Source organism: Ictalurus furcatus, chromosome 8, assembly GCF_023375685.1.
Source record: "Ictalurus furcatus strain D&B chromosome 8, Billie_1.0, whole genome shotgun sequence".
Lineage (NCBI taxonomy): Eukaryota > Metazoa > Chordata > Actinopteri > Siluriformes > Ictaluridae > Ictalurus > Ictalurus furcatus.
In genome coordinates, this window is record NC_071262.1 from 9266365 (window position 1) to 9327312 (window position 60948).

The 60948-nt window shown below is 40.7% G+C and overlaps 1 protein-coding gene across 1 annotated transcript; it reads left to right on the plus strand.

The window, feature by feature from the left end:
* The first annotated feature begins 9459 nt into the window (after window positions 1–9459).
* On the plus strand, window positions 9460–49200 carry gabra4 (gamma-aminobutyric acid type A receptor subunit alpha4). Its single transcript, XM_053630553.1, has 9 exons — window positions 9460–10070; window positions 10282–10400; window positions 14760–14827; window positions 15070–15290; window positions 15979–16061; window positions 19003–19137; window positions 22224–22376; window positions 40555–40823; window positions 48143–49200. Exons 1-9 carry the CDS (start codon window positions 9976–9978, stop codon window positions 48674–48676), a joined length of 1677 nt encoding a protein of 558 aa, XP_053486528.1. The 5' UTR covers window positions 9460–9975; the 3' UTR covers window positions 48677–49200.
* Window positions 49201–60948: the final 11748 nt, after the last annotated feature.

The window sequence follows — 60948 nt, forward strand, 5'->3', positions numbered from 1 at the left end:
TTTCCCAGGCCACTAAGTGTATGCCCCCGCCTGACCCTCAGTCTGGAACAAAGGTAATGAGGTCATGAGGTAAACCTGCTCATAGTCTGATTCCAACAATGTTGTCTCAAACATTGGTTGGGATATATGCTCTAATTTTTTTTTTTTTCGGACACAAAATGGACACACCTCCAACTTAATCACTACACACAGCAACAATAATCAGGTATCAGTTATAAATCCTAAGTCATTGAGTCCTCCAGTGATGGAGAGTAGGAATAACAAAGCAAATATTTCATATTTCCTTGGGTTTCCTTATCATGATTTAATGTTGTTGCTTGTGAAATGTACTGAATGCATTGTATGGCAAGTATCGCTAATATTTTCAGTCAAAATAATTCACAATAGAGTGAGTACTACATCTTGACACCACTTCCATTTGCATATATTATGATGAATATCCAGCATTTACATCTTCCACTGCACATATGTTTGACCTTAATCCATTGAAGACAAAGCAAATATCTAATAAATATTAAAGTATGCTTTGACTTTAATGGATTATAATATAACTAGGTACTTACCATATTGGCAACATAAAAGCTAAACACACATGAAGAGCACTGGGCTTCTCCTTGTTGCCTTGTTCAAGCAATGACTGGTTATAGTAAGATGTATCAGGCCAGAATACAGTGCGTAAGCATGCATATGTTTTGGGCTGTAAGGGGCTGTGTGGGTGGTAGGTATTTATTGCCTTAACATGGGGTGGTAGTGAGGCGTTTGGTAAAACAGCCAATCTACACATAATCTTATCACGGCTGTCGCTCTAGCCTCAGGGCACTGATAGCAAGGTAGAGCAGGAAGGAAGAAGAGTTGGTAGGACTGGAGGAAGTTAAAAAGATATCCTGTTGTCTACACATTAATTCTGGCCCCCGTCTTTATATTTCCCCACCTCTTTTTTCATCACTCTCTCATGTGCAGGCCTTCATTGGGTTTGAATATTCTCTCTCTCTCCCTCATATCAGAGAGCACACTTTCTATCAGTTGTGTGAATAGTGCATGAGTGAAGTCCCTCTTGCTGTGGTAGTTTAAAACTGGCAAAACAACAGGGAGTAGGTAATACTTTGTGGTTTGACAGGTGCTCCAGTGGCACACTCCTAATCTCCACAGAAACACAGAGGCTGTTCCTACTGTGTTCATTACTAGTTCAAGTGACTATATCACAATTAGCTGAAAAGGAGATTGTGATGTTCTGCCTCTTCTTTTGGCCTTCTCAGATTTTCTGGCTAAATAAATGTTTTGATCTGCAGGTTGCACATGGCTTATGTTCATTTGTGGAGCTTGTAAAATATGAATTCTTGCTGCTTCACTGTTGCACATTGTACAGAGAAGCTGTTTTTTAATGAGGTAATGTTTATTACCACCCTCCTCTTTTGCCTCACCCCACATGCACTCCTCATTATCGCATGCTTTACTGCAGTCGCTCATATGGAGAAGAGGAATCCTGATGAGTCTTATCAATATAAATTATAACATGGTACTGGTTTTTAGTACCTTTTACACTACACAAAAGGGTTTGCATAGGGAGATCTGCTATAGCTGTTGCTAGCAATCCTCACTCTCACACAGTCAGATAAACAATGCTTTTAGACATATAAAGTTATGTTCTTGTTAATGTACATGTACATAAAGTCCATCCATCCATCTTCTACCGCTTACTCCTTCTTCAGAGTCACGGAGAAACCTGGAGCCAATCCCAGGGAGCATCGGGCACCAGGAGGGGTATACCCTGGACAGGATGCCAGTCCATCGCAGGGCACAATAACATACACACTCACACACCCAGTCACACACTACGGACATTTTAGACATGCCTATCAGCCTACCATGCATGTCTTTGGACTGGGAGAGGAAACCGGAGTACCCGGAGGAAACCCCCGCAGCACGGGAAGAACATGCAAACTCCGCACACACATGGCCCGGCGGGAATCGAACCCCGGACCCTGGAGGTGTGAGGCTCCTTCCACAACCTCTTCAGGCTGTTCAGGGTTGCACTGGATCCGGAGCCTATTCTGGTATCACAGAGTAGATGGAAAAACACCCTGGATGGGATTCCAGTCCATCACAGGTCGCCATGCACACAAACATTTGCACAAACGTGTATACTAAGGGAAATTTAGCATAGTCAATCCATCTACCTACCGCCATGTTTTATGAGGAAACCTAGACCCATGGAGAACATATGGATCTACATCCTTGAGTTCCCACAGCATTCTACAAACTATGTAACTCATGGTACAATAAGTATTAACATTGAAGTGCCTAACCTGAGAAGGAACTAAATGGGCCACATTTAGCTGCACTGTGGGCACTATGAATATCAGGTAATGCCTTATGGGCTAACTAATGTACCTTTAATCTTCCAGGCTTTTGTCAATTATGTGCTCCATTACAGGTGGTCAGGTCATGATATTCTCTTGAACTTCTCTGGATGATCACACTGATTATGTTTAGGTAGTTCTGAGATCTTTGCTAAATAATTATCTTTATGACAACCAGTCTACCTCCAGAGAGAACATTGGAAAGCATTCTTTGAAAATTTGGGAGCAAGTGAAACGCACCAACCAGAAGCTTTGGAGGTTTCTACAGGAGTCACTGCAGCAACTGTCAAGTTGAGTGGGCTCATTTCCTCTACTGTGAAGAATATGCCCAAGATTTCCTGCACCACTCTTCCACAGATCTTACTCCATTTCAAAATGTTATAGGTTTCCAACCACCATTATTGAATGCCTACACAAATGGCAGCTCTTCCTGTGGAGGAGTGATTGCATTGTGCCAAACAGGTTTGAGACAAAGCCCACATATGACTTTAAAAAGCTATCTGCAGACCTTGCGTAGGAGGGCATATCCATAAGGAATTCCTGCCAACAACATCATTTGAGTCCCATTCAAAATCAGATTCGAGAAACTCCCCATTCTTTTGACTAGGTTAGAGTCTTAGAGTTTTGTGACTGAATGGCAGTGTTTGGAGGATTACACATCTCCAAAATATTTATAAGTAATTTATATATTTTTTCAACTCATACCATGATATATGCTGTTTTATTTCTTATATATTACACAGCGATCTTAAATTGTACTTTATGTAATAAAATTCCATTAACTTAATTGTATTCATCGTTAACATGTTCTTGTCACCTTTATACACTCCGGCTACCAGTTTGTCCTTTCTTTATTTTTGACCTGTCTTTCTCCCCTCTTTGAGGCTATTTCTTCCCCTCACCCTCACTGAAAAATCTTAGTTGGCTGACGCATCACTTTCTGTCTCAGAGCCTTGGTGACAGCACCCCCCACCAGCAGTAGCAGATGTAGCCTGGCTCGGAGAGCCAGCTTTTGCTGAGTAGCAACATCATACTGCTATGGTGAATTTTCCACCATTTGGCCTTCCTGCCCTTCTTATAACAGTGGGGCAGGGCAGCTATAAAAAGTCTAAACACCCCTGTTAATATTGCAGGTTTTTGTGATGAAAAAAATAAAATAAAAAAGCATTCTCATTATGGCATTATGTCAGTTGGCATGTGCATCTTCTGTGCACAGCGCTTTTCAGGTCACCCCACAGATTTTCAAGTGGATTTAGATCTGCCATGCCAAAACCTTGATATTGTTTTTGCAAAACTATTTGTTTGTTGACTTGGAGGTGTGCTTCAGGTTGTTCTCATGCTGAAAGGTGAAATTACGCTTCAAGGGTTTAAACAGAAGCCTTAATGTTTTGCACCAAAATTGATTGGTATTTGGAGCTATTTATTAATCCTTATTAAAGTTCCAGTTCCTGCTGAAGAAAAACAGCCCTAAAGCATGATGCCCCCATCATGCTTCACCGGTGTATGGTGTTCTTTTAGTGCCAAACATCCATCCATCCATCCATCTTCTATACCGCTTATCCTCTTCAGGGTCACGGGGGAACTTGGAGCCTATCCCAGGGAGCATGGGGCACAAGGCGAGGTACACCCTTCACAGGGTGCCAATCCACTGCAGGGCATAATCACATACACATTCACACACCCATTTATACACTACGGCCTACCATGCATGTCTTTGGACTGGCGGAGGAAACCGGAGTACCCGGAGGAAACCCCCGCAGCACGGGGAGAACATGCAAACTCCGCACACACAGGGCCATGGTGGGAATCAAACCCCTGACCCTGGAGGTGTGAGGCGAACGTGCTAACCCTTAAGCCACCGTGCGCTAGTGCCAAACGTTCCTTTTGGAATTATGAATTATTATTCATCTGGAATTGGTCTCATCAGATCATAACACATTTTTCCACATGGTTTGAGCTTTGATCTTTTTTTTTTTTTTTTTTTAGTAAGGGCTTCCTTCTAGCCACCCTACCCCATAGCCCAAACGTGATGAATACGAAAGATTGTTGTCACATGCAGAGAGTAATCAGTACTTGTCAGATATTCCTGCAGCTCCTTTAATGTTGCAGTAGGACTCTTGGCAGCCTCCCTGGTAGGTTTTTGTCTTGCCATTTTGTAAATTTTGGAGGGACATCCTGTTCTTGGTAATGTCACTGTGTGTGCCCCATTTTCTCCACTTGTTGATGATGGCCTTCACAGTGTTCCAGGGTACACCTAATATTTTGGAATTCATTTATACCCCTCTCCTGATCGATATCTTTTGACAAGTGAGATACTACCATACATGCTTTGTAAGCTCTTTGCAGACCATGGCTTCAGCAGTCAGATGAAAACAAGAAGATATGAAGAAAATCCTACAGAAACAGCTGGTCTTTATTTGGGGTTAATCAGAATAATTTTATTGATGACAGCTGCATGATTATTACTTTTGAACATTAGTTTGAATGTGACTGGTTCACGTTCACAGCCACATCCCCAATTATAAAATGGTGTGCTCACTTAAGCAACCAGGTTATTGTAACTTTTTTATTTTTTCTATTTTTCTCTAAAAAGTTTCTGATTGTTTTTCACTTAATTTTTATACGGTGTAATTTCAGATTGAGGGTGGAAAAATTTCTGACATGATTTATTTTGGTTACATATTTTTTATCACAAAAACCAGAAATTTTAACGTGGGTGTGTAGACGTTTTATATCCATTGTAAACCTCAGAAGCTACAGCAGACATTACTGTCAGCCTTTCTGAAATTTTATTTTATAAATACAGTGGCCTTGTCAGTAATGAAAAGGTAGTGCCACTGTATAACCCTGTTATAGAGTTTACTCAGGGAATATGGAATGATTGCAGGCTACTGATTGTGTTAAAAATAACAGAATCTTAGATGATGGCCTACAAACCATGAATTCAGATTAGGAAAATCTACAAAATTGTATTGCAGTAGGTAGGACAGCTACCTGTAAGAAGTTTCTCCATGAACCATGACCACGCAGTCATCCGTGACACTGCCATAGCCTAGGTGATGACACGGAAGCACTACTCTTCCTGATAGTGTATTTCAATGGGCGTTTTGAGTGTGTGTCTATGTGTGTGCATGTGCATCTTTTCATGTCAACTGCTTTTCTTTGTTTGGGATTTGATTACCAGACAGCTTGAGTCACAGTTCTGAGTCATTAGTTTCATTTGCCAGGCTTCCATAAGAGCCCTATCCACATGAGCACTGCAATAAAGAGGCCTCTCTCCTCCTCCTCTTCTTTCTCCTCCCGCTCTCATTTTCTCTCACCCTCAGCACGCTCAATGCTTTCACACCCTCTCACTCTTCTCAGCAATGTTCTCACAATGCCAAAATGCATCGGAGTGGTGATGTACTAATTTTCAGTGCATATCTGCTACTTACTGCTGATATCCACATAATATCTTCCATCTTCTTGAAGCTCCTGTATATGACTAAAATTAAATTAGAATTAAAGTTAGGTTATAGTAGGGTGCAAAATTATGTCAACTGTCACACCTAATGCGCATTTATTCCCCCCATTTTCCTATCATGGTTCATCCCTATGGAAGCTAATAACATCTGTTCAGCTGTTGCGACATGATGTTAAAAACAATAAATTCTACCAATTACGAGTCGCATGAGATACAAACCATTTGTTGTGATGCTTTTTAATGCAATTTCTAAGCTATTTCTAAATTCCTACAAATGAAACCTAGTAAGCTGACCACAAACTACTTATTAGTACCACACCGATCAAAATAGCAACCCTGATACATAGATGCATTTGTCTGTATAGTATTAAGCTTGACGATAGAACCTATGAACCTGCTCTTTGGTGGTTCAGGACAAAGCGGAGATGCATGCGTATGCATATACACTTTCCCATGTCATAAGCATATCCTGTGCATATGCTTTTTTACAAAGGTATAGCACCTCACACACAGATGTAGTTCTCAGCATGAACAGACAATGACGACAAATTCACACACACATACATTAACCTCTCTTCATGGTCATGTTGTATGCAGAGTCACTGAGAGGTAAGCTGAATAGACTAGGAAAGGTCATGCAGGCTTATTTTAACTCTAAATTAGGACAGGCCTCAAAGGTCTTCTTAGAGGTGGAAAAAAAAAAAGATACAATATAAAACGTGAATATTCATGTATATTTATGAAAGAGCTGATACTAAATGATACTGATTAATATTATTTATTTATTTTGACATTTCTAGCTACTACTATGCTTATGTAAGTATGTTTATGGCAAGTTGTAAACATGAGAAGGTTAATATTCATAATTCTTCAAGCAGTGTTTTTCACACCTGGTCTTGGAGTACCACCCCCCTGCGTATTTGTGTGTTTTCCCTGCTCCTAACTCATCAGCTAATTAACAAGCTTGAATCCGATTGAACTGGATGAGTTAGAGGAGGGAAAACACCCAAATGTGTAGAGCAGTGGTATTCCAGGAAGATGATTCAGACACATTGTCTTAGAGTAATGAGGCCATGGCACAGACACACACACACACACACACACACACACACACACACACTGTCTCAATTAGGTTCATTTTTATCTTACAATTTTAACTGTGAAAACACTTCCACCTTGTATATTATGTTATGGCATCACAGCGGTCAATCTCAGTAGTTCCTGCTAGATGAAAGTGTTTATCTGAAACAGCCCATTTTCCTGTTCTACATAGCAACTCAGACTGTGCTTACTGAGTATCTTTTACCCCACATTATACAGTGTATCTGAAAAGTATTCACAGCGCTTCACTTTTTCCACATTTTGTTATGTTACAGCCTTATTCCAAAATGTATTAAATTCATTATTTTCCTCAAAATTCTACAAACAATACCCCATAATGACAACGTGAAAGAAGTTTGTTTGAAATCTTTGCAAATTTATTAAAAATAAAAAACAAAAAAAGCACATGTACATAAGTATTCACAGCCTTTGCCATGACGCTCAAAATTGAGCTGAGGTGCATCCTGTTTCCACTGATCATCCTTGAGATGTTTCTACAACTTGATTGGAGTCCACCTGTGGTAAATTCAGTTGATTAGACATGATTTGGAAAGGCACACACCTGTCTATATAAAGTCCCACAGTTAACAATGCATGTCAGAGCACAAACCAAGCCATGAAGTCCAACGAACTGTCTGGAGACCTCCAAGACAGGATTGTATCGTGGCACAGATCTGGGGAAGGGTACAGAAACATTTCTGCAGCATTGAAGGTCCCAATGAGCACAGTGACCTCCATCATCCGTAAACAGAAGAAGTTTGGAACCACCAGGACTCTTCCTTGAGCTTTCCGCCCGGCCAAACTGAGCGATCGGGGGAGAAGGGCCTTAGTCAGGGAGGTGACCAAAAACCCGATGGTCACTCTGACAGAGCTCCAGCGTGTCTCTGTGGAGAGAGGAGAACCTTCCAGAAGAACAACCATCTCTGCAGCACTTCACCAATCAGGCCTGAATGGTAGAGTGGCCAGAGGGAAGCCACTCCTCAGTAAAAGGCACATGACAGCCCGCCTGGAGTTTGCCAAAAGGCACCTGAAGGACTCTCAGACCATGAGAAACAAAATTCTCTGGTCTGATGAAACAAAGATTGAACACTTTGGCCTGAATGGCAAGCATCATGTCTGGAGGTAACCAGGCACCAGTCATCACCTGGCCAATACCACCATGCAGTGAAGCATGGTGGTGGCAGCATCATGCTGTGAGGATGTTTTTCAGTGGCAGGAACTGGGAGACTAGTCAGGATTGAGGGAAAGATGAATGCAGCAATGTACAGAGACATCCTTGATGAAAACCTGTTCCAGAGTACTCTGGACCTCAGACTGGGGCGAAGGTTCATCTTCCAACAGGACAACGACCCTAAGCACACAGCCAAGATAACAAAGGAGTGGCTACAGGACAACTATGTGAATGTCCTTGAGTGGCCCAGCCAGAGCCCAGACTTGAACCCGATTGAGAGATCTGAAAATGGCTGTGCACCGACGCTCCCTATCCAACCTGATGGAGCTTGAGAGGTCCTGCAAAAAAGAATGGGAGAAACTGCCCAAAAATAGGTGTGCCAAGCTTGTAGCATCATACTCAAAAAGACTTGAGGCTGTAATTGGTGCCAAAGGTGCTTCAACAAAGTATTGAGCAAAGGCTGTGAATACTTATGTACATGTGCTTTTTTGTTGTTTTTTATTTTTAATAAATTTGCAAAGATTTCTAACAAACTTCTTTCATGTTGTCATTATGGGGTATTGTTTGTAGAATTTTGAGGAAAATAATGAATTTATTCCATTTTGGAATAAGGCTGTAACATAACAAAATGTGGAAAAAGTGAAGCGCTGTGAATACTTTCCGGATGCACTGTATATGTCGAAAAAATCCTAGCTGACTGGAAACTATAGATAGCACTTCTGCAATCTTCCCAATGTGACATCATGTTCAGCCTGCAGGTGTTAATTAACTTTCCTCTATCATTTCTGGGATTAAAAATGGCACTCACGTACGCCTTGCAAATAGCAAAGTCAACAGTGAAGGGTGACAGAACATCGACATACTGCTTTTCCCATGTCAGTGATCAGTGATCCACGCAAACACACACACACACCTCTGAAGACTTTGTCCTGTCTCAGGTGAACTGAAATCTGTGAAGCAGCATGCAGTTTGTCCCACTTACTGTACAATGTGACTGTACCTGTGAAAGTAAGTCTCTCTGTGTGTGTATGAGATTGTTGTGACAAAGTGTGACCCATTTAAATTCATGGTGTTGTTTCCATGCCCAGACTTGTGCTTTGGTGTATTTGGTGGCACAGTCACCGTTTGTTGTTGTTGTTGTTGTTTTCAAATTGCAGAAATAATTAATTGCAATCCTTGGAGGAAAGTGCCTATAACACTTACTCTAACACGCACTGATTAATACATGCAGGCTCACTTTGACACTTACACCTCTGCTTGTATGGGTGAACATCAATTAACACGAAGTCAAAGTTTCCACGCAGTAACAAGGCATGGCGTGTCTTCTTCTACCTCGCCAGCACCCAAACTAATAACGGCGTTGCCAGATTGGCCGGTTTAACTCCCAGTTGGGATGGTTTAGTCATAGTGGGGTTATAAAACCCGCCTTCGCCTGGGACATATTAAGCATCGCACCCCAGACTTACACTTTGGATTGGTTTATGATGAACTAGGAAGCTTTTAAAACCTTGACTGGATTAGAAACAGCCGGTCCGATCTCGCACGCTGTGCGCTGAGTTCGCTCCTTCCTGCTTCCTTCCTTCTCACTGTGCGCTTGAAGCACTGCAGACTCACAGCCCATTTTTTGCACTGCAACATCTCCGTTCTGTACGAGGATGGTTTTACACACTGACAGAGTTTCACCTTTGGATTTATATTTCTCGTGAAGAGATGGGACTTTAGACGGATTCTTTGCTTGGCTTTTTTTTTTCCCTTCATTGGCGATCGAGACATTTTTGGTGATGGTATTAGAGCATTTGGCGCGGATGCGCTCTTTTTCTCGCCAGCTACCTTTCCCTGGGACAAGTCATTTGGATATGTGAAGGAGCTTGAAGTATGGCATGCAAAAGATGGTCTCGGCCAAGAAGGAGACGGTGATTGCAATGTGCCCCACTTACATCTCCACACTCTTCTACTTTCTGTGCGTTACGGCTTGGTGAGTTCCATACACCCTGCGCACTCGTCTCTAGTTTTGGCACCACAATCTAACATCAAGGTACCCAGATCGGGTCACAAATGAAGCCAAGTTCAAGTGCAGTGGCACTGATTTAGCTGTCTAAAAGGACAGAAAATGATATGGCTATTTTCTGTGCGTGCTGATCGATGGCGCATCCTAACGCGTATGTCTTGTTGCGTGTCGTTTGCAGCATTAAGAGAATCTCAGGTCAGGTAAAGAGGGATGAGAAGTTATACCCTGAAAATTTCACCAAGATCTTAGACCAACTTCTGGAGGGTTATGACAGCAGACTGCGCCCTGGATTCGGCGGTACGTATCAAAAATGAATAAATCAAAATAAATAAAACGTTTTAGTAGTCTGATAGAGAGTATGTTCAGTGAGGAAAGTTTAATAAGAAGGTTGATCTGAAATTCATATGCTGCTCCTTTCGTACCTCCAGTGTCTAAGGTACCTCCTTTTTATATGAAGAATGCTAGCTGTTTTACATTACAGTAAAGTCTACTGCTGAATGATCACCCTGTGTTGCAGAACCTAAACCTTTGCAGTGTATATTGAATGATCAAATACAGGGTTGAATTAACTCTAATAAAGTGCACTGAATTAGTTTACATTGTTGAATAAATGTATTCAGCGTTCATTTGGATCCAGCTGGTGATTATTGTGTATGAGGGTGTGTGTAACTCCGAGCTGATAACTCGGACCTGCTGTGGTCACTGTGTAGATCGGTGCCTACTATAATTATAATGTAATCAGGCTGAGAATTGTTTAATTCCCTCTGCAACAATCTTGGCATCACAGTTTACCCAGGCCACACAGCGTAAGAGCATGTAAGAGCTTTTTATTTGTGCTTCTGCCTAGAGGTGTGGGACTGTTTTTTTATTATTATTATTATTATTCTACTCAGCTCACTCACGACATCCTATCCACACCCACAGACACTTGACCAATTCCTCCAGCTCCCACAAAAAGACAGGGCTGCTGACACTTTTGACCAATCCCTCCAGCTCATACAGACAGTCTTGACCAATCCTTCCAGCTTCCATAGACAGTCTTGAGCAATCCCTCCAGCTCCCACAGACAGTCTTGACCAATCCTTCCAGCTTCCACAGACTGTCTTGACCAATCCTTCCAGCTCCCAAAGACAGTTTTGTCCAATCCCATCCACACCTCCATACACTTTTGACTAATCCCTCCAGCTCCCACAGACATGCTTGACCAATCCCACCCACTCCTGCAGTTATAATTTTAATTTATACCTACTCGTGATATTTTCCAATGAACTTCTGTTTCTCAAAATATAAATAAATTTGTCATTTAAACCACAACAGTGCTAACCAGGATAGGTCTACTAAAGATGCTGTAAATATGTCATGCAGCTTCATATCTGACTGCCCACTCCTGTCTGCATGAAAGTCAAAACAATTCCTGTGACATTTTTTGCTGGGTCCAGCAGGATCCTTGTCCCGAAGCACACCTCTAGTCTGCTTGAGCCCTTGGCACAGTGGTTGGTCAGTAATGTACAACTTTTAAATAAATAAATAAATAACATACAGCCACACATACATACTCAAATATACCTTGGACAACAGGCTCAGGTGTGCCACATTAGTCATTACTGTACCTCTCTAGCTCATCCACAAATATATCCCTTCTAGTGCTACACAAAACCAAGTGCCCTCAACTCTCAGTAAGGCACAGGTTCCTTACCGTGGTTCTGGAGTACCCCCTATCTTGCAGACAGTGTTTTCCAGCAATTTTCCTCCTCCCAACACACCTGATTCAACTAATCAGCTTATTTCTGAGTTGAAGTTATTGTGCTAGACCAGGTAAAACACCATGTAGGACAGGGACTACTCCATAATCAGGTTCTTGGGAACCTGTGTTTTATAGAATAAGTACAGATATTGTTTGTATGCATTTATGCCACACACGTAACTTATCATGGGAGAAACATAACTTAAGTGTGCATCAGTAGTTCACAGATTTTACCCCAGGTTTTGGTGTCAATGTACCTAATGACCTTTTTTTTTTTTTTAACTCTTACAATGATCCACTTAGAGAATAGACCAGAGGTGTCAGACATATGTCCTGGCCCACTACATGTTCTAATCACCAACTGAATTTAAATCCATGATCTAACCGTTATCGAACTGAGAGATTCGAAAAAGTGCTAGTCTCTGTTACTCCACTAGGGGGCAAAATAGAGCAATAAACTCAGCTACTCACAGAATGTGCTAATGATGTGTAACTCCTCATTAGCAAGCTGTAACCATGTTTTTCCAAAAGAAATAATGAGGGATTTCACAGCAATGGGGCAGACGACTTATGCAATCCCAGATTTTAAGTTTTTCATTTGTACCTTTCAGATAAATTCCAATAAGTGAACATAAGTGTTATTGATGTGTTATTGGTGTACTAAAGCGATCTTTTTTGGCCTGGTCCACCAGACTTAAATTCTGTTTACAATTTATAACAGTTTATTAAAGACTTCTATTTTTTGATATCAACTGCAATGAGCTGCTGTTGCTTCTGTTGCTGTTGGAAACTGGAAAAGGTACAGTGCTTGTTGACTGGTGAAAGTGTAATGAAGCTTTTGTATGAATTCACTCTGCTGTATGCAGCATTTCCTCCTTCACTAGACAAGTGTGCAAGTGCATTCCCAACTCCACCTGACAGGCGCACATCTAAGAGCCTATGCTCAGGCCGCTTGACTGTTCTGAATTCTGAATTTGTACAAATACACTGACATTCCAGTATTGAAAAAAGTTGTTAAAAATCATTTATATATATACATACATATATATATATTAAACAAGCCAGATATGTTAATAAATAAATTATCATGAAAAATGTTTTATGTTTGCCTGCACTGAAAAAGATGGCAAATGTTTTAAACATTAATTTTATTTATTTATTTATTTGTTATTACTATTATTATTATTTTTTTTTTTTTTTTTTTTTTTTTTAAATAAATGATTATGTTGTAAGGAAAGTGTTCTCTCAATGCCTGTTGGCAGTCTGGCAGTCTTTTGGTTACATAAAATTGTTACACCTAATTCAAAATATTCACAAAACAATAATGGCCAAACAATAACGTACATTTTCTCTGTCTACTATTTGGAAATTCAGATCAGTTGTTAACATGTGCATGGAAACACAACAGCTAATGTTTCAGAAGTTGATCCTCTAACCAAACAATAAATGTTTTACTATCTGCTGTGAGTTAGCCAGTTATACACCAGTCTCAGACATTCTTAAATAGTGTTCAGTTGGGGTTCCGTAGATCATGAACGTTTTTAATAGAATTGCAATGCAAATCACTATTCATAGCCATGTGTAGATATAACCGCAATATGATAGTACACCACTAGACATGATTTGCATTTCTGCATCCTTATGATTCCCTTGCCGTGTACTGACAATAAGTTTAAGGACTGCAAACATTCAGCACCAGGTTTCACATTTTTGCAAAGATGACTAGATACACATTTTTTTTTTTGTTTGAGAAGTGAAGCATGATTCTCCTCATCAGGAGTCATATGTTCAGGACAGATTTGGACTCTGTTGGAGGTATTTGGAAGGGCTTGAGTTAAATTGCATTTAGGTGCAAATGTTGGCTATGAGGGTACTTGAAACTTGGCAGCCAAGCTTTTTTCTTCTTCTTCTTCTTATCTGTTTTCTCTCAGAACATTCAACTGGCAGGGTAATGATGCAGTGTGTGCCTTCTGTAGCCATTTGTTTAATGTTTGAATTCAGTTCAGACCATAATGCCTGCAACCCAAATGAGTATGCTATGGCAAAAGCATGTTCAGATAGATAACAGATGTGAGATGTAAGAACTAACTTCAGGAGCTGTTTTTGTAGATGCCAGGTTTTGTTGTTAGATTCAGAGCCATAATCATCATTTTCAGAGCAATCAAGTGGGGATGCAAAAAATAGCAGTCAAACCCAATGATCTATTAAGAGTTCTTGGGGTATTTTGCCCTGATAAAAATTAAGTTAAAGTATTAATGCCAGTACACTTTATTATAAACCAAATCACATGTTCTGTAATCCTTAGTGAAGAGGTTTTAGTTTATATAATAAATAATATCAGCAACTAAATATGACAATGTAGCTATTTCAGCCAACCACAAGCCTTGGGGATAATAAAGTTTTCCAAATATACACTCATCTTCCACTTTAATAGAAAATAAATAAAGATAAAGATCTGGTGATTTTTTCCCCCCTGTTCTTCAACTGTCCTGTTTGGGTGAGCATTTCCACCCACAGAGCTGTCGATCACTCAAAGGTTTTGTTTTTCGCACTATTCTGTGTAAACTCTAGAAACTGTGGTGTATCAGATTCTCAGGAGATCAGCAGTATCCGAAATACTCAAACCAGCCCATCTGGGACAACATCCATGCCATGATTAAAGTCCCAGAGATCACACATTTTCCCCATTCTGTTGTTTGATGGGAACATCAACTGAAGCTCTTGACCTGCATCTGCATGATTTTATGCTTTGTGCTTCTGCCTCATGATTGACTGATTATATAACTGCATAAATGAGCAGTACAGATGTTCCTATTAAAGTGGACAGTGATGGTATATGGTTGTAAAATTTCTAGCAGAGTCCTAAATTTGACTAGCATGCAGAATGAATAATGATGTCCATCCTTTAATAGGTCCGGTGACTGAGGTGAAGACTGGTATCTACGTTACTAGTTTTGGCCCAGTATCTGATGTGGAAATGGTATGTATGCATGCAACATCAATAAGAACCAATCCTTAGGAAGTGTCTTTTTGAGTGGGTGGTCATTTTTAGGTGTTTGTGTCGATCAAATGTACAAATATTGATATAAATACAATATAACATTTGTGACCTTGTAGGGATACTTCACTGGTCTCCAGTAACAAATTGTAGCTGAATAGCTTTTTGGTCACTGAGGTTGGAAGCTCACATCTGTTTGCTTTGATTCTTTCTTTTTTTTTCAGGAGTACACAATAGATGTGTTTTTCCGACAGACGTGGGAGGACCGGAGGTTGAGGTATGAGGGCCCAATCGAGATTTTGCGACTAAACAACCTAATGGTGACCAAAGTGTGGACTCCGGATACCTTCTTCAGGAACGGAAAAAGATCTGTGGCTCATAATATGACTGCACCGAACAAACTCTTCCGCATAATGAAAAATGGCACAATCCTTTACACCATGAGGTACTTATATAATACTTGCATAAAATTATACAATATACATAGATAGATTCTGCGGTGGGTTGGCACCTCATCCAGGGCTGTATGGAAAATGGATGGATGGACATAAATTTGTAAAGATTGTAAATCTATTCTGTGGTTTAGTCATATGAAAAAGAATTGAATTAAATATAATTTTCTAACAAGAAGGTAAATTACTTTTTTTGTGTATGGATATATATATTTTAAAATAATTTTCCATAGCAGTAATTTATTACATGTAGAGCATCACTGGTCACATTTATTCTTAATAAAACTATTAGATGGCCATGACTTATTTATGTGTGGGGGAAAGATCCTAATGCATGGATTAGTAAGGCTTAGTAAAGCATGAGAATGAGATTAAGTGTGGCCACATTTGGAGTGCTCATACATACAGGGTTTAATGATCGTTTTTGTTGAATAATTTTATGCAATATTAACATTCTACTCTATGAAAAATATACAACCAGTAACTAATAATATAGCCTGCATGTAAACTACTCTACACCATTTCAAGTCAGAGCCACAAATTTTTATCCCAGTTCCACAACTTAATGATCTCATTCCCAATTGCCTTACTAAGTGATAGCTATGTATTATTTATGGAGGGATGTCACCATGTCACATATGTGTCATATGTGTCAGTTTATGTTTATGTGTTGCTGTACAGGCTGACAATCAGTGCAGAGTGTCCAATGAAGCTAGTGGATTTTCCTATGGATGGCCATTCCTGTCCACTTAAGTTTGGCAGCTGTAAGTTTTTTTCATTCTCTTAATGTGATCAGTTTGGTGGAGTAGGGTTGCGCTGAAGTTAATGTTACTGACAACTTTTCCTATTACAGTTTGTAAAAACACTGATGAGTACTGCTGAATTAGTTCTCATTATAAAGACTCTAAACTTTAAAGACTTGCTCCTGCATCAAGGCAATAATTGTATGCGGTGTACTGGTGTACTTGTTATAGCTGAGCAAACACTAAACTGTGGGTAGTGCTGAACCTAATAACCCCAATGGACGACTTTAAATGTTGTTATTAGGCACTTTCAGTGTACTTTATATGTACCGTACCAGTAAAAAGTTTTCACACTCCTGATCATAAAAGGGTTTTCTTCCTTTTTACTATATTCTACTATTGTTGAATAGTAAACAAGATGTTAGCTCTATAAATTAAAACATAAGGAATTATGCAAGTGTTAAACAAAAATTAAAACTACTTCATGCGTTCAATTCTTTACAGTTAAATCTCTTAAATCTTGGTACCTTCTGAACCAGCTTCATGAGGGCGGTTCATCCAGGAGGTTTTTCCTAAAGTTCCCAAAAAGGCTGAGCCAGTTCTTAATGAAAGCTACTTGTTTTGTTAAGTAAAGACTACTTATTAGAAATACATTTTAATCACAAATAAATATTTTAAATTACTATTTTAAAAAAATGAAGATACTGAAATATACAGTATATATCCATCTATTCATCAGTATAGTGTTTTGACTGTTAGTATACTCATATGCGGTTTTGTATTATTAGGACAGATACCCCTAGCCTAAATTTGGTTTTTGAGGTACAGGCTATCTCTGTGTGGTTTAATATCTATGAGGCTACAAACCATTAAAGGAATGAAGCTGCTAATTAAGGAGGGAGAAGGAAATGTACTAGTGAAAAAAATAAAAACTTGATAAAGACCCAAACTTGTCCAAGCACAACCAGTTTTGCCTCAAATACACCCACCAGTGCAACGATCCCTAATAAATTGCTCAGAATGGTGGCAAGTAAATGGACTGTATTTGCAGTGAATCATATTTAGAGGCATTAATGTGATGTGGAAGCAAACTGCCTTGTTTCTCTACACAAAGTAGCACTGAATTTTAGGGATGTTCGTTTGCAATTCTTCTTCCATTTGTCGCATGCAGAAATATGAATCAGCTCCTCTAATTGCTTTTTTTCCTGTGAGAGTATATAGATGCAAAATTAGATCTGAACAAAGAATCCCTCTATCAGCACCTGCCTCTGTGGTGGTCAGTCAGCAAAAAAGGAAAGCTAAAAAGCAGAGGGGAAAACTAATCTCTGATCGAGGAATCTGTAGTTGGTGTACAGCAGGGGGCTTTTATCTTCACGAGCTGACAGATTTGTAGATAATATCAGTCCAGGAGATGGGGAAAAGAAAAGCTTGACTGGCGAGAGGCTTTTCAGAGCCCCTCCCTCTGCTACCCAAGTCGTTAGATTGTGACATTGTGGAGGAGGACACACAAGTTCTGGTTTTTCAAGAGGAGGTTTCATTAATCTCGGTTTGGGAGAATTGTTAACCTCACTCTCTTGTATTTGGCCTGAGGGAAAGCAGGCAGACAGGGAGCTGATGGAATCCTGTGGAGCCGACAAGGTCACTACAGTTTTTTTTAAATGATTTTTGCCCCAGGACATTGTAGACCTATTCCAGCTCCTACCTTCTCAATCTCTCTGTTTTGTACACTGGTTTTCCTCTGTTGCATAATTCTGTTATTTTAATTGTCACTGTTTTTCTTTGCTCATTTTTCTAATATGCTTTCCTTCCTTACATTAATTCCTTATTTCCTGTACTCACACTTTCGTACCTGCATTAACCTCACACACTCCCCTCTTGCTGTTGGTGGATGTTTCGTTCCACTTCAGCAATGATTTTTCTCAGCTCTACCTCACACTACTGTGGAGAGAGAGAGAGAGAGAGAGAGAGAGAGAGAGAGAGAGAGAGAGAGAGAGAGAGAGGGGGAAACAGAAAAAGATGGATGGTCTCAAAGGAGGACAGGAGAATTGGGACAATGGGAGCTGAAAGACAGGCCTATCAGAACAAAATCCTGAACATATACTCTGCCCATCATTTGGCACTTGATGTATAGAGTGATACTCCGGTGTATTCCACCTCTACTGAGCTCTGCCTGATTTTCTATGATTGCTCATTCCATGCTTGTTTGTGTAGCAGTAATTGCAGTGTACAGTGTATGTGGCTGAGTGTGATGTCCTTGCCAGTGTTAGAACACTGGCTGACACACACCAGGGACATGCAGATTGTGACACTGCAGTGAACCCACAGGGCTGACATGTGTCCTATCTTGTCCTATCCAAAATTAACCCAAACTCTCATGAACACATTAGCACTCTGAGATATAGATATATATATATATATATATATATATATATATATATATATATATATATATATATATATATATATATATATATATACGTGTGTGTGTGTGTGTGTGTGTGTATGTATATATATATATATATATATATATATATATATATATATACATATATGTATATATGTATATACACACACACCATTCCATGCTCTACCTATCTATACCTCACTCACATCATCTCAGACATTTAAACATCATTTCTTACTTCTTCATTCGTCTCTGTGCACTTTCCATTTGTTACTGACACACACTCCATGTCCAAGCTCAACCACCGCTCTCAAAATAACTTTTATTTCAAAATAACGATGTGACATCGCAACAGATCAGCACTTTTTTGACACGTTTGGGGTTTTTTTTCTTTTTTTTTTTTTCCTCTTGACTTTCCTAACCTCACACACACACACACACAAACACACACACACACACACACACACACACACACACACATACACACACACACAGTGTCATGACACACTGTGTCCAGCTCCAACCATCCTTCTCAAAAATAACTGTGTTATTTCCCAGATGCTTACCCTAAGACTGAGATGATCTACACATGGACCAAGCACTCTGTGGAAGTTCCTCCTGAATCATCCAGCCTTGTTCAGTATGATCTGATTGGACAAACTGTCTCCAGTGAAACAGTGAAATCTATTACAGGTACACACATAGATCCTTTGAACAAAATGACAAACTACCTTCTCTTGCAGAAAAAGTATAGCTCGAGTTGTTTCTTTACTGTATGCATTAAATGCAGTAATAACTTGAAGGTTTATATAAAATCAGTAGGGACACAGTGGGAAGGGAAAGAAAATATATGTCAGATACAATCACAAATATTGTATAGCATGTTTACAGCGGTGATAACACTTGATGAATGTCCTTAGATATACTGTATATTTATTTTATATATTTCTTTGCCTTATCATTTGCAAATCATTTGTAGCTGACATGGTGAATTATATAATACTTAAATAATTTAGGATTGTAGGATTTTACTGTTGGGTATGGAAGCCCGTTTCTGCCACAGTTGATTAAACTTTCTCGTAATAATGACTTAACATCTCACAATAATGAGAAACTTTCTCATAATAATGACTTAACATCCCACAATAATGAGAAACTTTGTCATAACAGTGACTTAACATCTCACAATAATGAGAAACTTTCTCGCAATCATGAGAAACCTTCTCGCAATAATGAGAAACTTTCTCGTAATAATGACTTAACATCTCGCAATAATGACTTAACATCTCATGATAATGAGACACTTTCTCATAATAATGAGAAACTTTCTCGTAATAATGAGACACTTTCTCATAATAATGACTTAACGTCTCATAAAAATGAGACACTTTCTCATAATAATGAGAAACTTTCTCGTAATAATGAGACACTTTGTCATAATAATGACTTAACATCTCGCAATAATGACTTAACATCTCAAAAAAAATTGACACTTTCTCATAATAATGAGAAACTTTCTCACAATAATGAGACACTTTCTCATAATAATGAGAAACTTTCTCACAATAATGAGACACTTTCTCATAATAATGTCTTAACATCTCATAAAAATGAGACACTTTCTCATAATAATGTCTTAACATCTCACAATAATGAGACACTTTCTCATAATAATGAGAAACTTTCTTGTAATAAGGAGATGTTAGTCATTATTACGAGAAAGTTTCTCATTATTATGTGATGTTAGTCATAATTATGAAAAAGTCTCTCATTATTATGACTTACAGAATCATGTTTTTTACTCAACTACGGTGGAAATGGGCTTCCATAGTTGGGGCATGTAGGTAAGGATAAGATTTATTTGAACAGTGAAATTTCATGTAAAACTAAAGACAAAAGCAAATACCGTGAATGTCTCAGTATGGATAAGAAATTCCACTTTCTGCTTAAATGCAGGATTTATATATCCATGATTCTGGTTTCCATTTTGTTCACAGATTGAGGTTTTGTGGTAGCGACTGAATAGTTCTAAGTTTAAATCCCAGGAAGGTCAGAAAGCCGCTGCTGGGCCCTTCAGCAAGACCCTTAACGCTCAACGGCTCAGCTTTATTTTTGGATTGCATTAAGCCTCAGTTGGATTGTGTGCTGCCTCACCTTGCTTTTGATAAAAGTGCCTGATAAATGAATACATGTTTGAGGGAAAATAGAAATGGATAGCACACCGTGTTATAAATAAATAAACAGTGAAAAATAAAAGGCGAATTTAAATGCTTTTAGATGGGATTTTTTTCCTCAGTCTAACCGCATGCTTCACATCAAACAGATGGTCCAAACAACGCCCCATTTCATGAGGCTCATGGTAGGAAATAATAATTTCTAGACTTCTATATACAGTCAACTCCAGTATTGGCAAGCTTGGTGAAAATGAGCAACAATAAATATATTCATTCATTCATCTTCAGTAATCACTTTATCCTGGTCAGGGTTGTGGTGTATCCATGGACAGGAATAGACCCTGGATGGGGTGCTAGTCCATTGCAGGATACCTTGCACACATGCATTTTCACATGCATTCACATCTAGGGGCATTTTAGCATGGTCTATCCACCTACTGACATTTTTTGGGGAGCTGACAGGACACCAGAGAACCTGGAGGAACCCCTCACAGACATAGAGAGAACATGTGAAGCCCCACAGAGACACTGTCCTTTCAGACTATAGTTATTTCTTTATTATGGCAATGATTGTGCTTAATTGTATTTGAACTGCCTATGTGTTGTATTTTTTATATCCATTACCTGATTTGTGTCAACAAACAGCTGTCTCTTTTGTGTTGAAAGCTTGGTGGTTTTTCTATTACTCTTAAAGGTTCTCAAGAATTCATTTGAATATAATTTCCCTGTACCTTACAAAGAGAATTACTGATAACACTAATATTGCATGAGCAAGAGTGCGGTTATACTGAATACTTGTTCAGTATAAAAACTGGTTGCAAGTGCAATATTGCTTTTATACAACAGTTCTTTAAACAAGAAATTAATTTTAAGTAAGTCATATTTCGGACACAAAATGGCCAAAAGTTCTGTTTATTTTTGCTCCACTTGCGGAAATAGATCCCAAAAAAGAAACACTCACTTTATATCACATGAGCTAGCTGGCTCACATTGATTTGTACATTCCTATTAAAGGTGCTTCTGGTGAAACTGGCATCCCTTCTTGCTTTTCATCTTGAACTGATGAGCTTTCATATTTTAAGCCAAAAGTTATATTCCTGAAAAATATAATTTGCCATGTGCACTGACGATGACACTAACACTACTGTAGCAACTAAGAAGTGGAATTTTACATGGCAAACACAGACAAGTGGAGTGATACACACAGTGAAATGTCCCAGTGCAGTTATAAGAAATATAAGCAATCTTGGAACACAGCTCGACCAATCAAATTAGTGGACTGGAATGAACTGTTGTATAATACTCATTATATAGCAATGTGCCTATTTAAAGAACATACAGTACTTTTCACACTTTTCTGGGTCACAAACATACTTTTAGAGAGAATGTGAAACAAATTCTGTACTGTAGCATAGTTCCAGGTAAAGCAGGCTGATCTTTCTCACAGAATCATAGCTGGAACCTCAAAAGGACATGATTTGATTGGTTGATATTGGGTTCCCTTGTCTCTGTGTGCATGGCAATGTACACAAAAATTAGAAGACAATTTGTGACAGTAAATGTTTTTTAAGTTGAAACTGCTTCTGGTTTGCCGCTCTCTTCCAGGTGAATATGTCGTGATGACTGTCTATTTCCACTTGAAACGGAAAATGGGCTACTTCATGATTCAAACGTACATCCCATGCATCATGACAGTAATCCTTTCCCAAGTGTCTTTCTGGATAAATAAGGAATCTGTGCCTGCCAGAACTGTCTTCGGTGAGTATTAATCACAAATCCCCTAGAAAATTCCGACTCTTTCTCATAGGTTGAAACGACATTTTCATGCAAATATAGAAGAGCAAAGGAATGGAGCGAAAACGCTGCCTGCCTCTCCCTTTTGCTCGCTTTCTGTCTTTGTCTCGCTTCCCTTTTCATGTCTCATCTAATGACGTCTCCCCAATTTCCCACTGTTAGAGTCTTTAGCTAAATAAGGGATAATTGTCTATAGGCTTGAACAATAGCAACTCTCACTGTCTCTCACTCATGTTCTGTCTTTCTTAGATACTCACTCACACACGCATACACGCACGCAGGCACATGCACACACACCCCTCTTATGTCTTGCTACACTTTACCTGGGGCTATGGTGATGCTGAGAATAGCACGTTCTCATTCTTTGCTGGGAAAGTGTACCATTGACCCACCTTCAGAAGCTTCCTCACAGTGTGCTGTGCTTGGAGCATTGCCAGCAGAGTGGGCATGAACGTGTGGTTAGTGACACTAGTGCGAGATGAAGGACAGTACTTAGAGAGAGTAAAAACAGCAGAAAGAGAAAGGACTGAGAACACATGATATGATTAATAGTGCTTAACAGCGTTAATAGAGTATTTCAAGTGGGCACAATATGGTATCATCAGTGCTTAATTTGTTTTCTTGGTGCTGCCTTTATTTGAATTGATGCAGCATAGGAATATTTTAGTGATCGTTGTTGCATCGTGGCTATAATGACAGTGTATGGAATTCTCCTAATGATGAAGCCTGCCATACATAATGACTCACTGCAATGATTCATGGAGTTGTATGCTTTTTAGTCACACCTCGCTAATTAAAGCCATATGTAAATGCTCTGGTTGTGCAGTTCATGTTGAGTGTGTGTGTGTGTGTGTGTGTGTGTGTCTACTGCCAGACGTAAATCAGTGCCCTCATCCTAAACTCAGCTGCAGTTGTTTTAAGGTTGGGGTCCTACTGCGACACTTCTCATGATCTTGTTTAATCCAAGATGCAGTAGATTAATGGACTATATGGGCAACCAGATTAGTTTAGCAACAGAGAACTAAAGCAAAGCATACTTAGGTCTTCAACACATGCACTTTATCATTTTTTTAAAATAGACATAACAATGATTTAAGTTGTTTTTATTTTAAAATAAAAAAATAAAAAAAAATCCAACAAAAAAAATCTAACTGATTCCCTGGCAAGGTCTATGGAGGATTGAATATTTGTATTGGTGGAAAGGGTACAAAACACCTGAGTAAAATTACACTCCAAAAAATTACAATTTAGCAAATGGAAATACCTTGAATATTGTCAGATTGACCTAGTATTTCCTATTATAAGATTACAATAAACCAAACATAATATATATATATATATATCTTTTTCAAGCTATTTGTACTCATTTCAAGCTTGAAATAGTCTTGATCTATTGACAAACACTTTTACTCATGTGAATTATTTATTTCTCAAAAGGAAAATAGGAAAGCTACAAGCTTGAAATTTGAAATAATGTCTAGAAATATGTTCAATGATCTTATATTTGGTTTATTGTAAACTTATAATAAGAAATACTAGATAAATTTCAGTATATTCAATATATTTTCACTTACAAAGATGACATTGTTTTGCAGTGCACTCCTATTATAGTAACAATTTACTGGAGTAAAAATAAAAGTAGTGTTCAATAAAATTACTCAAGTAAAAGTAAATAAATCATCTGGTGAAAATTGACTTGAGTAATTACTTTACAAATGACTTTTTATATGTGATGCAACTAATCTGAAAATGTTCTAGTTTTCTATTCTGTTCTCAGGTTAACTAATCAAGTCAGCTATGCTGAAGTGAACACCACCTCGATTATTAACAGTATATAAACAAAGGTAACGTTAACTGGCTAGCTAATTTAGCCAAATGCTCCTGGGGTTTTAGTAGCTTGCTAAGTTCATTATCTAGCTAGCTCATGTTAATTCATAAACGTATCTTTCTAGCTACATAGTTAATCTATTAAAGGTGCCACTTACACATTATCCTGGACATTGCTACTGAACACAAAAAGGTAACATTTTAAGTTTAATGCAGAGTATTGACACTATAACACATCAAAAGATCTGGCTAGCTAGTTTAGTTCACTTAGCTAGCTAATGGCTTAACTGTACATGTTTCCACAGGCTGGATGTTTCAATGGGTTTTGGCTCACACAATTTGCAGATCATTATCAAGCTGTTTCTTTTGAGATACCTGATAAATGCTCATCTGTCTTCACTGCTGATCCTGATTAAGCATTTGGCGTCTGGAGTGTAGTCTTTTTCAGTTCAGGCCTCGAAATGGAATTATTAAAAATTTGGACATACTGTCTTTTAATTAGCTTACTAATTTTACTACCAATACATTTATTACTAATAAATATAATATATTTTTAGTCTATAACGTTGATAAAAAATGAATGGAATGAAGGTGAATATTTTATTTTTAAAAACATGTAAAAATAATGTGTATAAAGTAAGATTAAATTATACTCATAAAAGTATCATTACACTGAACCATGTACTGAAGTATTGTAATGAGAGTACTTGGAGTTTGATACTTTCCATCCCTGCATATTTCAAATAAACAAAATTTTTGTATGTTTGGGTGTTTCTACCAAAAGGTACAAAATACAGGGTGGAGTCAATGCAAAAAAATATTAATTTAACACATGCATTGTGATTAGCTAAGCCTGAAAGTTACTTCAGGAAGGGCAGTTGTGCACGACTGAAAGGCAGGTATTACATTTGCAGACATCCCCCTAGTTTAAGGCAAAATGTTATTATTTACTAGGTTTTAATAATGATTAGGTTTAATAAGATTATCTCAAAATAATCAGAAAGTTTCTCAAAATTATGACAAAGTTGGTTTCATATTAGTTGTTCACCACCAGGTTCACACCTCTGATTCCAACAGCATTGAAATAGAGCCTGTAAAAAAAAAAAAGCTTTTATTCACACCTTATGAACAGGACATATGTGCTTTAATTTTGCATTCGTATTGTATTTTGAATAGTTTTTCTACATGTCTCACCACTTTAAACTATACTGGACAGACAATTACTGTATGTGCATGTGGAAGGCTGAACCTTTTACTTTATTCTACCGGGAGTCTCGTTCTGGCTGTCAAGACCGAATAGCACATTTTAAAAAATGTATTCTATGTAAATTAACCACAGTACGCCCACTAACTGCTCAATTACTGCTCAACTTCTTAAGGTTTAAGTTTAGGGTTAGTGATGTAGTTACTTTTCTTACAACTTGTATGAAATCCAATTAAAATGCCCTCAACTGGTCAAAATCCTATGAAAGTTGTACAAGATCAGGCTCACTGATCATACCTCATTTGCCAACACAATCTGACAATTACAAATTTGCAAAAAATTTACAGAATCCAACTTTTAAGAACAGTGATACATTTGGGGGGGCACATTTGTGGTTAGCATATTTGCCTGGTACCTCCAGGGCTGTGGGGTTTGATTCCCGCCTCCGCCCTACGTGCACGGAGCTTGCATGTTCTCCTTGTGCTTCAGGGGTTTCCTCTTATAACGGTTTTCACCCCCAATCCAAAGATGTGCATTATAGGATGATTGGCTTTCCCAAATTGTCCATAATGTGTGAATGTGTGTCTGAATGTCTATGCAACTGTGCCTTGCGATATGTTACCTGGGATAGGCTTGTATGGATAAGCGGTATGGAAAATCGATGGATGATGCATTTGGAATTGTAGCTTTTCCTACATCATTTGTAAGGAATTTGATTAAATTGTGCTCGCTTGATAGAAATTCTACCTTTATGAGGAATATGAGTGCTGTACACATTTAGAGAGAGACAGATGCATGAAAGAATGATTACAATCACCCAGTGCTGTTTTGAAGCAATCCAGTGCATGCAGTTTCACACCGTGCTCTTGTTCATTTGAAATGCTCAATTTGATACGTCAAGTGGATGATGAAAACCCATTTTGTATGAGAGTGCTTGCATAGAGTTAGTTTCATTCTTGTGTGTTTGTGTCTGGATGTCTTTATATATGATATATCTGGTGGCGTGTGTGTTAGAGTAAATAGTGTCACGGTACCTCTGTCCACTGTCTGATGCAGTCAAGCTTGTGTGTGTATGTTTGTGCATGTAGGAGGAGGAGAAGGGGGATGCTGGTTGCCTTTGTGTTTGTGTGTATGGGAGTGTGTGGAGTGGTGACTCAAATTCTGGCACACTGGTTGCTTTATGGCAGGGTTCAGGAAGAAACTCACACATACACGCATTGCTGCTCGTTCAAAGAAATACATTTTAATTAAGAATGAGTTAGGGGCGCCCCCTTGTGGATGAAAATTCCACTACGTCTTAGACCTGAATATCACAGCTTTGATAATATGCCATGTCACTTCTATAGTTCAAATCCCCCTTTTGTCCATATCATTTCTTTCACTGAAAGCCCAGAGCTTCTTGTTTTAACCTTGAGACATTTTTTGGCACATACAACGATTGTTTTTAATACCAGTAACAGCATCATGAAACTCACAGATCACTCTTGGCATAACTCCTCATTAGTTTCAGCTGTGTTGTTGTCTTTGGGAGCCTGAAACACAATCCCAGCCTAAAGGTATAGACAGAGCCTCCACACTAACTCTGACTCCAGCAGAAACATTTTGCACTCCTGAAGTAACGCAGATGCTTTAGTAAAGTGAACTGCACAGTGAGAGGAAGCTCTGCCACAAACACAAGGAATGTGAAGCAGCAGACAGTACTGTATTTGTTAGAGGAGGATGGCAAAAATGGATATGATTAGATTCCCGTTACTGCAGGGCTCCAGAAGAAAACACACAGTTATAAAAACACGGCTGGACTTTTCCAGACAAATGTTAGACAGTCAGTATGTATTTCACCTTGCAGTTCAGTTGAATTCTGTGTATAAATAGATACAGTAGGAAAGGAAACAAGCATCTCAACCAAACTTGTGTGGAAAAAACTCCTAGACCATGATATTGAATAATCAAATTATAATGCTTAAATATTTAATAATTTCTTATACTGTTTATAAATGTAAGCAATGTGTCAGTGTCAGTGAGAAGCAAAGAAGTAGATTTAATTTGAGCTGTGCTGTCACCTCTAAAATATAGCACACCTGCATTCTAGGAACCTTTTTATGTGGATCCAGCACCTCTGCAGCTGGATGTAAAGTCTCCCACAGCAATATTATCAAAAGAAATAATTTTTGTTTTTAGTTTACCAAAAGTAAAACAGAACAACAAAAAAACAGCAATAGAAATGTTCAAATATTGCTAATAGCCTCTTTCACATAATGTAATCATTTCAAGTTCAAAGTTCACCTGAATTTGTTGTCATGAAGCAAAGCCTAGAGTCATATAGCATTCACTGTTGAGTGTGTCATGGTGAAAAGAAAACAGTTATCATTACCAGCATTTTTTAAGAACACAAACAAAATATTTAAAATGGCAAGAGTGCAAGAGAACGAGCAGCATCAGGTCACTGATGAAGCAGTTTGGTGACCATTCCCATGACTAGCAGTGATGATGCTAGCCTGATTGTGGAAGATTTTTAGAAGCGCTTACGTGGCTAAATGTTGTCAACCTGCGCATGGCTTTGAAAGTGAAATTGACTACCCGGAATTAAATAAACAGCCCACGTACAGTTAACAGCCCACGTATAGTCATTCGGGCTTTTCTGGAGTACAGGGACTCAAATAGACAAAAAGTTCCAGAAGGAGTGAGGCAGTTGACGGCTACTGTGAATACCATACCAATGTCGAGTGGAGTGTGAGTAGGGTTTCTCCAAAATCTTATTTGTATCTCATTTGTAGCTCGTAGCATGAATCCCTTCTCATCCTCACCATCTCGTCTGTAATGTTTGTGAACATCGTGGGTCCACAGTTTAATCCCGAGCCATTTGTGCGCTCATGGATACGTAAGGGACACAGGGAAGAGTAGGAGGACACTGACATGACAGCTTTGTGGAATATTTTGTCTTAGGTAAGACGATTTTTTCTTGATTGTGTTGTGCAGTTAATGTTCACTGTAAGTACGCTTACTGTATGAAACGTAGCTTTGTTTTTGAAGTGCTTTGGGCAAATGTGCTGTGTAGCTAACTGAGGTGACAGCACATAAGCTGATAAAATGTGTAATCCATAAATATTTCCCTTTGTACTGAGAATGCTCACTGCTATTAAGTTCATTATGCTATTATATCACTGTTCAAAATGTGATCAATTACATAGGCCTACCTATCAGCATTTAATATCGTTGGCTATGTGAGATACTGGAAGCACTACTGCATGTCTGTAAGTTCGAGGACCGTGACCTTTCGCGTGCCTCCCTACCTGCCGGATCACTACCCTCTTAATTTTCCAGCAGATTTACAATCCTGCAGATTTACAAATTAAGCACTGGTAGACAGTATATGATGCTGTAATATCTTTCACTAAATTTAGCATCCTTAATGTGCAGTACATAGATTCAGATTAGCCATATTACATTAGTAAACACACACATGCATACACAACTACATGAGATCTAATTTTATTGATTAATGTAATGTTAGATACATAATAAGAGTCCAAATTTATATTATCCAAAAGTAGGGGTGTAACACAACGCCATTATCCGTATCTGCATCGGGCTAGCGCTCTAAGTATTTGTATCTGGTCAGAAATACAGCAGGCAAAGGAAAATGGTTTGCCAAGTGCATGTATAACTAACAAAAATTACCCAAGTGTAAGGATATTAGCCCAGACACATGAGCACAGACACACAGGAGGCCGTTGTAACTGCAAAACGAAAGTTTTCTTTATTTATGAGGTTCAGGGTGTACGTGCTTGCTCTCGTGTGCTTGCGTGTGGGCGTGGCAGTGTGTGGTGCGGGATCAGTGGGCTGCAGGGCTTCCGGCATCGCGCCAATGCTTTCCGGAGGAATCGAGGCTCTTCTCGGCGATCAGGCAGCGCCGCGTGTGCAGCTAGGGAGCGGAGGCTTCATTCGGGTCTGCAAGGGAGAAACAAACACACACACAATGCCGATTAGACAACACGTGTAGTGACACCAATGCTAAGCGCTCGCAGGAAGCCACGCGCACTTGTCATGTGAGCGGAATCTCTCGCGTCGAGCAGAAGAGCGGCCCTTTATACTCTCCCCTCGTCCACTGGATGGTGGAATTCTCCCGTGCGGCGCACTAGTCATTGGCCGGGGGTGTGTCGGTGGCCCCGCCCCACCGCCACGTGCTTCCTGCTTGTCCACAACATTGCAGCAGGGCCGTCTCTTCAGCGCCAGCGCGGCAGTCGGGAAAGGAGCAATTTTAATTTTTTGTGTGCCGGCTATCGGTCCGTCGTGACAGTACCCCCCCCCCCAGCTCCGAGCCTACTGCCGCTGCGTGTCGGGCCCACAGTGTGTCTCGTTGTGAGAGCCCATCTGCATTCCCATGGTGGGCCCCCGCTCGGTGCTGGACCTAGAATGAGAAGTCTTGTAATGCCAGGAACCATTGGGTTACCCTGGTGTTAGTGTCTTTGGCCTTGGCCATCCACTGCAGTGGGGCGTGGTCTGTCATCAGGACGCATTGCCGACCGGCCAGGTAATATTGGAGCTCCTCTATGGCCCACTTTATCACCAGGGCCTCTTTTTCCATTGCTGCATATTTCTTCTCAGCGGGGGACAGCTTCCGACTGATGTAGAGGACTGGGTGTTCCTCTCTATCGAAAGTCTGGGAGAGAACTGCACCCAGCCCGGTTTCGGACGCATTGGTGTGCACAGTAAATGGAAGGGTGAAGTCTGGGTTGTGTAGTACTGGAGCGCTGGTGAGGGCTTTTTTCAGGGCTTGGAAGGCCCTCTCCGCTTCAGCTGACCACTTCACCCGGTCCGGCTGGCCCTTTTTCGTGAGGTCTGAGAGGGGGGAGGCTACAGAGGAGAAGTTAGGCACGAATCGGCGATAGTACCCCGCCAACCCCAAAAAGGCACGTACCTGTTTCTTTGATGTGGGCTGGGGATAGGTTTTTACTGCCTCAGTTTTCTTCATCTGGGGCTTTAGCAGGCCCCGGCCGATAAGGTACCCGAGGTACTGTGCCTCTGTTAGCCCCAAGTGGCACTTTTTGGGGTTGGCTGTCAGCCCAGCCTTCCGGAGCTCCTTCAGGACCTCTCCCAAGTGGAACAAGTGGTCCGACCACGTGGAGGAGTGGATAACCACATCATCTAGGTAGGCCGCTGCGAAGACTCGATGTGGGCGCAGGACAATGTCCATTAAACGCTGGAACGTTGCGGGCGCTCCATGGAGCCCGAAGGGGAGAACCTGGTACTGCCAGTGGCCGTTTGCCATGCTGAATGCCGTCTTCGGCCTTGCCTCTGGGGCTAGGGCCACTTGCCAGTATCCCTTGGTGAGATCCAGGGTGGATATGAATATCTCCCCAGTTGCTCCACCAGGTCGTCCACTCGGGGGAGGGGATAGCTGTCAAATTCTGAGACTTGGTTCAGCTTCCGGAAGTCGTTGCATAGCCGCATACTTCCGTCGGGTTGTGGCACGACGACGATGGGGCTGGACCAGGGGCTGTTGGACTCCTCGATGATATTATCTCGCAACATACGGCTGACCTCCTCCTCGATAGCCTGGCGGCGGGCCTCCGGGACTCGATAGGGCCACTGTCGCACCACCACTCCCAGCTGGGTCTTGATTTTGTGGTGGACCAGTTGAGTCATCCCTGGGGAGGTAGAGAACACATCTGTAAATTGGCCCACCAACTCTGATAACTCCTGTTTTTGCCCGGGAGTGAAATCTTCACCCAGCTGGACCACTGTACCCTCATCCTGGCTTGTCTCCAAGGTCGCAAATGCCGACACTATTGGGGCTGGCTCTACCCACTTCTTCAACAGGTTTATGTGGTACGTTTGGGTGTCGGCTCGCTTACCGGGCTGTTGCAGGCGATAGTTCACAGGCCCCTTCCTCTCAAGGACGGTGTAGGGCCCTTGCCATCGGGCTAGGAACCTGCAGGAACTGTTCGGTACTAGCAGGAGCACCCGGTCGCCAGGTTGGAACTCTCTGGGTTGCGCTGGCCGTACACTCGCTTCTGCTCCTCCTGGGTGGCTTTCATGTGCTCCTGGACGATCGGGGCCACTCGGTCAATCTTCTCCTGCATTTCCTGCACATATTCAATGACCGAGCGGAATAGGGAGGGCTGTTCCTCCCAGGCTTCCCGAGCCACATCCAGCAGTCCTCGAGGTCGCCGTCCGAAGAGGAGTTCGAAGGGAGTGAAGCCCATGGAGGATTGGGGGCACTCCCGGACAGCGAAAAGTACATAGGGCAGGAGAAGGTCCCAGTTTCTTCCTTCCTCGTTCACCACCCTCCGTAGCATTTGCTTTAAGGTTTGGTTGAACCTTTCGATGGGCCCGTCGGTCTGGGGGTGGTAGACGGACGCTTTCAGGTGCTTAATCTGCAACAGCTGACACAGATCAGATATTAGCTTGGATACAAAAGGCGTACCTTGGTCGGTTAAGATGTCTTTTGGTATCCCCACGCGGCTGAAGAGGAGCATCAGCTCTTTCGCGATATTGCGGGAGGTGGCTTTGCGGAGGGGCACTGCCTCAGGGTGTCGGGTGGCGTAGTCCAGGATGACAAGTATGTAGTCGTGACCCCGGGCGGACTTGGGGAGTGGCCCCACGAGATCCATACCAACCCGCTCGAAGGGGACGCCTATAACAGGCAGAGGAATAAGGGGAGCCGGCAGGGGCCTCCGTGGGGCGGTGCGCTGGCACTGGGGGCAACATTGGCAGAAGCCTCGGACTTCTGCGTCCATCTCTGACCAGACAAAGCGATCCCTTAGCTTTTCCAGGCTGTTTCGTGGCCCCAGGTGGCCGCCGAGCGGATGGGTGTGGGCCAGGTGCATCCGTGTCTGTGTTTTGGTTTTGGGGACTACCAGGAGGTCCATGAGCTCCCCTCGGCGGCAGGCTCGTTGGCAGAGGAGGCCGCCCCGAACGAGGAAGTAGGAGGAGGGTAGCCTCTGGTCAGGGTCCTGATCGACCCCCTCTATTTGTCGCACCTGGGCCCAGCAGTGTTTCAGGCGGTCGTCTTCCTTCTGCTCCCGCCCAAAATTTCCCTGCCGGTTCACCTGTTGGAACACAGACAACATGGGGTTAGCGTGTGTGTGTGGCTTACCTTCGGCTGTGGCGTCCCCCTCGTCTTGCGCCAAGTAGGCCTGCTGGGCTCGGGTCTCCTTTGGGCGCTGACGTGCCCTGCCGGGTTTTGGCGCTGGGCCGGTTGGGAACCCTGCCCAGTCTCTCCCGAGGAGCAGGGGCACTGGGAGGTCGGGGATAACGCTGACTAGGAGCGGCCAGGTGCCTGCTTTACCCCGGATCTGGACCTCGGTCGCTGGGACTTCCCTGGTATCCCCATGGACACAGGTCACGGTGATTGTCCCGTCCCGGCCAAGTTCTTTTGGCAGGACTGTCGGCCGGGCGAGGGTCACGGTACTCCCAGAGTCAAGCAAGGCGGTGACTGGGCTCCCTTCGACCCATACCGACAGGGTAGAGGCTCTTGGCGGCCTCGGCGTGTGGAGCGGACACCCCGCCAACCAGGGTTTTTGGGCCTTCTTGGGTGGCCCCAGGTCCGGCTCCATTGGCATGGGCTCGTCTCTGGGCGTCCCATAGGCGGTTGGGTTTCGGTGGGCCCTCCCCCTCTCAGTGTAGCGCTGGCGGTCAGGCCAGTGGGGCAGGAATACTCGGGGCGGACTACGGGACCGCTGTCCTTCCCGGCCGAGTTCCAGGATAGCCAAAGCACGCTCCAAGGTGGCTATGAGTTCCTTAGGGGTCCCTGGCGCGTGCACTCCCACGACCTGTCGCTCGGTTGTTGGTAGGGCCCTCAAAAACCGGTCCATGGCTACCTTTTCTGACACATCGGTGGCGGTGTATCTGTCGGGCTGAAGCCACCTCTTGGTAATACGCAACAGGGTGTTCATCTGGCCGTGTGGTCTGGCCCCTGGCCGATAGTTCCACCAATGGAACTCTGCCGCCGCCTGGTGGGGGGTTTGCCCACACCATGCTAGGATCTCCTTCTTCATCTCTCCATAGTCAGTGGCTTCCTCCGGAGAGAGGGCATAGTAGGCCGTGCATGCCTTCCCGGAGAGCAGCGGGCTGAGGATGCGAGGCCACTCATCGCGATCCCAATCTTCGCGGCGAGCGATGTATTCAAAGGCCTCCAAGTAGACCTCGATGTCGTCCTCTGGGTTTAGTGGGGTCTATTTAGTCTATTTATTTATTATTATTTATATATATATATATATATATATATATATATATATATATATATATATATGTGTGTGTGTGTGTGTGTATATATATATATATATATATATATGTGTATATATGTATATATATATATATATATATATATATATATATATATATATGTATTTATTTATTTTTTAAATGGGTGGGTCTGTGCTCATGCCTGCATCCTCCACCAGTGTAAGGATATTAGCCTGCGGTGGGTGGAGCACAGACACACAGGAGGCCGTTGTAACTGCGAAATGAAAGTTTTCTTTATTTATGAGGTTCTGGGGGTGTGCGTGAGTGCGAGGGTGTACGTGCGTGCTCTCGTGTGCTTGTGTGTGGGTGTGGCAGCGTGTGGTGCGGGATCAGTCGGCTGCAGGGCATCCGGCGTCGCGCCGATGCTTTCCGGAGGAATAGAGGCTCTTCTCGGCGGTCAGGCAGCGCCGCGTGTGCAGCTAGGGAGCGGAGGCTTCGTTTGGGTCCGAGTCTTCTGCAAGGGGGAAACAAACACACACACAATGCTGATTAGACAACACGCATAGTGACACCAATGCTAAGAGCTTGCAGGAAGCCACGTGCACTTGTCATGTGAGCGGAATCTCTCGCGTCGAGCGGAAGAGCGGCCCTTTATACTCTCCCCTCGTCCGCTGGATGGTGGAATTCTCCCGTGCGGCGCACAGGTCATCGGCTGGGGGTGTGTCGTGGCCCCGCCCCACCGCAACGTGCTTCCTGCTTGTCCACAACATTGCAGCGGGGCCGTCTCTTCAGTGCCAGCGCGGCAGTCGGGGAAGGAGCGATTTTAATTTCTTGTGTGCTGGCTATTGGTCCGTCGCGACACCAAGCATTAAGAATAAGGAGCTTGTACTCAGTAAATTTCTAGATAATTATATCCTGTCATGTCACAGCAAACCAGCGACTCTATTTCCCAGAATGCACCTCAAACTACGAAAATGGCCGACACAAACTACAACTCCCAAACCAACACACAGACATGTTCACCTTCTCCGGAATACTAATCAGACACCTCTGTTTCCAATCACACACACACACACACACACACCACCCTTTAAGAGACTGCCTGTTCACACAAACTTTGCAAAGTATACACACAGTTACAATTGTCTCTGTCTATACCAAGCTGGTATCTGGCTCTGTTGTTGATAATCTGGTGTTGATTCTGTTTTGTCCTCGACTCTGATTATCTGCCTTTCCTGCTCTAGTCTGTTTGCCTGATCTCCTGACCTTTGCCTGTCTTTTTTTTTTTAACTTTGCTCTGCACTTTGGATTGTTATATTCTCATTAAAGCTGCCATACCTGCATTTGCTTCCGTCTCAATCTCCATTACATGACAGAATACTTCGCCTCAACACGGATGCCGCAGGTCCTCCAGACTTGCGGCAAACTGTCAGCACCCACAGGTGGCTTATGGGAGAACACCACCAACAGCTCGTCAAGCTGATGGTCCAAGTCAACCGACTTTCTCAGGCAGCTCCAGTTGTCACACAGACGCGCAACCCTCTCCCTCTGATGCCAACGTTGGAGAAATATGCAGGTGACACCGTCCCGTGCAAGGGCTTTCTCCTTCAGTGTTTGTTGTATTTCACCATCTAATAGATGTCCGAGACCCGGAAGATAATCCACTTCATGGAGTTGTTGACCGGCAATGCTTTGATCTGGGCGATGGTGATATGGGAACAAGGCGGCGAGCCCATCTCAAGGAGCCACAAACCCTTCTTCTCAATCCTTCGTTCTACCTGTCATTATAGAATATTTAGACATGGTTTCTGTTCTGACAGCGCTAATTGTCTCCGGTGCAGCGGGGAACTTCATTGATCAGGACACAGTCACCCAGCTCAACTTCCTCTCCAATCACTACAACAACCATGCAAGATCCAGGCTATTGACAGAGCACCCATCAGAGGAGGGACCATCTCACAGTGCACAAAAACTCTCTTACTCCACATTGGCCCTCTGCACAAGGAAACCATAACCCTATACATCACCGTATCTGCTAGACATCCCATCATCTTGGGTCTCCCATTACGAGAACACACAACTCTCTCATTTCCTGGTCCAACAGGCAACTCACACACTGGTCTCCATACTGCCACACCCACTGTCTCAAGACATTAGTCATTTCTCTGGCTGCCCTCTTTGTCCAGAGCCCTGACCATGAAGTTCCAGTCCAGATTCCATCAGAGTATCAGGACCTCCGGGAGGTGTTCTGTAAGGAGAAGGCCAGCGGGTTACCACCACATCCCATGCCAAAGCCATATCTCCCTGTTGTTCTCGCCTGGTTTCCCACTGAAGGCAAGCAAGGTTGAGCCTGGCCAGTACCTGGATGGGAGACCTCCTGGGGAAAACTAAGGTTGCTGCTGGAAGGGGTATTAGTGAGGCCAGCAGGAGGTGCTCACCCTGTGGTCTGTGTGGGGCTTAATGCCTAAAAACAGCACTGTTGTTCGGATGAGACATTAAACCAAGGTCCTCTGTGGTCATTAAAAATCCCAGGACACTTATGGTAAAAGAGTAGGGGTATACCCCAGTGTCCTGGCAATATTCCCCCATGGGCCCTTCTCTATCATGGCCCCCTAATAATTCCCATCTCTGAATTGACTTCATCACTCTCTCCTTTCCAGTAATGTGTGGTGACGAACTATGGCTGCTGTCGCATCATCCAGGTGGATGTTGCACACTAATGGTGGTTTACATACTATGTAAATTGCTTTGAGTGTCTAGAAAAGCACTATATAAACGTAACAGTAACTGTAACATCAGCCATATGGCTGTGCCGTTGAGCTGCTTTCTGGGACAAGTCTACCTCTGTCTGTAACAGAACAATGAGTGATGGAGGATTATATTCAAGAGGCCCTACAACAAGATTATATCAGACCTTTAACGTACCCTGTTCTGCTGGTTTCTTTTTTGTGGAGAAAAAGGGTGGTGGCCTCTGACCATGGATAGATTACTGGGGCTTCAACCACTGTTCAACCACAGTATCCTCTGCCTCTGGTTCTGGCAGCCCTAGAACAGCTCAGATCAGCCAGGATTTTCACCAAACTGAATCTTCAAAGTGCCTACAACTTATTTTGAATCAGCTTCAAAGTGCCTACAACTTATTTTGAATCAGAGAGGGGGACGAGTGGAAAACGGCCTTCAGTACCACCTCAGCACCCTAGCACCCCCTTGGTGTTCCAGTGCCTCATAAATGATGTCTAAAGGGACATGTTGGGGAAATATGTCATCACCTACATCGACAATATCCTGGTTTATTCCAGTTCTCCTGAAGAGCACATCCACCATGTATGCCAAGTCTTGCAAAGACTCCTTCACTATCAGCTTTATGTTAAAGCAGAAAAGTGTGAATTCCATCAGTACACCATCTCAGTCCTGGGTTGCATCATCAGCTCTGTGGGACTCACTATGGACCAAAGCAAGGTAAAGGCGGTGGTGGACTGGCCCACACATCGAACCGTGAAGGATTTGCAGCGATTTCTGGGCTTTGCCAACTTCTAGTGGTGTTTTTATTAGAGGGTTCAGCTCTATAGCACATCCCTAGATGTCCTTGCTGTGAGGAAGACCCAAATGTCTGACCTGGAACCAAGCCACTGAAGTGGCTCTCACACAACTCAAATAAGCATTCACCACAGCTCCAATCTTCAACTACCCTGATCCCTCCAAGCCCTTCATCATTCAGATAGATGCCTCTGAAACAGGATTCTGAGCCATCCTCTCACAAAGGTTCAGAGATAAACCCAATTGTGTTCGTTTCAAAGAACAGCAGAGCGAAACTATGATTTGGACAAAAGAGAACTTTTGGCAATCAAATTAGCCCTGGAGGAATGGTGGCATCGGCTGGAGGGAGCTACTCATCCATTCATCATTTTCACAGACCACAAGAACCTCGAATATCTACATACAGCCAAATGTCCAACCCCATGACAAGCCCACTGGTCCTATTCTTCTCCCGATTCCAATTCACACTGTCTTATTGACCTGGGTCCAAGTACACCAAGGCTGATGACCTCTCCTGTCTTCACAACACAGAAACCCAAGAGAACAAGGAAGAATTTATTCTCCCCCCTTCATATGTCATAAGCTCCATAGAGTGGGAATTGGATCAAACCCTGGCATGCATACCTCGATCACAAATCCCGACTTCATGTCCTTCAAGTAAGCTGTTTGTCCCTGAGCGATACAGGCTGGAGCTCATCTCCTGGGCCGATACTGCTGTAGCTACAGGTCATCCAGGCACCCAACGCACCTACCATCTGTTGCAGGAGAAGTACTGGTGGCCAAACCTGTTCAGAGACATACATAATGCAGTGTCTTCGTGCTCAACATGTGCCCAGTCAAAGGTACCTCAAACACTACCAGCTGGCAAACTCAACCCTCTACCCATACCTGAATGCCTCTGGTCACACATTGCCATCAACTTCCTCAGAGACCTACTGGAATCTCAAGGCAATATGAGTCTCTTGGTGATCAGTGACCGATTCTCCAATTGGCTGCGTCTGATTCCACTTCCCACCATTCCCTCAGCCTTCACTACAGCCGAACTGCTCTTCCAACATGTATTCAGATACTTTGAGATTCCAGAGGAGATAGTCAGTGACAGGGACCCTCAGTTCACGTCCAGGGTATGGTCCAGCCTCATGGAGAAATTGGGGATAACAGTCAGTCTCACTTCAGGCTACCACCCACAGGTTAATGGTCAAGTGGAACAAGCCAACCAGGAAGTAAGGTGTTTTCTCCAATCATTCTGTGCAGCTAAGCCTGAGGATTGGTCTAGATTCATACCTTGGGCCGAACACACCCAGTACTCTTTGCGTCACTTAGCGACTCATTTCACCCCATTCCAATGTGTGTTATCAGTTATCAGCTGCCCCTGTTCCCTTGGAATACCAACCCCACGGACTCTCCGATTGTCAACCAGTGGTTTCAACAAAGTGAACAAATACGGGAAAGTACCCATCAGCGTCTAGAACGAGCCACCCATACCTACAAGCAGAAGGACGATCGACGTTGTAGTGAGCATCCACAATACTAACCAGGGTACAGAGTTTGGCTCGCTACCAGAGACCTACATCAACCTCACACATGCAAGAAACTCAGCTCCAGGTACATCGGCCCATTCAAAATAATCAAACAGATAAACTAAGTCACTTACAAACAAGATTTACCTCATCGCAGTCGCATAGCCCTATCATTCCATGTCTCTCATCTCAAACCAGTTATCCCTGGTCCACTAGCCACTGATATTCCACCCAGTAGCCCTCCTGCTCCATTGGACATTGAAGGCCAACCAGCCTATCTGGTAAAGAACATTCTGAATTAGGGATACGGCCTGGAGGAACAATGTTGGGCCCCAGCACATAACATTCTTTAGCCCAATCTATGCAGAGAGTTTCATCCCCACCATCCAGAATGTCCAGGTCCAAGATCCAAACCTGAAACTGGGCCAAAAACCTCCTTACTCAGATGGTCTTGGTCCATTTGTTTTGGTCCACACCTGAGTGTGATAGCAGTTCTGAAACAACACTAAAAAGAAAAAGACATGAGGGTTTGATTCATCCATCCATCCATCCATCTTCTATACCGCTTAATTCTTTTCAGGGTCATGGGGGAACCTGGAGCCTATCACAGGGAGCATCGGGCACAAGGCGGGGTACACCCTGGACAAGGTGCCAATCCATCACAGGGCACAATCACATATACATTCACACACTACGGAAATTTTGGACATGCCAATCAGCCTACCATGCATGTCTTTGGACTGGGGGAGGAAACCAGAGTACCCGGAGGAAACCCCCGCAGCACGGGGAGAACATGCAAACTCCGCACACACAGAGCTACGGTGGGAATCACACCCCAAACCCTGGAGGTGTGAGGCGAACGTGCTAACCACTAAGCCACCGTGCGCCGGGTTTGATTCAAACAGACTGAAAACTACATATGAGAAAGCAACCTAGGGGTGAAAATCTATAACTGTAAAGGCTATAAATGTATCACACAGCACTGCATGTTCATTTTAATGAACATAGTCTTTGTTTGTCCATCAAGCTTCATATCTGATTGCTTACTCACTTCCACATGAATTAAAAACCTTCCACTCACATGATGCATACCTCTAGTCTCAAGATGCCCTGTGAACTTTTCTGGCAACCTGTTCGTATGTGTAGTTGTCTCCGTTTAGTAAAAAATATCTGTTCATTGCAAATGATGTATTCGTGTTTGGTTATCCAATACACTTGATTTTTTTAAATACTGGTTTATTATTGATGTGGTTTCACCACCAGAACATAAATATCGTGTAACTCTAATAAGCTTCATGGCGTCATAGGTGTGAATTAAATATAGAGATAGAAAATGTCTGGGGAAAGTCTGTGAAGGATTTTTTTAGTCATCCATATCCAGTCTGGGTTATAAAAGTTTAAAAGATAATAAGTCCAATGTTCTCTCCTAACCAAGATTCGCTTTTGTTTTCAAGATTAAACTACAGATCAAGTCACCTTTAGGAGAAAATCAACGTGACCTATATGAATGAAATCCTTCATGGACATTCATATACATTTCCATGTATGGCATTTGGCAGATATCCTTTTGCAGTGCCATACAGTTGTGCTTTGTTGTCTGCTTGGAAAATAATTATTTGCATACAGCTACAGTAGCTAGAATCCGGTGATACCAAATAGACACTAATGACTTCAGTTATTTGGTTTTATTTGCTAATAATATGAGGACAGAATATTATTGTAATGGCATAATCCATGTATGGGAAACCTTTATGATTACCATTAGCATTTAAAAACTAGGCAACAAACTTTTCACAAATTGATTTTTTACTTTAATCATAGCTCAGCATTGTAACCAGTGCCATTGTTATTTCCTTGTTATTTTCAGGTATCACCACAGTTCTCACCATGACCACTCTGAGCATCAGCGCTCGTCATTCTCTGCCTAAGGTCTCCTATGCTACAGCCATGGACTGGTTTATTGCCGTGTGTTTCGCCTTCGTTTTTTCGGCCCTCATCGAGTTTGCTGCTGTGAACTATTTCACCAACGTGCAAGCGGAACGAGCAAAGAAGAAAGCAGCCAAAAATGCTGTCACTGCAGCTGCCAACAGCTCCATACCATCAGGCAAGGGCAAGGACACTAAGGAGATTCTACAGGTGAGTATAGTAACCCTGTACCTCAAATCAGTATTTGGCTAGATAGTGAAAATTGTTGTTTCATTTGTCATTAACAATGTTATCTTGTTGAGTAAAATTTCAATAAAACCTCACACTGTAATAAGATGGATCAAGGGGTTAAAGGTCAGTTAGGTTGTTCTAAGACTGTGGATAGATTTATTTATATATACAGTACTGTGCAAAAGAAATGCTGTAAAGCAAATGTTTTTTAAAAAACAACGAAATGATACAACCCCAATTCCAAAAAAGTTGGGACAGTATGGTAAATAGTAATAAAAACAAAGATGAGTGATTTGTATATGTACTTTGACTTGTATTTAAACAAAAAATGTATGAAGACAAGGTATTTGATGTTTTACCTAATCAACGACATAGTTGTTTTTTTTTTCTAAATATAAACGTTTATTTTGATGCATGCAACACGTTCCAAAAAAGTTGGGATGGGCAGGACTAATAGCGATTTGACGAGTTGAAAATAAGATGATGTGAAGTGAAACAGGTGAGGTAATCCTCTAATCATGGTATATAAGAAGCCTCCAAAAAAGGCCTAGTCCTTCAAGAGCAAGGATGGGTCGAGGCTCGCCAATCTGCCAACAGATGTGTTAGTGAATGATCCAACACTTTGAGAATAACATTCCCCAAAGACAAATTGGTAGGATTTTGGGCATTTCACCTTCTACAGTGCAAAATATAATTAAAAAATTCAAGGAATCCGGTCAAATTTCGGTGTGTAAAGGGCAAGGCTGAAAACTACTTCTGAATTCATGTGATTTCCGACCCCTCAGACATCACTGTCTTAAAAACCATCATGAGTCTGTAATGGATATCCTGACATGGGCTCGCGAGTACTTTGGAAAACCACAGATACATCAACACATCAACACTGTCCAAAGGCGCCACCTACTTCTCTGGGCTTGGTTTCATCTGAGATGGACAGTAGTACAGTGGAATCATGTTTTGTGGTCCGACGAGTCAACGTTTCATATAGTTCTTGGACAAAACAGCCATTGTGTTCTCTGGGCCAAAGAGGAAAAGTACCATCCAAGCTGTTATCAGTGTCCAGTCCAAAATCCAGCGCCTGTCATGGTATGGGAGTGTGTCAGTGCCCATGGCATGGGTAACTTGGACACCCTTAATGCAGAAAGATATGTACACATTTTGGAGCAACATATGCTGCAATCCAGAGCAGGACAACTCCAAACCACATTCTGCCCGGATTACAAACGCATGGTTACATAAGCAGAGAGTGCGGGTGCTAGCATGGCCTGCTGCAGTTTTGACCTGTCTCCGATTGAGAATGTGTGGTGCATTATGAAGTGCAAAATAAGGCAACGAAGGCACCATACAGTTGCACAGCTGAAGAATGCATATTGTATGAACGGGGGAAAATTCTGCTTGCTAAACTTAACCAAATGATGTCTTCACTCAGCGTCCAAACACTTAATAAGTGTTATTAAAAGAAAAGGTGATGTTACACAGTTGTAAAAAGTTGACTGTCCCAACTTTTTTGGCATGTGTTGCAGTCATAAGATTTTTCAAAAATAAATTTAATTCACAAAATAAAACATCAAATAATGTGTTTATAATGTGTTTTCAACATAGTACAGGGTGAATTGAATTTTCAAATGACTCTTTTTGTTTGTTTGTTTTTTGCATTTTTCATACTGTCCCAACTTTTTTGGAATTGGGGTTGCATGTTTCAACATTTTTTTCAAATCTCACATAAAGACTAAACAGTAATAAAATAAACAAAGTCAAAATTTGATCTGACAATACTTTTCTTTTTAAAATAGTAATCCCAGTATAATTTGCATGGTTTTATAAGGAAAATGACTTGTAAGTTTTACCAAGTTTTACATCTTGGAGAATCTGCCATAGTTTTGCTGGAAACTTTTACTGTCGTACTGGCTTCTGTTTTTGCAGGTAAATCCTGGCAGTCTTCATTGTTTTTTTTGGGGGGGGGGGTTGTCTGAAAGGTGGGTTTTTTATGTAATATGTTGCTTTCTTTACAGACCTACAAACATTTTTTGTAACACAAAAAAAAATTTGTTGGAAAAATAATGTTTGGAAATATAAAATGAAATATAAAAAAAACTAATTGCCCCCTTAAACTTAAAATCTGGTTGTGCCACCTTTAGTGCCAATAATTGCAACCAAATGCATTCGATAACTGCAGATCACTCTTTCACATATTTCTAGGACTAGGACTGACTCCTATGCTTTGGATCATTCTCTTGCTGCATAATCCAGCTGCGCATGAGTTTCAACTTACGGACTAAAGACCAGACATTCTCCTTTAGGATTTTCTGTTAGAGAGCAAAATTCATGTTTCCCTTATTTACTGCAAGTTGCCCAGACCCTGAAGTAGCAAAGCATCCCTACACAATCACACTTCAACCACCATGCTTGACCATAGGCATCATGTTCTTTTTGTGGAATTCGGTGTTTATTTTACACCAGATGTAACGGGACGCATGTCTTCCTAAAAGTTCCACTTTCAACTCATCAATCCATAGAACTTCTGGGAAAGTTCACTACTGTGCCGAATTTTTCCATTTGGAGATAATGGCTCTCACTTTCTCACCTTTGGAGTAACAGAGCCTTTAAAATAGCTTTGTAACCCTTCCCAGACTGATGTATTTCAATCACTTTCTTCCTCATCATTTCTGGAATTTCTTTCAACTTTGGCATAGTGTGTTACTGGGTAAGACCTTTTAACCAACTTCATGCTGTTGAAAAAGTTATATTTAAGTGTTGATTTGATTGAACAGGGTTTGCAGTAATCAGGCCTGGTTGCATCTAATCCAGCTGAACCCCATTATGAAGGCAGTTCTGTAGATTTGGGGAGTTAGTAACTATGTGGACAAATGCATTTTCACACAGGCCCAGTTGGTATTGGATAACTTTTTTGCTTCAATAAATAACATTGTTATTTTAAACTATGTTTTGTGATTACTCAGGTTGCCTTTGTTCTATCTTAGATTTTATTTTAATTTCTGAAACAATTTAGTATGCACAAAAACAGAAGAATTCAGGTAAATACTTTTTCACAGCACTGTACATACACACACACACACACACACACACACACACACATACACACACACGCGCACATATATATAATATATAAAAATAAGGCAAGAGAAAGCATGGACTTTTTCCTCCAAATATTTCTTATTTGAAGAATATCTCAATGTTAATGTGTTAATGCTTTATCGCATTGGTCAGATCAGAGGCTTATAAAATGTCACTTCAAGTGCAACAATCCTGCCATCCTAACGGCAGACAAAATAGCAGCAACCATGTGTTACACCTGCCGCATATCACACGTAATCCTGTGTCAGAGGTTACAGACATTATCCCTCAAAAAAGGGAAAAATATGTTCACTGTCAATGACAATACACAGAGTATTTTTCATATATAGTCATATGGTGTGATTTAAGATTTAAGAATATTCACAGCTTCAAGCTGCTGTCGACCTCATAGTCCATTAACGGTTGTAAAATCACAAATAAAAACACACCAGTTGAAGACACACTGATCGCTGATTAAATGTAAGAAGTCCTGGTTTGAGAGCATACTGTGGATTTTACTAAGCTGCCTTAAAGCCACGTATGTGATTGGTTCCATCTAAACCCATCAGAGCTAGTCCTAATAAGGAATGATTGCAGACTGATGGTAGTTTAGTGTAACATCATACGGATAACAGATTAATGGGGTTGCCTTGGCAACGGAGCCAAGGCACATCTGTAAAGACTTTTACCAAGCTACAGAAAGAAGAGGGGAAACAAATACTATTTTTCTAGACAGGAATAGATATATGGGTTTTTATAACTGAGTATAAGTTTGCTAGATCTTTTCTCTCTCTCTTTACATTTCTCCTTTAATTAAGTTATTTTCATTCTGGAAAAAAAAGAAAAAACAGACACAGGAAACAATGTTTCTTTTCTAGAAGTTTCAACAGTGATTTAATACTAGTTAAAGGAGATTATAAAGTCATACTCCACACACATATTCTACCCTCAGAGGAATAAAGGATTTATTAAAGGCTGTAAATTCCAACTGTAGACATTTATGTTGTACGACTTCAAAGGTCAGGGCGCATTATTGCTCTAAACATCAACACTGCATCTTTCACACTGTGACACCCCAAGGGTGTCCTCCAGTTTTGAGACCATATCAATCGAGGACATGTGTTTTCAGTGCTTCGCTAACCCACATACAGTACAAACTTGCAGTGCCTACCAGAATTATTGACACCCTTCATAGAAATGAGAAGACATCAGTGTATGAAATAAATAAAAACATTTCCACTTCATCAATTGGAGAAATTCTTACTTCTAACAAAACATTATTTGCAATAGAAATATTTTTATAACAGTATTGTTTCTTAAAAAATATATGTGCCAAAATCTATCTATTTATCGATCCATCTATCTATCTATACAAACAAACTGTCATTATTAGATTTTTTTTAAATCCCCTTTTTCCCTTTTTAGTCCTCTGGGGCAGATGGAATCAAACTTCCCCATGTGCCCCACTTTATACTTTATTTTTTTCATATTTTTGCATTCTGTTAAAATGCAGAGCTCCTACATAACATGCGTTGATTGTCAGGTCTAAAATGGTCATTTAAATGTATGGGGTTTTTTTTGTATTTTCCATTTCACCCACACCTCACCTGCAATTTGCCCAACAGTTTGAACACCTCTATACCTTTGGGCTATAAATATGAGGTTGCAAAAAGAACAGCCAAAAGATCAGAATTTAGAATTTAGCACAGTCCAGTTTTGTTTTGTTTTTTGCAGCTGTCAAGTTTCAAAATCAACTGTTAAATGCAAGGTTCATAACAATAAGCTGTTTGGATGTGTTGCCTGAAAGAAGCCCCTCCTTAGAGCATCTCACAAAATGCAGTGCCTCAGTTTCATCAAGCATCATTAAAACTGCAATTGGCATAATGTGGTGTGGTCAGGTGAGAATAAAATGAAACTTTGTGTACATGCAAAGCATCAGCATGTTTGGCAACAAAAGAAAACTAGATATAAGGATAGCCTAGGGATCACCATGGGATTACTTTACTGTAGATAGTAGCACACAGACACCTTAAAGATGGCTGTAGATGTTCTTCCTTGGATACCCCAAAGAGAGCAATTGCTAATAACAGTTTACACTCAGGCCTGAAGAGTTGATAACTTCAGTTTGATATAAGAGACGAAGTTAAAATGCTAAAGATGCTCATACTCTACTCAAGGTTTCTTCCTCTTGTCACCTCAGTGAGTTTTTCCTTGCCATCATTGCCTCTGGCTTGCTCATTAGGGATAATCTGCTTTATAACATTATCCATTTTTAAAAGCACTATGTAAATAAAATTGAAACTGATTTAGAATTGAATAAGGAAAACGAGCTGATACCATTGTAAATGATAGGGGTGGGTCATCGATGATGGGATAATTGTGTGGTTGGTGGCTCAGTGCTTTTGTGAATATTGATGGCATTATGGATTCTGCTAAGTACAGGTACCCTGATTTTTCATCCCAAAGCTGGTTAAACAAACCAATAGTTATAAACTGTTGGGTTTTTTTTATTATTATTATTATTATTATTTTAAATGTTTTAAAATAAACAAAAAATCTGTGTTTTTGCAATGGCCATCTCAGTCTCTGGATTTGAACTCCACTGAAAACCTGTGCTCTGAAGTTGAAGAGGGGCACTCATGCACAATCCTGAGACTATAAAGGAGCTCAAAATGTTCTAATAGACCAAAATTGTTAGACATTACAGGAAGAAAATTCAGAGCTGTTATTGTGTCCTGGGTTGGTGTCACAAAATATTAATTAAATTTTAATTTTACATTTTAATATAAAAAAAAAGTGTTTAGTAGAATAAATTGCACTGTTTAAAAAAATCTTTTAAGTAAAACAATACAATGTTTCCCTGTATGATTCATCTCAAAATACCAATTATTGCAACTTATTACATTTAAATTTCTGCTCATTTCCCTGAAGGGCACCATTAATTCTGGACTGTACATACACATTCACAGTGCAGTGTGGAGTTCTGCATTTCTCTCCCTATCCCTTTGTATGGTGATGTAAGCTGTGTGGTTAGTACAGTTCCACACGCCTCCACGTTCCCCCCACTGACAGTAGAATAACACATGCAAAAGCTTCCTACTGATGCATATGCATGAAAACAGGCCTATGCACATCTACAGGAGTTGACGCCTGAATGGACATGCATCGTTGACTGTAGAGTCATTTGCATTTGAATAAAAGTCTTTTCTCTTTTTGTCTTGCTTAATGCCTTTTCATTTCTTATGACAGCACACCAAGTATTTAGCTTTACTTCAAATATTGTAAATAAATAATAACAAGCTATATCTTAAATAATGTGCATAAATAATTAAAGTACAAACTACCATTCAGGTGTGAGGTTAGACATTAAATGTGAGATTATGTCATACAATAGGTCATACAAATGTATAGGGCAGCATGGTGGTGCAGTGGGTAGCATTGATGTTTCACAGCTCCAGGGTCTCCCGTTAGATTCCTTAGCGTGAGTTCCTGTCTTTCATATGCACTCTTCAAGTACACAAGGTTTCCTCTGGGTTGTCTGGTTTCCTCCCATCTCCCAGAAACATGGCCAGGATAACTCACCCCTAGGTGTGCAGGAGTGAGTGAATGTGTGTATGTATGGTGCCCTATAATGACCTGGTATCCAGGGTGTATTCCCACTTCACTCCATGTGTTCCTGGGATAGGCTCTGGATCCACAGTGGCCTTGACCAGGAAATGTGGTCATTGATGAGATTTATCCATCCATTTTCCATACTGCTTATCATATTCAGGGTCATAGGGGAGCCTAGAGCCTATACTAGGGAACTCAGGGCACAAAGCGGGTGACACCCTGGATGGGGTGCCAACCCATCGCACACCCATTTACGCACATCAGACAATTTGGAAATGCCAGTCTGTGTACAATGTACCCCTAAAGCACAGGGAGAACATGCGGGGTGGGAGGGCGAATGTGGGATTCGAACCCCCAACCCCGGTGGTGTGATGCAAACTTGATTTTTTGAAGATGTTCATAAATATCTCATTTTCAAACGAAGTTAAATAAATACTATTACGCTACAAAAAAATACAAAACCATAAATGAGCGATGAAATACTGCTGTTTATCATAAATTAATAATGTTAATGAGACTTTGGGGGAAGATAAAAAATGGAAGAAAGGAATAGTTAAAAAGTGTCTTGGTTGTTATCAGCTAAACACCATGTCTTTTTATTTCTCCCACAGCAAAACTCAGACACTAATGGCAACCTACGCAAACGTGTAAACTCCACGACTCAGTCTCAGCCCGACCCTAAGGGCAGCCAAAGAAATGAATCCTGCAGCAGGAGCTCTATGGCTGTTTCCAAAGAGCTCCAGACAAGCCAATTATCCTCCAGCTCAAGCACAACAGACAGCCCCTCAGGCCAAACACGACCCCATCCCAAATCCTTCACCCAATCCAAAGCACTCATTCCAGCTTCAGCTTCCAAAACCACTCCCCCTGCTCCGCCTTCAGTGCCAACAGTCCCTGAGCTCTCGTCAGCCAACACACCCACCAGCTCTGGTTCTCTTCACCATCTTCTAGTCCCAAAGTTGGAGAATATGCAGAAAACAGAAGCCAAGGCTGCATCCAGCGCTCAGCCTGCAGCTTCTATGGGCGGGGCAAGCAAGATTGATAAGTATGCACGCATCCTTTTCCCAGTCTCCTTTGGGGCATTTAACATGGTGTACTGGGTGGTATACTTATCCAAAGACACAATGGAAGCAAAAGGAGCCTAATCACAGAATTTTCTGATTTTGTCACATTTCTTGAAGCCAAACTGCAGATAAAGGGCACAACATCCCTCCAAGGATTGCGTCAAGCAAATTCAACACAATCTCTTGAATCTTCTATCAATGAATGGACAAACAAAATAGCCTGGACAAGCACCTCAGATGATCATCTGGGTAACATAATTCCAAAATCTTTTAGAGGTTGTCAATGAGTCTTTTCACTGAATGAGCATGTGGATATTTAAATACAGTCTTAGATTTACTGGCCCTTTGTAAAACTGGTCATAAAATGGCAGACACATTTATTATCGAACACGTAGGTGTAGGGATATTGCCACTGAAAATGGAAAGATAAAAGGAAAACCATTACAATTTCATCTATTTTTCTATTAGTATGTGTGTGTTTTCTGGCAAATCTCCTTTGAAACCACAATTTGTTTTCATGTTGAGACACATTTGTATGTGTTAACAGTTAACAGGCTGTCTGATGGATGTTGTCAGCAGTGAGGAGTTTACTCATGAGGAACTTGCTTTGTGTGGGCAGATATCCGAACGTCAATAGCCGATCTGTATGCATGTCTTTTATTTCTCTCAGAAAACTCACTAGCTAGTTTATAATTTATTTTCTTTCTACTTTAAGTATAGTGCTTTTTATTTTTTGCATTGAATGTTGCACAGGCATTTTACATCTCCGCAAATTAAATGGCCACCTGGCACCAGTTTGCACCACAATATTTTTGTTAGCTTTTACAAATCCCTTACTATATAATGTTTTTATTTTCTTCCATGAAATAGTGGTTCGCTGGATGTGTGTAACATTGATGAATGATGAATGACAGCATGGATAAATATACAGATCCCATATCGCATATGAATAGGAAGCATTGACATGTGCTGCGAGTGTCCATACTAACAATATATATTATGTATGACATTAATATTATGTTTAAATAATTATCCATTTTCTAAACATGCGCGATGCAAATTTACTGCATTATAAGAATATAATCTTCATTAACCATAAGATGCTAGCCCTTATTGACATTTTGGTGACTAACATTCCCATTATTTTGGATATGTGGGAACATTATATGGCTTTTCTGGAACCATTATTTGTTACAGCCTCCAGTTACTTGGTCATTAACTCTCAAACCCATGACTGGTTTTCCAGCCTATTACCAGCACCGGCCTTGAGTCAGCAGGCCTATACTTCATCACATCCTTTAATCATACCCATATTGATCATCCGGCCATTACCAAAACAGCCCAACATCCTTCATTCAGCTAATTTAATCTAAAATGAGAATGCATTTTGCATTCCTAACCCCAAGCCATTAACGATGAATCATTTTGTTATGAAGATTTTTCCTCCATTACTAAGAGAAAGGAAGAAAAAAATAAGAGGTTCTCTTTGTGGTTTTGTTTTTATGCTTCTGTTCCTGTTTTTTTTTTCCTTCTATGCTCTATTTCAGTTCCTGGCTAAGCATAAAACAGGGCATTTAGTAGTGGAGGGTCCCTGGGGGGATGGCACGCTGTTCCAGACACTTACCTCTACTACACTTATAAAAGGCACCAGAGGGCTTATTACATTTCATACCCTTTCCGTTTCTTTTCAGTTTGACATTTCTCGCCACACTCTTCCTCTCACTTACTTTCATTTTCTGTGTGGATGTGTAAATAGAGGACATTCTCTGTGTAGTTTGTGGACAAAGCTATCAGCAGATTGATGGAGCGTTCCAAAAGTCTGCTATTTCTGCCTTCTCCGGAAGTGCACTTGAGTGTGAAATTGACTTTGTGCCCTTGCTTTCACCCCTCCTAAAAATATTCTCTCTCTTTTTCCTCAAACACACACTCACTCACACAATCACTCATTCACAGACAGACATTAAATTCTCGTTAACCTGCCAGCCTCTGGTGTACTTCCTATTTTTGTTTTTTCTGTCTAAACAATTGATGCTAATATGGATCACAGTGGAGTCACAATGCAATTGAAGGATTTTTACTATGACTATTCAGCCATTATTTTAGCCTCTCCTTTGTAGACTGGAACAGTTTGTGGTAAAGGCCTGGGTCTATGTACTTGACAGACTGCAAGGGCTATTTTCTCACAATCCTTTCACCTACAATGTAGTGCTTAAGTTGATTCACTAGGCTGTAATTGGCTTGTTTAAACTCAGTGCAGCTTAATATAATTTCTGTTTTCAAAGTATTTTAGCTACAGTTTCCCACAGATTATTTCATCTATGATGTGACAGTTTTGTGTTAACATGATAAATTGATCAGCTTTGTATAAGTTCTGTTTTTCCTAAAATTTTTATCTTGCTTCTTTACAATGTTTGTCTCTCTTTATGCGACTTTTTTAAAAATCAGAAATGGTATTGCCCTGTAAATTCTACCCAGAATGCTCTCTGCATGCTCTCAGACAGATGGGGGACATCTTCTCTTATAGTTCTACCACAGCCACTCGAATAGCAGAGGACATATAAGAATCTTCCTTGGTAAAACTGTACTCAGTGTACCCTGCAGAGTGTAGTGTGCAAATACCGTAGTCTCTCCATGGATTGCACAAAAAGAGGGGGAAGAGAATAACCAAACCGAGGACTGAACATGGATTATCCTTTTTCATAAAGACTCTCTTTTGTGAGGGCATGCTACAACCAGAGGAGTAATCAATGCTTCCTATACATGATATCAATAATAAAATGTCTTTGTAAAAAGAAAAAAAAGGATCATATACACCTTGTGTTTTGTAGTCAAAAATGATCATTTAATATTGCCCTATGCAAGGTAATTTACCTTAGAACTGTTGTAAAGAGCAGCCACCTCACCGTGTTTCTAAAGATGGGGTCATCATCCAACTTAAAATAAAGAGTGCAAATATAACAATAAATCTGCACATCAGTCATGTATGTATGGTCTCTTCTACATATGTTTTAATTTCAATAACTTGTTCTTGTGGAAATGATCACTGAGGGAAAGGAAAAAGTGCCAAATTTGGCTTGCTCGTTATGTGTTATGAATGCCCAAAGCTTTAAGGAACATATAAAACATCAAAATGCATTATTACAAGAAGCCTCGAGGTTTGCTTCAAAAACATCTGAGTACACAACATCAACATCAATATTTCATTATTCACACAATATCCCTTGCAGCCATAACAATGGTACATGTGAATGTAGAAAATGGAGCGTGTTACAAATACAAGTTCACCTTTCCTCAGTAAATCAAAAATATGCAGACTAATGATGTCCGGTTTACGGCCTTGTTTCCCTGTGTGTGGTAATAAGCGTCTCTCAGTTCCTGAAATGCAATTCTGCTGAATGTAGACATCATTACAGAACTGATGACACTTGTAGGTAACAGCAGCCCGTTTGTCATACACCATGAAACTTTGTTATTTTTTAACCTTCAATAAAAGTCCAACTTAAAAGCAGGAGAAAGCCACGGCTGAAAGTGAATAGGCAGCTCAAGAAAAGTAATTTCAGCCCAGCCTTTAAGATAAGTAATTCAAGATTCTGTGCTTTAAAAATGAGGTGTCTGGATGTATGACAGGAGAAGGGCACTGTGCTCTTGGTAATTCCTGTTTCTTTTTTGCCTGTGTCAAAACTGTACCTTCTCTGAGAAAAAAAATTGAGATGCCTTGAGGTGTTCTGTAGAAAATGGTTTAAATACTTATACTTATTTAAATATAGAAGTTTTAAATACTGTAAATCAACTTTCATAACTGAAGTAATATTGGTACTTGTTCAATATTCAGCATGAAATGCCTAGGTTCAGGGAGTTCAGGGTGTTATTTTGGCTCGTTGCTGTTTGAGATGGTAAAGCCATGTGACTGTGTTGCACTCAGAGTGTGTGTGTGGCTCATCTGTGTTTTAGAGCGGTTTGATTTACAGTAACTGCCGCTCCACACCAACTTCATCTCTTTCTGTGCTGTGAGTTTGAGTCACTTATAACCTGCATTTAGACACAACACGCGCCAGATTCACTTTGGTTTTACGTTAGAGTAATCTCAAACATTTTTGTGGGCAGAGGTTTACAGCATTTCACCTGATTGGTAATGAGAAGTGAATTTAAAAAAAACTGTTGCCTACTAAAAGGAGGTCTTTCTGCAGATTTCCGCTAAAATAAAAGCCACAAAGTCTAACACATAAAGGTGAATTAAGTCAGAAATATATTACTATTGTTATATTACTATTTGTACCCCAAATAAAAATGTATTCATTATTATTATTATTATTATTATTATTATTATTATTATTATTATTATTATTAAGTGTGTATATAATATACATATTTTCTTCTTTGCAAAAAATTCTGTACATTTATAACACTACTTGTTACATTACCTTGGCATTAAATTACCAAAAAAATCCTCGTAAACACTGTTGTCAGGGGGTTTCTAATACAGATGCTGAGGGAATGATGGTAAATTTGACATCTTTTTCTCTTCTGACTGCTGTAATCTCTCCTTATATATTTTTTCCTCTCTTGGAAAGTCATGGGAAGGAAATACTGGATTTTTATTTTCTTTCACTGTTTAGACACTCTTAAAACTTTTAGACACTCTAGAGCCTTTTATGATGTAGGTGATGAATATAGTGAAATGAGTATTTGTGCGAACTGTTGCTGCATATGTCTGATCTCAGAAAGTACATTATGTTCAAGCTCTGTATGTTCAATCTACAAAGTGGGGGAAAAAGTAATCACAATAAGTTTATGTTTACTTCTTCAAAACAGTGAAATGTATGGTCAGTGTTATATATTTAATTAATGTGTCTATGTTCCATCCATCCATCTTCTATACCGCGTATCCTTCCTTCAGGGTCACGGGAAAACCTGGAGCCTATCCCAGGGAGCATCGGGCACAAGGCAGGGTACACCCTGGACAGGGTGCCAATCCATCACAGGGCACTGTGTCTATGTTATTCAAGCTAAACTAAAATACTACTATAAACTCATTTAAAGTAAGGAAGCGATATTTTATTTAGCGTTATTTAGTCAGGGTGTGAGCAGCCATGTTGATATGAAGTCATATGGTGATCGAGGACATCTTCCAGACTTCCTTAGTAAGAATTCTGTGTTGAAGGTGAATTTTCTTTGGTTTTTCCTAGTCAGACGATGGAAATTCCAAGTTACAAGCTTTACTCAAATGCAACAAAAAAAAACACTATTCAATAATAACGGTACTGTTGTTAGTGTGCACTGTCATGTATCAGAGTGTATCATTCGAACCCCCTTTGCTTTGAGACTAGTGTTAGAGCTCAGCTGAGTACTGTTACTTGCCCCAACTTATGCTTATACTTGGTTGTGCTTGTGCATCCTCTTCTTTTTACAGTTGTCTCTACTTCTGTACAGTTGTTCTGACACTTCTGTTGCCGTCAGACACAGGCAGGTTGTATACAAGAGGGTCAGGCGATCAAGGGGTCAGGCGTTCAGCAAACAGATTGGACTAACCTAAGACAAACTCTATGTAAGACAAACTATGTAAATAAGTTAAAATGTGAAATGCAGCACAAAAGGCTTAGTAATGTCAGGAGTGAAGCTAAGCCACAGTGGCTTAGTGGTCAGCATGCCTGCCTCACACTGAGCACAGAGCTTGCATGTTTTCCCTGTGCTTTGGGGATTTACTCCGGTTTCCTCCCCTACTTCAAAGACATGTGTTGTAGGCTGATAGGCTTTCCCAAATTGTCTGCAGTGTGTAAATGGTATGTGACTGTGCCCTGCTATGGGTTGGTACCCCATCCAGGGTGTCCCAAGCCTTGTGCCCCGAGCTTCTTGGGACAGGCTCCAGGCTCCCCCGCAACCCTGTGTAGGATAAGCGCTATGGAAAATGGATGGATGGATATTGCTCATGGACCTAACCTTTCCACAGTTAGAGTTATACCATATAAGGGTGTAGTAGTCACTGTGTGGTGCATTGTGGGTGTTTCGACTCTGTGTGAATGTTATGGTAATTAGTCAAATGTGGGAGATGATAGGTCTATCTTGCAGGACATTCTTCAGATTTCCTTGAGCCTAAATGTTGCACAGTCACTTTAAGGTTTGTGATTTGCACATGGCCAAGTATGCATTTGGCATTTAGGCACATTCATATGATAGCCACATATTGTAGATGCCCACACAAACAAGGGCAAGTTCACAAACATTAAACCATCTTCCCACCAGCAACACACACAAACACACATGTACATGTATTATATACTTAGCTCGATCACCCCCACACGCCCACACATGGAATAATTAGCAAGCAGATACATTTAGAAAAAACAGTCATGCAGAAAGTCACATGGCACACAGTGAATGATGAAGCCATTATTCCTTGGGTGTATTGTGTATTCAGGGTTCTCATCTGAATTTTAAATGGAGAAACGTGATCAGTTTATTTGTTACTTCTTTATAAGAGAGAGAGAGAGAGAGAGAGAGAGAGAGAGAGAGAGATTGACAACATGTGGACAGCTTGTTGTTAAGTTTAAACATCAAAATGATCAGGTCTGCTGTATGAAAATATGTGTGTATATGTGTGTATCTATGGCACCTCCACATGCAAACTAAAGTCTATTAATAAGATGAGATGATGAGCTGTATCACAGGAGACTCCACCAGTGACAGGAGGACCATAGTAACAGTCTCCGTGGAAACCACTTGGGCAGAATTAGCAATTGAAATTGTAGAAAAACCCCTGAGAATAGCAGCGACAAGGTCAGTAGAGTTGCATTTGGGTGTGTGTATGAATCATCCAAGGGATTACTAATGTGATTTCAAAGTAAGCAATCTGCCATTAGTTTGACAGGGTTTTATTCATTTGTTTGTTTGTTTGCTTTTTTTTTTCTTTCTTTTTTTTTTTTTTACATTTGTAGTGGCAAAATAATATCCTTCAGAAGTGTTTATATACCCTGGCATACATACAAGCGCATACAGTATATAACGGCAACTGTAATAGGAACACCTGTACACCTGCTTATTTATGCAGATATCCAATCAACTAATCATGTGTCAGCAGTGCAATGCATAAAACCATGCAGATACAGGTCAGTAGCCTCAGTTAATATTTACATCAAACATCAGAATGAGGAAAAAGTGTGATCTTGCTTACTTTAAGTGAGCTGGTGGAAGCTGGTGCCAGAGGGGCTGGTTTGAGTATTTCAGAAACTCCTGATCTACTGGGATTTTCAGGCACAGTCTCTAGAGTTTACATAGAATGATGCGAAAAACAAAAAACATCCGCTGATCTATCCAGTTAAAGATTAGATATAGATCAGGCAACATTTTTCCAATCTTCAGCTGTACTGTACAGTTTGGGTGAGTCTGTGTCCACTGTAACATCCGTTTCCTGTTCTTGGCTGACAGGAACCAAATTCGATTTTCTGTTGTAGCCCATCCACCTCAAAGCTCGATGTGCTGTGTATTCTGAGATGCTTTTCTGCTTACTGTGGTTGCAAAGAGTGGTTATTTGAATTAGTGTTACTTTCCTGTCACCTCAAACCAGTCTGCAGTCTCCTCTGATCCCTCTCAACAAGACTCTTCCAGCTGCATAACTGCCGCTCACTGGATGCTTCTTTGTGTTTTTGCACCATTTTGTGTAAACTCTAGAAACTAATAATTTACTCTAGAAAATAGAAAATAATAATAATAATAATAAATCCTATGAAATCAGCGCTAACCAATCACAAATAACAATGCCATTCCATAAGTGTTATTTTTGAGAACATTATTCTGTAAATATCATATATAATATAGTTTTGTTCTGGGAATGTGTAAGACAATGATTCATTACCATAAATGACCTCAAACTTCCAGGATTCTATTCCTAAAATATAAAAATAACATGAAAGTCATTAGGGGGCAATTATATTTACATCAAGTATGTGTGCGTATTATGTGGCAATTCATTTTAATTATTGTTAGCAAGAACAGTTCAACTCCTAATACAATTCTGAATTGTTAAGTCATCAGCTAATGGGACCTGATAATGAGTTACACTGCCTTGATGTGAGGAAATGGGAAGTTTTTAAGTCTTAATTATTATAATAGTGCCATGAATAATTATATATTAATATAGTTCAAGCTGCTGAAATCACACAGACTTTATTAATCACCAGTAATGGAAAAAATCCCCCTCTTACTGTGTATATATGGGGTTTTTGTTTTTTTGTTTCTTGTTACACACTACTCCCATCTCTCTGTTTATCGTTGCACCTAGGAGACTGTTGCAATCTACATTACGTGTCCTGTGACTGAGCGGATTTGTGTCTTCAACTTTTCTTTGTGGGATTGCATACCTACTCAACCTCAACCTCCTGCCCAAATCAGTGCAAGTCTCTGAAACACCCACACACCAGCTCCATGTAGCTCTCCTCCTCCATTTACGCACAGAGCTCAGGCTTATGTGCATGTGCTGAACTATTTCCAGAAGTGAAGTGCAGCAAACACACAACTTCGACCCGATTTCCAGACACACAGAGTGTTCATCTATTGATCACAGTATATGAAAACTGTTTCATTATATTGAAACTGGTTAATTCTATTTTTAGATGTATATAGTGCTGTAAACAGACACATCTCAGTGAACATATATATATATAATGCAAGTACTGTGTAGATTTTATATATCGTATTAAAGAGTGGGTCAGTTATGTGTGCAGAGATTTTTCCAATTCGAAAAAAACAAAAATAAATTTACCAGTCATGAAAATAGTCCAGGATCAAATTTAGCTATATAGTGCAATGCAGGTAATTCTACTTCTAATGATATATCAAAAGATGTACCACAACAATTTATCACCGCTCTGTAATTCTACAAAAAAAATCCGAACAAGGTAAAAAGAGGTAAACATTGTAGAACACAAATGCCAAGAACATACAAAACTTAACAGTTCAAAGATCAAGGATAGAAGCACATATACATTACATCCATCCATCCAATTCCTGTACCACTTATCCTACACAGGGTTATAGGGAGCCTGGAGCCTATCCCAGGGGACTCAAGGCACCAAGCAGGGACACCCTGGACAGCATGGCAACCCATCACAATGCACACACACACACACTACAGACAATTGGGCCAACAAGCCTATAATGTAAGTCTTTGGACTGGGGAGGAAACCAAAGTACCCGGAGGAAACCCCTAAGGCACACACACACACACACACACACACACACATTTTGTTCTTTGCATATACAAGCCTGTTAGATAGCTGGGGTCAGAGCAGAGGGTCAGGCATGATACAGAGCCCCTGGAGCAGAGAGGGTTAAAGCCTTGCTCAAGGGTCCAACAGTGACAGCATGGCAGTGCTATGGCTTGAACCCCAACCTTCTGATCAGTAACCCAGAGCCATAACCGCTGAGTCTACCACTGATATAAACATAATAAATTTGAATTTTGAATTTTTGAATTATATTTTATATATAATATATATATATATATATATATATATATATATATATATATATATATATATATATATATTATATATATATATATATATATATATATATATATATATATATATATATATATATATATATATATTAGGTTTATTAGATGTGTTACAGTGAAAACCATGGTCAAAAGAAACAGACTGCAGTTCATAAGACTAGTTTGAAAAAAGCACAGGAAGGGCTGGTGATATTGCCATGAGACTTCAGATCTCTCTTGGTTTTCCCATTCTTCACTCTAGTTACCCAGGCAACAGGAGACGGCAGCATGTCTGATATAGCATCAGCAGCAGTGATCAGCTGGTTGAGATGCTCTTTGCACCTCGCAATACCATGAATTCAGTCTGTTGACAGGAGGCATGCGGATTAATAGGTTAGGTCTGTGAACGTTTATCCGCTCCTAGGTTAACTTATTTAAAGATGATGTTTGTCATTTGATTGAGTCTTTTAAGAGACATTACTGGAGGACCTGGAGTGCTTCTCTCTAGTACACCAAAATTATGCAGTAATAAGAATGTGCACGGTTTATTTCCTTGATCATCACAGTCTCCGGGGAAGAATTTGTTCCCCATCTCTTGTGTGTATTATACATGTGTGGTACCACTGCATGGCATTGTTCTTCAGACTACAAAGAAGCTTGGCTGAATTTGAAAACAATATCCTTGAGGCACAAATTGCACTAGATACTTTATAATACTCAATCTGACAAAGTTTGAGAACTTTCAGGCTGCCATCTGTTTCTATGGAGACGAGAACTGCTCACCAAAGGTCCAGAATTCCACCCTTCAAAAGAAATGTACTTATCATTCTGAGCAGCAGAGGTCACTCTCACATCACTAGTCTACAGATCCTCTGGGGACTTCCCTACACTGTTTGTATAGCAAAATATAAGGCTAGAAATTCTAAAATATGCAACACCACAACCTGAATATGAACAAAAGTCTGAAATATGCTGCTCTGTAGCCATTTAATGATCATAACAAATATCTAAGGCTTACCTAAAAGTATAGACGTTCCTTAAGAGTTTTTGTTTGTTTTGTTTGTTTTTTGGCGGGGAGTTGGGGGGGGGGTCTTGGTTATAACTGTCTGAAAGGGTTGTAAGAGGGGAAGCCCTCTGTTATAGGGTTCTATGTAGACCCTTTAAACATTCATACACTACAGCACCTTTAAATGTGCTAGATGGATTTTTTTCTGAGTGTGTATACAGGAATATTTTAGAGATAACCTTTAGAAGCAGAAAATAACTTTTTTTTGTGTCATTTTAATATGAATTGTCGTATATTTATTATACTCCCCCATCCTGCTATTTATAGTCCACTTCTTATGGAATGAATATTCAGTCCTAGAACTTAACCATGTTAATGTGGCTCAATAGACATTATTTTAAACATGCTTTATAACATAATTTAGCTAGTTATTAAAACAACTAAGTGCTTTAAGCTGTGATATTGTCGATTTGTAGTACAGTATGTAACAGAGCTTTGAGTTTTTTGATGAACAGACGGTAATGAAACCAATTGGATGGATAATGTGGTGTGGATAACTGATATTTTCCATTTCAGTGGGCATATGTATTGACGTTTTGTCACTGCATCCAGCAGGGAGCTGACAAATTTAGCAGTGTAGCAATCATATCAATCACATTTAAATCAACAGTGTTAACAAATTACATGAGCATTCCTTGCATACCAATGGGAAAGGTAAAGTATTTTGGTTTAAAGATATTAGAGACTGACCTTTAAATGTTTTCACTCATGTGTTCAAATGCACACAAATTTAAAAAAAAAAAAAACAAAAAAAAAACAATTAAATATTTTTTCATTTAATCCCACTTTACTTACAAGCATGGTACCTTGAATGTAATGAATTTGTACAGAAAGCAGTAAATGTTGGAGGTGTCAGAGGAGAGGCTAAATGTTGAATGGCATGACTGGATATTGGGTTGTAAAGGGCAGTGAGATTATCAGTTAGACTGGCTCAAAGCATTATGGGGCACAGAGCTGTGAAGTTGACCGCTGTATGTGAGGTCACAGAGCTGTCATGCCTGTTATGATCTGGAGTCACTGGAGTAATTGGAGTAACTATGTGTGTGTTTAAACCTATGGTCGTTCATCATTAAGAATGATGATTGACACTTCATTCTTATTAGACAATAGTAAAGATGAATGTCTTGTTATGTAGGCAATTATACTTTGGAAATGATAAATAACTATGGAAACACTGAATCCCAGGATCCAACAACTGGCCCAGACTCTTGCAAATTAGTTTCACTGTAGGTGAGGAATACTTCCTGAATAATCTGCTTTTACACAAAAAACTGAATAAGAAGTCTTTAAGAAGTTTACATCATGACACATTAATGACACATTCAAGTGGCCTTAATTTATCTCACTAATGTACACTACATGGCCCAAAGTTTGGGGACACTTGACCGTAGCACTCATATGTGATTTTTGAGCATCCCATTCCAGATTTAGTCCCCCTTTTGCTGCACTAACAGCCTCCACTCTTCTGGGAAGGCTTTCCACTAGATTTTGGAGCAGGGCTTTGGGGGATTTGCTCATGCAGCCATAAGAGCATTAGTGAGATCAGGTACTGATGTTGGGTCAGGAGGCCTGGGGTGCAGTCGGCATTCCAGTTCATCCCAAAGGTGTTCAGTGAGGTTGAGTTCAGGGTTCTGTGTAGGCCACTCAAATTCTTCCACTCCAACCTTGGCAAACCATGTGTTGCTTTCTGCACAGGGGTGTTGTAAAGCTGGAACAGGTTTGGGCCTCTTAGTTCCAGTCAAATTGTAATGCTACAGCATACAAAGATATCCTACACAATTGTGTGCTTCCAATTTT

Excerpts from the sequence above, each read along its gene's own strand:
- gabra4 (XM_053630553.1), top strand. The coding sequence starts at position 9,976 with ATGCAAAAGATGGTCTCGGCCAAGAAGGAGACGGTGATTGCAATGTGC. Across the intron at positions 10,401-14,759 it reads ACTGCGCCCTGGATTCGGCG|GTCCGGTGACTGAGGTGAAG; the intron begins GTACGTATCAAA and ends ATCCTTTAATAG. Across the intron at positions 19,138-22,223 it reads AACAGTGAAATCTATTACAG|GTGAATATGTCGTGATGACT; the intron begins GTACACACATAG and ends GCTCTCTTCCAG.